General features: G+C 41.3%; 1 protein-coding gene across 1 annotated transcript; it reads right to left on the reverse strand.

Annotated features, from left to right (window-relative positions):
• Positions 1-75: 75 nt before the first annotated feature.
• On the reverse strand, positions 76-38,854 carry LOC122531282 (protein kinase 4-like; the record flags this gene model as incomplete). The annotated part of the gene is made up of 6 exons (XM_043659086.1): positions 38,330-38,854; positions 28,995-29,135; positions 23,011-23,137; positions 2,532-2,779; positions 1,711-2,212; positions 76-1,609 (listed from the first exon to the last, which is right to left on the reverse strand). Coding segments are annotated over exons 1-6 (2,720 nt in total), but the record flags the coding sequence as incomplete, so codon positions are not given.
• Positions 38,855-72,089: the final 33,235 nt, after the last annotated feature.

A 72,089-nucleotide genomic window follows, 5' to 3' on the forward strand; every position in this document is an offset into this window, starting at 1 on the left:
AAAAAAAAAAAAAAAAAAAAAAAACAAGAGAAAAAATTGAAATTACAAAAATAAACGACGAAGTGATATACGAACCTCGTACTGATTCCCAAATTGTTCTTGCAGTCGTCGTTCGAATTGTCGATCTTTTCGTGATGTGTCAACCGTGGCGGAGGATTCGGTTTGCTCGGTTTCGGAGGTAACGCCGGTTTCGTCTTGTCCTCGCCCGTGCTCTTCCTCTCGTTCTCGTTCTTCAACCTGTCGAACTCGAACGTCTTCTCCGCGGTTTTCGCAGGCATTTCGAACTTCCCGTTGTGATCGTGTTTCGTCATGGAGCCCTGTTCGAATTTAATCTGACTGTTCTCGAATTTGACCGGCTCCTGCTTGAACTGTTGCCCACCGCCGATCTCGTATTTGTTCGACGACTCGTGCTTGAAGCCTGCATTGTGCTCGTACTTGACCACCGACGGTCTGACCTCGTGTTGATCGTGCTTGCCGTATTGTTGAGTATTCTGATTAGGGTCGTACTTTGTTCCGTGAATTTGCTCGTGTTTATTCTGAACAGGTTCGTACTTTCCTTGCTCGATCTTCGACACGTTGTCGTACTTACTCGTCTGATTGCCGGTTTGCTCGTGCTTGTTCGACTGCTCGTACAGTTTCGTGGACTGATGCTGATCGTACTTCGAATGTTGGTCGTACTTCACCTGATGAGAATCGTACTTGAACACCTGATTCGGTTCGTACCTCTGCTGCTCGTGTTTGACCGGGAGCATGAGTTCGAACTTCTCTTGGCCTTTCCCTTGCTCGAACTTCATCTTGTCGTTCTGCTCGTTGCTGGATGTAGGGCTGGTCAGTGGCTGAGTCTGATTGTACCTCTGAACCGAATTCCCGAAACTGGTCCCGCTGGACGACGTGTGAATAGTCGACGGAGGATTGGGAGAATTTTGCGTCTGATAGACCGACGACGAAGAGACGTGAGTGTTTGCTTGTGTGGAGTGCTGGATCATGGGGTAGTTGTGCCTCGACGTGTAAGTCTGATCCTGATTCGGTGTTTGGCTACTGGGGACAGATTGATTCGACTGTTGTTGATTGGTATTCTGAGTGCTCAGACCGACAAAATTTTGGGCGTTGTTGTGCCCACGGCCAATCAGGCTCAACGTCTGCGGCATCACAGGGTGAATTTTCGTAGAGGAAGTCTGATAGATCTGAGACTTGACGGAGAAACTTGGCGCCACGCTGGACACTGGTTTCTGATGCGTTTGAAGGTTCCTGTGATTCTGAGTTTGAGTAATGGATACCGTCGTGCCGAGGTTCGACGCTGACGAACCAATATTGTGTTGCTTCTGCTGAATATTCCCGTGCTGTTGTTGTTGTTGCTGTTGCTGTTGCTGTTGTTGCTGCTGCTGTGTCTGCGACTGTTGTTGCTGCTGATGGATCCGAAGATTCTGTGACAGACCATCCGGACTGAAATTGTGGGACGTGCCGATCAAATTGTTGTTCATGTTGCTATTGTTGTTGTTGTTGTTGTTATTGTTGTTGTTGTTGTTGCAGATTTGTTGCATGTTCACCGGTTGGTTAGCCAAGTTCTGGTTGTGCTGTTGTTGATTCGTGCCTAGCAATTGCGACTGACCTGAGAGAATACCAATTGATATCACAATATTAATCTAACTCTGTACAAGTAAAACTGTTCTTCCCTGTTCTGAATGAAAAAGTCTGCTCCAAACTACTAACCTTGGATATGCGACTGGGACTGGCTGTGAGCGATCTGATGACCAAATTGTTGAAAAGCCGCTCTCTGACCCAGCTGAGACGCGCTGGCCGAATGCTGAATCTTATTCTTGTTGACGTCGTCCTCTGCCGCTTTGAAGTTCACCGTGAATTTCGTATTGTAAGGCAGTGTCTGGTACTTGGGGTCGTTCTTGTTCAGATTGAAATCGTTGTCGTTCGGTATGTGGGAGTACGGTTCGATGGCGGCTATGTTCCCAGCGGGTCTCGACTTCCCCCCGGCGTTGAAGTCCAGCTTCGACTCCGTGAAACCGGTGTTCGCGTTCGTTCGGTTCCCAGAGCCAAGCTGCTGGCTCAGCCGTTGATTCAGGGCTCTCTTACGCTGGAGACGACCCTGAAGCTGAGCTATCTTCGCGTCTATCGACGACATTTCCGCTTGTCGTTGCGTCAGGGCTAATCGTTGCTGTGACACCATCTGATTCTGCTGCTCGTTCATCTTATTACGGTACTGTTGATGGAAAAAAAAAAAAGAAGAAAAAAAATAGGGACACGTGTCAATTTTTTAGAATAAAATTCAGCCCGAATCCCGGGAGCTTGGCTCAACCATTCCAAGATTAAAAAAGAAAAAGGCCCGGGAGAAATGGTTCGACTTCTATCCAATTTTCTCAGATTTTTCTACAAATTCCAAGCCCCTAACCATGTTCACGTAAGAAATTACGAAAATTCTAGATCGGCGAAGGCATCCGCGGAACGCAGAGCCGAATTTATTGCAAATGGAAGCCAGCAGTATCGGGAGAGCGGGAGAGAGTATGAAAGGGCTGGCTCACCATAAGCTCCCTCCTCAGTTTTTCCAGCTCGGCGCTGGCCGGCGTCGACAAATGTCCACCGCCGCCGCTGCCAACGCCTCCGCCACCGACGCCTCCGGCGCCGCCACCTCCGCTTCCGGTCCCGGCCCCGTTCTGCCGACCTCGCAGCTCCTCCAGCTGCCGCGTCAACTCCTCGACCTTCGCCACCGCCAAAGACAGCTCCTTCTCCTTCTCGTTGAACAGCGCCCTGATGCAGTCCAGGTCCGAGGCTGTGAACAAGAAACGGAATCAAGAGAAACGTTCGAAACAGAAAGAAAACGAAGCATGGCTTTTCTATACCACAAGTTAGTTAACTTTGATGAAATGAGAATTAACAGAGGGAGAAAATATTGGAAAACAATTGAATATTACGGGCGGTTTGTTCTTTCATTTCTTCAACTTTGTAAAACATTTCCTATATGGATCTCCCGAAGGATCTTTACAAAGGTTCCTGTTACGAACGATAAAGAAGTTAATGTAATCTCACGAGAGAAGGTCAAGGGATGTGGAAATCGTTGATTTGAAAGGGCCGTAGATGTAATTTATAACGCGCAATTACGTTAGCAAGAGGCTAATAGAATTCCCCGGGTTTTAAAGAGACACGTTCTTCAATTTCGATTCGAACCAAGGAAAAATCGAAGAAAAGAATCCTACGAGGTTTCCCGCGAATCTTCCGAGTTCCCTTCGGAGCTCAATAACATAAGCGTCGAGTGGTAATTCGCGCGACGCAGGGATTTACGCAACGAGAAAGCGATGTCGATTGTCTTGAAAGTTGGAAGAAGAGCCAATCAAAGGGATGATTTACGAGTGACACGATCAAGGATTCGCTCGGACAATTAGTCGAATTATCTCGCCGTTCGCCGAAACGAGGACGAGAGTTCTTCGCAGCGATCTTGTTGTTTATTTTTTTTTCTCTCTCTCTATCTCTTTCATCCTTGCTGGCAGGAAAACCACCGATTTTTCCAATCTCGGGAGGGATGATCGTTTGTTACTTCTCAGTTCCGATCGGTTTCGACGATCTCCACTTTAAAGAGCGCGCGCGATGGATCGAAACGAACGAAGAGAATCGTCGTTCCACGAAGATTAAATCCGCGAAGAAGGGCACGGCGAACAAATCAAAGGGGTCAAAGTAGCGAGGATATAATTAAAAAGAAAGTTTCATTCTCGCGAACTATCGCTTTGCCGGGTCAAACGATCGACTGGTTCCATCGTTCGCTCTGTCTTTGCAGAGATATTGAATCAGGGTGGTTGTTTCCAGTTGATGATCCGGCTCGTACATTTTTAAAAGGAATTATCTGCGCGTGTTTCCACGCGTGTTTCAGCAAGTGTGCGTTCGCTGTTTGTATCTGAACTATTAAACGAGTACGTTTGTGTAGTTTTTACGTGCATCAGAATCACAGCGGTACAGACGTATTGCGTGTTACGTCAGAGGTATAGATATATTAACGTATTCAAACTCTTTTTACGATGAACTTTTAATTATATTACGCTCATATTTTCATATATATACAGACACATCACATTGCAAGATTTAAGAATTATTGTAAAAATAATATATATGTACATATCACATTGCAAGATTTAAGAATTATTATAAAAATAATATATATATATAATATATATATAATAATATATATATTCTTAAATGTTGCAATGTGATGTACCGATTGTAGTATACGTCATCGCTCACACCGACCGTGAGGGAGAGAGAGTCTTGATCCACTTAGAACTCAATTTCAAAAATCTCCACAGTTTAATCCCTAACAAATTAACCATGAAACGAAGCAATTTAAAATTCCCCTCGAATCGTTCCCCGATTAAATTTGCCGAAAGTTGAGAAATTACTTTTTCCACGAAATCGATCAGATCCAAGTATTTCGCAAACCCCTGCGTGATTCCCCGAACGATCTGTTCTTTCGAGAACTTCGCGGCGGTTGTCTCGCGTTTTCCAGCTCGCTTCGCTGGAATACGTTCCGCGCGTCCGGAACCAGTCGACCTCACTGTCTCGTTTCGATCTTCCACCGTGGAAGCCTCGAGAAAATTCTCGACGAACGACGACGAATTGTTCCTGCAGGAGGAACACGATTCTTCGCCTCGATACGTGTGCCACCGACATTCGATCGAAGAAAATGCATACTCGGCGAATGGGGTACGACTGGACGATCCGTGATTCGGATCCGTGGTCTCCATTCGCTTATTTATCTCCTGTGTATCGTTTCTTCCATGCAGAAGAACGATGACGTTTATTGCGAGCCTCTTTGTTGGACATGACGGGAGGGCGGGAGTTTTAAATCTTCCTTGACGAGGCGCTGCAGCCGTAGCTCTGCTTAATTAGAAACCCTCCGGAGAAATTCATATACGAAGGAGGACGAACGTCTTAAAGAGATTAACTCGAAACTTCGAACAATTCTTCAAGATCCCGTTCGCAATGTTCCCGAACGATCCGTGGAATTAGGAAACAGGATTTCTGATTTCATTCTCAATGTTTTCGTCAAGATCCTCTGGACGGAGAGTCTTTGCTTTGGAGAATCTTCTATATAAAACTTGAGATTTTCGTTGCATGTTACAGAGTCGAAAGTAAGTCGAATTAAATGAATTAACATTTAGTGAAAATACACGCCGATTGCATTCTCCTACGCAACTAAAATATTCGACCGCTTTCTAATTTTACTTTTCTCCGTAATTTCCTTTGCAAAGGCAAAGATCCCACGGTCACGAAGAATAATTAATGATCTGCAAACTGAAAACGTGGAAACGTTTGGAAAGTAAATTCGCGGGGTTAATGTTTAAGAGTTACGTGCACGCACCGCACACAGATTCTTCCCGAAACGACTAGAATATTCCTTCAGACTTCTCATTTTATTCTCGAGTCGAATCTTTGCTTAACCAAAGGGGTTTCACGGGACCCTCCTACCGTAAGATTTCACGAATAACCGATTAATGTTTAAGGGCACGCACCAGAGATTCTGTTTGAGACTCTTTCTCTCCTAACTTTATTCTCTGTCGAGGATCTTTCGGCAGAAAGTCTTCTCGCCGCGCTGAAGCAACGTCTCACGTTTAATTTCAAGGAGACCCGGATTCGCAAAAACCGGAGAACTGGTTCGTAGGCCTTTGACCGCCTCGCCGTCATTTCCCGCGGGTGGAAAGCGCGGGAAAGAGGGAGAAAGAGAGAGAGAGAGAAAGAAAAACAGAAAAAGAAAACAGGCGACGCTCGGGAAACGATGAGGATAGAAAAATGGAGGGAACGTAGAGAAGGGATCTTTTGTCACGTTGCTCCCATAGAGGAACGATCGCCCTCAGCCACGCCTTATTAGACTTTTCATTTCCATTCTCTCACCCCTTTTCATTTTCTTTTCCCCTTCTTTTCTGCTTCTTCCGTTTTTCTCTTCGTTTTCTGCATTCAGCTTATTGCCTCTCGGCAGTGACTGGCGGAGTCGCGAGACGAATGTGCCGAGACAATGCCGGTTTATAGTAATTTAGTAAGTAAATTTAATAGCTCAGATGGTTCAAAAAGACACAATGATGAGTTTTCGTTCGTAAATTTCTTGAAGTTACTTCCCTCCCAAGTGACTGAAAAATATATCTGTGAAATCGAACGTCGTCAGGTATTTGCAGTATTTAAAAGATTAATTTGCAAGTACTTCTAATGTTTTAATTGTCTTCTTCTTTTTTTATTTTATTTATTTTATTTTATTACTAAAATCTGTTACAATGCCCTCCTATCCTCTGATTCATATTACAAACTATTGATTACGATAGTTCTCCTTGAAGAAGATCATCAGCAATTAACAATTGATGTCTAATAAGCCTCATAAATATTCATGACTTTACATTCAGTTGGATATTACTCTACGACATCCTTCCATCACGTTTGGTAGCTCTCACTCTATGCACATGAATTTACAATACAGCCGACAACACGTATATCGCTGTATTCTAACCTAACGCTGCAAGAAAGCAGTTTATGAAACCTAATATATAAACGATCGCATCGACATTGTTTGAATTATTCATCCTACACTATCTTATTTTATTCCATTCAATTTAAATACGATACGTACGATCTTCTGCGCTTTACAGCATCTTTCTCTAAAATTCTTACTTAATGGTCAAATTAAATTTTAATCTCGGTCTAATTCTAATCTTCGAGTCACTTCGAAATTCACCGCAGAGAGAGAGAGAGAGAGAGAGAGACAGAAACGTGTCCTCGAGCACAACTCGAAGACGTAACAAAAGGATCTTTCTCTAAAATTCTCACTCGTTTAATGGTCCGGACAATTAAGTTTTAATCTCGGTTTAATTCTAATCTTCAACTCACTTCATTTCAAAACTCACCGCAGACGGAAACGTGTCCTCGCGTGTGACTAATTCAAACGCATCTTTCTCTAAAATTCATTTAATGCTCCGGACAATTAAATTTTAATCTCGGTTTAATTCTAATCTTCGATTCACTTCGCTTTGGAGCTTACCGCAGACGGACAGGAACGTGTCTCCGCGCGTGGCTAATTCAAAGATTACGAGCGAAATTCTCTACGTGGAAAATTCGTCTGCAAGTGGTTGTTATCACGGAAAATCGTAAAATAGGTGGCAGCAGCGCTCCATTTTTACGAAATCTATTTTTTATAAAAGCTGGAGGAAGCTTAGACTTGAATAGCGAACTTTACTCTCTTAGGAAAACCCGAAACTCCCTAATTCGACTCTGAAAAACTCTCAGATCTCGCACCTGTGCCGCTCAAATTTCAAAATGTCCTAGTGCAACTGCTGCAACTACTTTTCGTTTCCGCCAAGTCTGTGGAACATCTCGTATGTTTTACGAATATATATACGTTACGCGTGTTAAACGAAACGGTTTCGAAATTTCGCTGCTCAACGTTAGCTTCGTCAAACTTCAAAATATTTTACACGGTAAAATTGCCTTTGTAACCAGTCGAACGCATGATTCATGTCGTCTGGAGTTTGCAGAAACGAGTATGGTAGTACGAGTCCATTGATTTCCCACGCTGCTGACGATTTTTCATTTATATAACGCAAGTTCACATTGAAGCAAGTGGCAAATTAATATGAATTAATTCATTCATTGGAGCACCGATTAAAATTCAGTCCAAACAGATGGAGCGATTCTATCACGAAGCTACGAACATGACAGAAACTCGATCGCAACTCGTTCACAAGGGTTCAGAAACGAGCGAGATCTCCCCAAATCTTCGCTGCGAAACTAGTTTAACCGAAAATTTCTAAAAAAAAAAAAAAAAAAAAAAAAAGAGGCATCGATCAACGAAAAAAGGGGAAAAAAGTTCGAAAGTCGGTCGATTTGCAAGATGGACGACTGCGAAACGATCTGATTAAATGAAATCGGCTGTGTGAAAACGCGTTCGATTGTTGCGCGATTAAAGATGCAACGGCTGTCAGCATCGACGCAAAGAGATATCGATGAAACAACAACGGTGTACACGGCAATCGCATTGGCGAATCCTCGCAAGTTTAATTGCATGCGTCAGTTGAAACGTTTAATTAAACGGAGGCCGCCGAGTTCCACACGTGGACGGTGTGTTTGCCGATTTTTGCGAGAAACTCTGACACTGCCCGCTGGTGTTCCGCTGCAAACACCAACCGCCAAACTAGCTGGTTAATAATCGTTTCTCCGGCTTGGCTAACTCCGGTGGACCGGAGTTTACGTTCCACTTTCACCGCGAGTTTCGTTTGAATCCTTCATACCATTCGATGTTTATACACTGGCTAATATCGTTGGAGATGTACCTAATAAACGCGGAGAGAAAGGCTATTTTCGTTCGTTAAGAGGGATGTTGTCGATTAAAATTGTCAGGATCTCTATCTCTAAAATGTTAAGGATCTCTATCGTCTTCGATAGATCTGAAGTTAACTGAAAAGCACTCGGTTTGGCTCTTTTCTCTTTTTCTAGAAATGCAGTAGTACCAAGAACTAAACATTTATATTGTATTAGACAGAAAACTGTAGCTTCTAATGTATAGAAGTTTAATTATTATTATTAAGAGTTTAAAATTATTGATTACTATTATTATTATTATAAAAATTTAATTATTATTAATAATAATTTAAAAAAATTATTATTTATCAATTAACTATAAAGTCGTAGCGTGTTTGGAAAAGACATTGGATTACTTCCTTAATTTCTCTTTCGATCACATTTATTAGTTAGTTTTTTCATTTTAATAATTCAACGATAGTTTCTTCATTCTTTCCTTCATTCTATCTTTGTGTCGATCTCTCCATCTTGACGATAGTCTCTAATATTCGTTCGTAATCATATGTCTGCTCGTAGTAACAACAATCGTTGAATTCTTCTAATAACTGTACCAGGAGACTCGATTAACTGCCTGGAGTTTGATTTACGTTGTCACTGTGACTACAGGGGCGGGGTGGTGATTATCGATTTCGCGTGGTCGCGACGCACATATGGGAATCACGCCTCGAATGTGGCCTGAGAATATCGGACCTTCTGCAGTATGTACATAATTGCAAGTTCGATTCAGGCTATTGACAGACAAATGGCCCGTTTCTCTCGCGAGTCCAATTGTATTTCTCGGAGAAACCTTAACACTCACGTGGCTTTGGTTGCCTGGATATCGAGCAAATAAATGAAAATATAAAAATATTTTTGATATTTTCTACCTACAATGATCACTGCTGTCGCAAGTGAGACGAGAGAAAATCGTCAAACAGGAAGTTGCAAAGGAGAGTCGTCTTCGAGATCGTGATCGGGATCTGATTACGAGAAAAATTTTTCGACGATTGTGAACGTTCGAATTTTTACAATTTTCGAGAAGAAATTCCAACTTGTCCTCAACTGCTACAAGATGTGAAAAAAAAAAAAAAAACGTAGGATACAAAGTAAAATGAGGCTAATTGGATCGTTGTTAAGATTCTGTTCAACGAAACAAAATATGAGACAATAAATACAATTTCTCATCGAGTGAAGTCGACTTTTGCCCATCTTCGTGAAAGACACGCGCGCGTCTCTCCTCCAGATTTATGCAAACTCGCGACGATTTCCCACGTCCATCGGCAGCAAACGAGGATTTCCGTCCGAGTTTTCACCGGAAACGGCCGTTTCCAGTACCCATTCTTCGCGCAGTTTCTCGGAAATTTCGAAACTTCTCCACTAGTCACTCGGAAACGCGACGATAAGTCGGACGACGCCATCGCGTTTCATTTAATTATAAGTTAAATTTTTAATCGGGGAATTATCCGCGACGCGAATAACGACGGGACACGTTTTCAGGAACTGTCCTCATTTTCTTTTTTTTTTTTTTTTTTTTTTTTTTTACTATCTCGAAGATTTTTTTTTTTCATTTTAATTCGAGTTAAAGAGCGCTCGTAAAATCGATTCGTTCTTCCTCCTTTTTCGTTTTTCCTCTTTCTTTTTCGACGAGAGAGAGAGAGAGAGAGAGAGAGAGAGTTTCGGTTAGAATGCTTTCTGCTTCGATTGCTTTTCACGCTGGATTTGATTGTCAGAGTTCGTTGCATGAAGGCAGAATACTGCAGAAATAAAGCAATAAATCGAGGAGGAAGATCTACCTCCCTTGTTCTTATTGTTGGACTCGCTCGTGCACACACACACATACACAGTTTTCCCTTGCGAAGCGCGAATTTAGTATTCTGCGCACACTGTCGAGCAGCGTTCCACTAGTTGAAGGAATTAATTCGGTTTTTGTTTTAAATTCGTCACTGACTTGTCTGGTCTCGCTTTGGGATCGTGTTGTAAAATTGTAAAAGAAACTCCTGTTGCATTTCATTTAACGACCGTTCAAGTTTTCAATTCCCTCAATTTTCAGGATTTTCAATTTTCAAACTTTTGGCTGCCGCTCTAAACTGCTATTGAAAAATTTTTAATCGAAAATCGCTCTTTTTTTTAATAATCTACGCCGCGTTTTATAAACCTGGCGATTTGCACATTAAAATTCAATTTCTACATGCATACGTTGCGCAGCTGCGGATTTTATACGAACATTTTCTGCCTTAACTCGACTATTCTCTTTTTTTCTTCCTTCGCGTATAAAAAAATTTAATAAACCAGGTTGGAATAGTTAGGAAAGATGCTTCGAAGCTGCTTTTAACGAGAGGAGTTCATGCTTCTTTCTCTGATGAGGTGTGTCCAAATTTTCCACCATTATGCTTCAGTTTCTCGCGACACTTTTCGAGAGCGGAGAGGAAATGGAACCAAGAAGGGGAAAAAAAAAAAAGAAGAACTCCGGAAAGTTTCTGGCAAGTCCCAGAAACGAAGCTCTCGTTTTATGAAACTTTCACGAAACTTTCCGAAATCACTTCAATTTAACCGACTTATGATCCTGCGCCAACTATTCCGACTATCGGTGAAAATCATCGGGACTTTCAATGCTTTGGACTTATAGCTTCGACGGATGTTTGTTCTGACTTGAAGCAATCAAGTGAATTAATTAAATAAAGCGAAAAAAGGACAAACACTGTCAAACCACGGTGAAGAGTTTGCCTTTCATCAGATAAATTAAACGCACTTACTTGAAGTTGAAATTTATGAGAAAAACTGTTCGACGTGCATAAATATTTGTGAAGTTGCACCACTTATTCAGACCAGATGTCGGTAACGAAGCGAAAGCTTTTACACCTTCATATATTTTACAAGCCTTTCAGCAGTGAGTGAAACATATCTAACGAACCGTGTAAAAGTTAACCGTGTACACAGATTTTCACAGTATCTCGATCGTGTCAAAGAACATGTCAAAGAGACAAAGCAGTTGGGATAACTTCTCTCACTGAAACAATATTTGACACGAGGAATTTATCGTGAATGCAAACAAACGATGCCACTGCAACAAATGTAACATGTAACAGCTGCTCCGACGATGGGGATTCATTGTCAATATTAATTCCGTTCGTGAAAACCAAGTTTTAACTGTATACAATAAATATCGATCCTCAAATATTTCGTCAGACAGAATGACAGTACTCGAACCTTGACTTTCACATTTTCTGATACTTTGTAACAAAGAAGGAAAAAAAAAAAAGAAGAAAAAATCGAAGACGGTTGCAAATCAACGGGTTTGGGTTTCTTAATTTTAAAGCCTCGCACTCGAAGATCGATGATCGTCGGAATTCGCTAAAATTACGATCCACGAGTGTTTCGTGGTATATTCGCGAACGAAGTTTGTCTAAAATTAACTCGCGGGGCCGTGGACCGATCGTGTGAAGCTTTGGCTACGTACATAATCTTCTCTGAATAGAGAGACAGAGAGCGAGGGGATGATGTATCGCCGCGTGGCGCGATTGTCCGATGACCCAGAATTCCATTATCGAATTCTGGCTGTACGTACGTATGTATGAACTCTCGTACGCGGCTTGGAGATTCGATACGATCCCTCCTCCCGGCATCCGTGCCACGGATACACCGTGTTTTCCATGTCTACGCGGACCGAATGGATTTCTGATACGCGAACACCGCGCCGTGTCCTCGTTCAACCTTGATCCAAAACTCCCTGACAATTCCCCCTATCGTCGAAAACCACCCTTCGACTTCGATTCACCCAACGATCTTGCACCCACAGCTCTCGAAAGTCTACGATTTCCGACGATCGATAGCCCGTCGTTTTAATTTTAATTGACAGAGAGGATCGTTACTGAACCGACGAGAATGGATTTAATCGAGGGACTCGAACAACGAACGAATCGAAGAAGCTTCAATCGGAGGGATGTGCACTCGACTCGTTGAGTGGACAATTTGACTAGCACCTGAATTTCACGAATTAATTTCAATGGTCGGAAATTTTGGAATTGAAGTTGGGTGCAAAAATGTGCGATCTAAAGTGAACGAGCCATTCCATTGCATTAGTTCAACGTCAGTTCTTTGTCACTTATTTCTGCCAGTAATATGGAAGAAGACAAGAATGATTAACATCAGCAATTTTTTTCCGTTAAAAACGCGCGAGAAACTTCAGAGAGTTCTTTCTCGCGAGCCCATCAGATCGAACTCGAGGGGCTCGTAAACGTTCCGATGGAGTCTAAATCGTCTTGACACGCGAGTCTCTTCCCTTTTCTTCTTCTTCTTTTTTTTCCCCATTCCTTACGTCGCTCGCAAAGTCGGAAGGTCCTCGAAAGATTGGACGGAGAGACCATCGATCGGAGATTCTCGTATTCTTCGCGAGTCTTGACGGAACGTCGCGAAACTTCCACCAAAGGGGAGGAGGGAGAACCCTTCGATTCGCGCTTCCTCGTGAATACCAAATCTCTAGGCGGAACTGCCGCGTCTCTGTCTCTTTCTGTAAATGTTCGCCGAGACTCGCTGGCAAAGTTCCCACCGTGTTCTCCTGTTGCCAGCTAGACCGAACGAGATTTCAAAGTGTTCGAAAGCTGCGAAACCGATGGTTACCGATCCTCCTCCCGTGAAATTTGCTGTTTCACTTTCTTCCAGCCGACAGTCGGCGGTTCCCAGAAGGCACGAGGATCGCTCGAATTTTCGAATGAAACTGAATGAAGAATCCATGTGTAGTAGACACATGAACGTTGATTGTACGTAACTTCTTCAAAATATCATGCCCATTTCATTGAGGTTAATTACTTCTACGCGAGTCTTACCAGTGAGAGATTGTAACAGTGTTTCCTTTTCATTTGCAATTTAATTTTAATTGAGTGAAAGACTGTTTGATTGATTGAAACGATCTTTATCAATTTTCAGGACATTTCTAAATATACACTTATGTAACATAATCACAGGAATGTCTGATTGTTCGTGGCCATTAATAATGAAGCTTCAACATTATATTATAATATATTATATAATTACATTATAAACATTATATTATATTATAAATCATACGTGATTTAGAACATTCTCTAACATACTCCTTCTGTTAATCTTCAAATTTTCCAAATAAGTCTCTTTACTCGTTCGGGAGATCCACAAGAACCAAAGATAAGTTTTCGTTATCCGTGATTAATAAAAATTGTAAATACATTGGTTTCTCTTCGTCGAGACGTGTTTTTTCGTCCCTTTTTTATAACAGAAATGAAATTAACATGAAATTTTTCACCAATTTTTCTGTATCTTCGGTTCGCCTCGCAGCTACTTCCAGCCTTCATTTCCCATGGAAACGAGATTTCCCGATCGCGAGAATCTATGGGGCATTAGACGAGAGAATGAAGACGTAACGCGACAGACAAAGAACAATTTGACACCGATCGAGACACCGTTGTTTTTCAAATTTACGACACTCCAAAGTTCGAGCGATGTTCTCGAATGTGTAACGTTCCTTATTTTACCGACTAGGGACAGCGTTCCAAGAATGAAACAAAGTTAGGGCGCACTGCCCACACGTGTGTAAGTAAGCACACCTAGAGTAGCGTGTTACACGAGCGGAGTTTATGCGAAACTTTCCCCGAGTACGGCGTCAACTCGTCCCCCGAAGTTACGAGCAACATTCAAAGAGACGCAGCACCGTCTGTATTTTTTATCAGAAGCAATTTAGACCATCTGGATCATCCAGTAGATCCTCCGAGAAGAATTCTCGTTGACGCGCGAACAATTTCGCGTTAACAACGCGAAATATCATCAGATCAGGACAACGGAGTCTTGCCCTTTCTAAAAGCAAAAGCCTCGCGCTGAAACAACTCGTAAAAAAAAAAAAATAAAAAAGAGAGAGAGAAAGAAAGAAAGAAAAAAAGAAAAGAAAAGAAAGACGAAGGCAAGAAGGTGGAGTTTCACGTTCGTCGGTACCTTTTATTTGTTCTCCGCTGGGAAGCGAACAATGTTCGCTCGATCATATTCGTCCTCCGTCGAAACGAGATTTCGCGAGATCGAAAGGGGGTCACGGTTGCGTTAACCCAGTTCGTGAAATTTAGACGCTGGAGACTCGAAAATATCGTTACCATCGCATCCAGCTTTTTTATTACCACCGTCTCGCGCAACCTTCTTCCCAACCGAGCTGAAATCGTTCCAAGGTAAGCGAAAAAAGGTTTGTCGATTGTTGAACGTATGGACTCGACGATTGCAAGACGAATATACGAATGTACGCTAATTGGCGAGGAATGGTGGCAATTGGCCGGAAGATTGAGAGGATTCTCTTCCTAATTTCATCCCGCTCGGTGAAACTAAAACTACGGAATTCGCTCGTTAGACGGGCAATTAAAACCACCACTGTTCCCGTTGTTAATCAAACCAACTGCCTTTTGCTTTTTTCCCTCCCTCGTTCGCTGCCACGAATCGAGAATCAAACAGGATACACTACCACCGCTTCGCTTTTCAATTCACCGAATCGTTTTTTAACCTCTTGCGCGCTGGAATGACGTGCTACGAACATCGAAAATCTTTTGTTCCAAAATTGTAATACTTTCTCAGTTTTAAGTATATTTAAGTAAAACAAAATAGGCAAAACAAATAATAAATTTATTACTCATTTCTATCCAGTGATATCGTACCGACGAGTTCAAAAAGAAAGCGATAAATTATTGTATACGGTTCGGTCACTCGTTATAGTCCGCAGTCAGTGGCCAGCGCAAGCGGTTAACCTCTTGCGCTGGAATGACGTTGCACGTCGAGAATTTTCTGTCCCAAAATTGTAATATTTTTCTCAGTTTTAAGTATATTTGAGTAAAACAAAATAGGAAAAACAAATAATAAATTTATTACTTCTCAATAATCTATCCAGTGATATCGTACCGACGAATTCAAAAAGAAAACGACGAATTATTGTATACGGTTCGGTCACTCGTTATGGTCCGCAATCAACTGCCAGAGCAAATGGTTATAAAAGCGTCTGTTCCCGCTGCTTCGATTCGCGACGGACGAATACGCTTTTTAATAATTTTGTAAACCCTTTGAATCGTCGTACGTTGCGCTTGCAGAAAACCCTGCCTTCCACATGCGGTCTCGTTTTTGTCATTGCCATCAAATATTCGCGAACCACATCTTACGAAAGTTTTTTGAATTCTTCGACTGCCGAAAAAACGAAACGAAACGAAACGAGTCGAGTCGATCGGTAATTTAATTCCTCGCGAGCGAGCAAAGAGGATGAAAAATGATACAACGAGGGGTAGATATTCGTGGTAACGAACGATAATTTCGCACGTCGTTGGCAAGCTAATTTTCTCCGTATCTCGAGACGTTTCTTGCTCCACGTGGACATTTTTCGAGATTTCTGCTCGGCGAAACACGAAGGCAAATGAGAGAAGAGAGAGAGAGAGAGAGAGAGAGAAAGAGAGAGAAAGAGAGACTGCAATCACGGAGGATCTAGAAACTCGGAGATATCTCTTGAATAATTTCTTCATTCGTATGTATAATGTATTTTAATCTCTGGTAGACGATAAAAAAAAAAGTGACGACACGTGACACAATTTTTCCTTCCCATTCACGATAGACGATTGAAAAGACTAATATAACCACGCGATATAATTCCTGCTTTTATGAAAGAAGAGGCGAGAAATCTAAAAAAAAAAAAAAAAAAACATCCGGTGATATATGAAAGTTCCTCTTTAATTTAGAGAAGGAACGTTAATTAATTTTTGTGTTCGAATATTCACGATCGAATAAACTTAAACCAATTTCCGTGTTTCTGGCACGGCGAGCTGTAATACTCCTCGGCAAAGTTTTTTTGAAAGACTGCTTCGATTCCTGAAAAACAGGGTTTAGCCTTTTTCTAAAACTCCACGCAGCTCCTCGACGCTCCCGATGATTAAAATTCACCGGGGACGTCTCCAAACCTCCCCAAAATTCCCCTCGATTCCTCGCCAACGTGATTTAAAATTATCCACTGTGTCGATCTGGAAGCTTTTTTTTTCCAACCGAGTTTTTCGCCATTATTCTCGATAACGATATCGAATGGAAAACTGGGAATCGCGAGATCAGAGATGGAAAAACGGTTGCTGAAAGTCGCGTCGCTTTAGTAGTATTTTTTTCTTTCTTTTTCTTTTTTTTTGCGATCGACGAGCTATCGCGGTTTCTTGCAGCTCGATGCTTTTAATTTACTCGGCGCAATTCGTCTCGCGAAAGTAAACGAAGGAGAATGATGTCGAAAGGCTCGTCGAAAAGGGGAAAAACCCCTTAAGCACCGACGCTAGGTATAACCTTAAATTATTAATCGAGAACGGAAGTTTGCGGAAAGGAGGATTCACAGGCCTTGATCCAATTGGAAAGCCAACACGGATATAAATTCTTACGCCGAGTGCCGAGAATATCGTTCATACCTGCAGAGCAACGCTTCGTCAGAATGTAAATTGAGAGATAAATCGAAGTCTCGTGGCAGATTCCTCCTATATACAGTGTCATATCTGTAATCTCTCTCCTCTGGAGAGAAGTGCCATTAGAAACGGAACAAGTTCGATGCTTCTCCCATGTTAAAATACCAGGAAAAAGAAAAAAAGTAAATTTACATTTCTACTTCATTAAAAATGTAAAATGCGAAGAATTTTTTTTGAGAAAGCAGTCCAGTTCATCCGTGAGAAGAACAGGAACATGAACTTCGTCAAGTTGATGAAACCTCTGTTACGTTTACCTGTAACGTTCAGGGACTCACTGAACTGAAAGATTGTCAATTGTTTTCTAGTATTGTATTTTATATATTTATATACATATATATTTTTTTATATTTTGGTAAAAGGTATTAAATTTCTCTACTATTTAATTAAATATACTAAAAGATATTTTATTTTTGTTTTTATATTTTATTTTATTAATCTTAGTAAAAAAATTAAAAAAAAAGAAAGGAAAAAAGAAACGGTATTGTACGACGCAAATTCGCAACACGCATTCGAAAATAAACATTTCACCGGGCCTGGCGATCGTTTATTTCGCGTGGTCTGGCGAGCTGTGTATATTTACATGGGAATGTCTGCCGATCTGTTGCCGAGGCTCGCCCTCGCAGGATTTCATTTCCTCCGATATCGGTGTCGATAGCCACCGGGGGAAAGATCCAATTCCCGGGGTTACCGGCAGGCGAACCGTCGCCTCGCAAGGGTGAAACGGGAGGCGACGAACGAACAGGCACGAAGAAGATCACCACCGACCGTAGATTCAACGTCTACGCCTACGATATGACAGAAGTCGCACGACGGGTCGACGGGTTTACCTCGAGCTCCAAGATAAACCTCGTAAGGCTCTTTGAGCTGTGCGCTGTCTGCCGCGACAAAGCGTGTGTCTACTATTCCTTTCCGACCAGACGATTCTTTCTGGTCGTCTGGACCGGAAGCAAGGTTCGTAACGTTTGCTGACGAGCCCGGGAACCGGGTTATAATCGGGATATTTCAGCGTACGTACGAGGGGTAGGATTTAATCTTTTTTTCGATTTTTTCTTTCTTTTTTCCACAGAGACGAAACACTGGGCCGAATCGAATTCACCGCTTTGTTTCTCACCGAGGGAAATATTGATTCGCGGAATCACAGATTTCTTTGATTTCTCCTTCCCATCGATGAGGATGATCCCTCTTCTTTTGAACGAGCACGACGATTTCAAACAGATTGAACGCCTGGTCCACAGCGCGTGGAATCCGATTTTGAAGGATCGAGGATCGTCGTTGATCGTTCGATCGATCGGGGAGCAAAGGTGGGAGAGAATCGGCCCGGATAAATCGGATAAACGATCGCGTGGGAAATCGGAACCATCGATCCTCCTCCGTGAAAAGTTCGCGGATTCTGTCGCGCGGGGAATTTTCACCGCGGGGAGGAATAAATCTCTCGCGGAGTTTCTCGTCGCAGCGAAATCCGGTGTGACTGACGCAGCGACGTAATCGGGCCGGTTCGTATTTCCGGTCTGATAGCTTCCACTTTCGACGCGTAATGGTCCAACTTTTTGACAGAAACCGTGAATTCTAATTTCCGTCCGCTTCTTGAAAAGGAGACGTGCTTGTCCATCTTTTTTTTTTCCTTTTTTTACTGGAGAGGAAGACTGTTAACCACTTGCGCTGGCAACTGATTGCGGACCATAACGAGTGACCAAAACAGTATACAATAATTCGTCGCTTTCTGTTCCATTTGAACTCGTCAAATATGACATCACATGGATAGAAATTATCAAGAAGTTACGCCTGGGTTACATTTAAATATACTTAGAACTGAGAAAATGTTGCAATTTTGGTTACAAAAAATTCTCGACGTGCGTGGCACGTCATTCCAGCGCAAGAGGTTAACGAGGCAACAACAAATTGCGTCGACTTCACCAGCAATATTAGGATTAATCGGTTGGATCGAGCGTGCGGAAACGGTTGAATCGACGGTTCGATCGCATAATCCGAGCGGTGCACTGGGCGCGCGGAGATCTTAAAAACGGGAGATTGTCCCGTGATTCGTTTCCCGAGGCTCGTCCTGGCTAACCTTCTGAATCTCGATAATGGTACTAACGGCTTAATCTCCAAAGGCAAAGAAGATTACCTTGCGAGTCAGTTCGCTTGACGTAACGTGAGAGACGCGAACGATGTTTGTCACTGGAGGAGATCAGACACTGCGATGTAATAATACCGTGGATTAACTTGATCTGAGTCGTCGAAATTGCGAATTTTTTTGAAATTTGAAAAGACGATCAATGTTGTTACCGTAGAAAATATAAATACGAAAACAAAACATTATTCACGACTCAATCGAATATATATATATTATATGTAATTCCTGGTCGAACGAATTTCGTGCGAATTGAAAATGTGCGAAAATTTTATACGCTGAGAAGAGAATTCAGCGTATAAAATTTTCGGGATATAAACGTGCGCGTTCAACGCTCATGGAAAGTCCTGCCTTAAATAAGCCCGGCGTTCGGTGACTTCTGTCCAGGAGAGAGAACTCATCGGGAGCCACCTAATTCCGTCCGCGAAACGTACGAAAAAGAGGCCGGGAAGCTCTCTTTAATTAAACCTCGCCTCGTCAGCTACCACGGAGCGGGAGGACTGTTTAATTCGGAGGATTTTTAAAATAAACCGCATCGCGCGTGGATTACCAGGATTACCGGTGCCTCGCGTCTATTTCGTTTCGTTTTGAATCTTCGCGAAGGCTCTCTCGCCAGGCTCTTCCTCGAGTGTATTTGAAAACGAGACCTCTCTCTCTCCTTTGATCCCCGAGTGTCGCGTACCCCCTGCTTTGCATATAGATCTCAACCCGTATCCCCGGTAAACGTGGCAACTCGAAATTTTTCGTCTCTTTTCTTTTTTCTTCAAAAGATTCGCTGAAAAGAGCGTTTAAATTAATTTAACCGGGATATACGAGAACCGTCTGCAACGAAAGTAACCTAACATAATGCATCGCGTCTAGTGGGGATCTTTGAAAGTCAACGATGTACGTACATACGTAACTCGCGTAATGCTCCTTCGTGAAAATCATCGTCTCCGTCATTTCGAATTTTATCCTGCGATATCCTGCGTATAAAACGCGACGGTTTACACGAAGCTACTACACGAAGGTCTGTAAACCTTCCTCGAATGTACACGAAGGCCGGCGAATATGAAAACTGTGGATAAACACGAAACGATCTACGAGTGTCCCCAGCCGGTATACATATTGGGTTCGAATTCGTGCCCGGTTTCTGTCAAACTCGTCGCCGAGGTTTTACGCTTTCGATCGGTTATCCAAGACACGATGTTCCGCCAGATGAATCCCCGCGGAAACGAGAATCCATCAGCGGCGAAGGAGCACCAAGTTCCACGTTCCATCCAGGAAGTGGATTACGCGAATTTCCGCCGGTGACGCGATCAGATCTTCGTTCGATTCGGAGCACTCGTTCTCGTTTCTCTTCCCAAAGATTGCACTTTTCGCCAGTGATAATCTCAGCCAGCCGGCACGGTGAAAGTTACTCGCGGGGAATTTGCGGGGAATTTGCGGGGAACTCGAAGACACGTAAGGTGAAAATCCGCGAACACAGCGGATAGAGAAGCGGTTGAATCGGGAGCAGACACAGACAGACGTCGAATCAGGAGGGATGAGCTGGTAACGAGTGGAAGCACCTTCCTTCCTCGAATTCGCGATGGTTCTCTGCTCACGATCGAAAGCAAGTTGGACGGTGTTTGGAAAGCCACGAACCGAAGAGGTGTCGCTTATAACGAGACTGATCGGAGTTGGGACAAGGGGAGTTAAGAATGAGAAACCGTTTCGTTTAACGGGAGAAGGAGGGGCGAGGAACATGCTCTTTCGTTCGTGAATGTTGAATCATCTTGGCTGAAGGACTTTCGTTGGTTCGCGGATGACACCAGTTCCTTGAAACTTGAGACGATTTCGATTGAACGACTGACGATTGATTGATTCTCAACTCTTTGCAGTACCTGGGCAATTATTTTTACAGTGTACTCCATTCGTGCATTTAAATTGAAGAAATTAGGAAGAAGTGAAAGGAACGAATTGTGTAAAAAAAAAAGGCAGTCTTGAATAAAATCGACGTGTCACGTGTTCTCTATCTATTTTAATCGAATAAAATTCCCTTCTCAGAAATAAAACTCCTACGTTGGTAAATCGACGCGCGATCTAAACGTAAAATCCACTGAAACAATGAATATGTGCGGAACAGAGCGGACGTAAGACCGCAAAGAATGGACACGTTTCTAGAGAGACTCGAAACGACGTATTTTATTTTCCAAGGGAAACAATAAGGGAGAAGACTCTAGGATCAACGACGGTTGCCTTTCATTCTACCTCGGTACTATTTCAACAATCATTCGACGCTGAGGAATACACCTACGACAGTGCACGAACCTCGGTCGGGATTTCACCGTAAATCCTCCAAGCTTGCTCTTTCCGCGGTACCGGCGAAGAGATATACCGTGGAGCGCACATCGTGGCCGTAAATACGGCCAATGTATCATCCGAATCCAAAAAGGGGAGCGAAACGGGATGGAGAAAGGCGATCCGCCTCGGACCGGCGTCCATTTTGCCCGCGAAATCTTTATTGAATCCGATATTACCGAGCGAGCTGCTGGCTCGTCCGATGTCCTTTTACGAAACGTTCGGTCCCCTTGGAAATTACGGTGGCTCGTGCTCGTCGCGACGTCGAATCGAACGATAACGAGGATCGTTTTTTCTCCGAGGAGATCGTGCTGGGTTCGAATCCAGTGTCCTCGGGTTATCACAATGGTCTAACAGTTTTTCCCTTTGTTCCTTCCCGCGAGCTATTTTCTCCGGCCGCTCCCTCCCTCTCTCTCCTTCCATCCGCTGCGGCTGAAACTTTCACTCTCGAGCGTGAATACGCCTCTGAACGACTCGATAATCCCCCGACGAATTGGATTAAACAAGTTATCGTCGTAGGTTTTCACGGAGACGTTCTCCTCGTACGGAAAGAGAGAGAGAGAGAGAGAGAGAGAGAGATCTCATACGGACGGATTTTTCGCAAATAGGAAGCTCTCAGTTTAGGGATTTCTCGCTGATAGCTCTCTAACAGACGAATGGTTCTCAAAGTGATCAGAGGATGGTACTAAGGGGCTTTTTCACATGGATGCGACATCCAAAGCAAAGATTACAAAGGGAACAATAACGAACAGTTTATTATTAATATTATTATTAATATTGTTATTAATATAATTATTATTATTATTATTATATTAATGGTTATTTAAGTACTAATTATTTTTGCTTTTGTTATTCTTTTTTTAGCTCTTTGAGTCGTTCCTTTGATAACATATGTATGTACGTTCCCGCTAAAAAATTTGGAGCATGTTAACATTAGAACATTCAAAATGGTCAAAATGACTAGTTTATAATTTTTGTTAGAAATCTTACAGATGTAACACAGCGTATTTTTTGCGACTCGAATAATTTTTCCTAAAATGTATAAACAAAAGCTCGTGTACTCCCTTTGTATTATAAAGTTATTCCATTTCTTTTACTTTAATGTCTCCAGAAGATAGAAATTTTACGTTATCATTGGTTATTCTAGTGTTAAGATTTGGAAAGAAACAGTGATTTCTCGAAGTAAATAAATATTCTATAATGTAACTAATCTGTAACTTTTTTTATAATACCTGGAATTAAGAGATTTAGAAGGGAGCAATGATTTCTTGAAGTAAACAAGTATTCTACAACATATGACACAACTTCTTTATAACACATGGAGCAGGTCAAGATTTGGAAAGGAATGATTTCTGGAAGTAAATAAATATTCTATATTATAACTATTCTGTAACTTCTTTATAATACGTGGAGCATGTTAAGATTTAGAAGGGAACAATGATTTCTTGAAAATAAGTATTCTACAACATATGACACAACTTCTTTATAACACATGGAGCATGTCAAGATTTGAAGAGGAATGATTTCTCGAAGTAAATAAATATTTTATAATGCCCGAAACAACTTCTTTATAACAAATAGAGCAACAAAGGAATTTGACAACGGTGGTGAAAACTTTCGAGCAAGGACGTACATATTTTATAATCATGTGTACAATTATTCCCCTTCCTACGATTATGTAATAAACGAAGGGTTGAACATCGCGTCGAACAGAAGGTAAAGAGGAAAAGAAGGAGAAAAGAAGAAACTTGTTAATAGACTCACTCAACGTGGCATTGTTGGCACGTGACTGGTCGGTCTGCGACCTGAGCAATCGCAGCCGATTCAGCTTGCTTTGTTGTTGGTCCAGCCTGTGCCTCAATCTGGCGAGTTTGTCTTGCTGTGCTGGCTCCTGAAACAGTAAACGCCGTCCGGTGAATGCGAGGCTGAATGCTGGGGAATGGCGAAAGCCAGGGTGCAAAGTGAATATTGGCTGACAGTGCGGGAGAGAGAAGGAAGTCGTCGAATGTTTCAAACGGCCACCGAAATAACAAGAACCAACGCACGCCGGTTGTCTTCTCTATGACGTTACGCTCCACTGCCGGCGGCTCTTCCCTCGTTTACCTTCCCTTTTCTCTTTTTTCTTTTTTCATTAATACCGCTCGCTAAACGACCAAACCGTCCCGGAACCGGCGACCAATTCGGATACACAATCATCCACTCCGACTTTCTCCCTTTCTCTGTTACGATCGTTTCTCCCCCGGAAATCACCTCTAAAATCCAGTAGAACTCGCCAGATGTGGCCAGACATGGTGTCCGGCAATCCCCCAGAGACGCGTCCACGAAAATTACCGTCCTTCTCTCTCCGTTGTGGAAAATAAGATTCGTCTCGACAGAGTAGAAGCTAGTAGTGTATTCTACAGTCGACCGTTGAAAAAGCCCTCGACGAGCTACGTCACTGATGCAGCGTAAGAAAGAGGGAACGAACGAACCTCCGTTCGACTTGGCTTATAGGAAATGTCCCTTTCACAGGGAAAAGCTGCTCGCTCGTCGCGGTTAGAAACGATACCACACGGATGGAGGATCTGCGGACCGAGGCTAGAACTTTCTATCTTCGAGGAGCTCGTCTCGTATCCGAGAATAGAGCCACACCGGGGATTAGGGCTTTCAAGTCCTAGAAAATCCCAGCTGAGTCCTATCGCCGCCTATCCCCCGGGTATTACCCTCGAATCGTTCGTGAACCCGCGCCGCGTTTTGCCAGTAACACGAGTCTCTGCCGGAATATCAGTGGATTTTTTTTTTTTTTTTGGGCCTGATTTTATCGGGGATGAGCGATGAGGTCTTCGCATTGGCAGCGGTTGGAAGAAATAGGAGGCGAGATGTTGTTGAAAGAATCGCGAAATAGGCGATTGATAAAGTTGGGTCAGTTTTGCGACGCAGAGTTGAAATTTGCATAGATCGTTGTCACTTTTTTTTTTTTTTCAATCAGATTCCCCCACGTTGTTTCAATTTCATAAAATCGTATTTTTATAGTCGTATGAAAGTACAATAAGAAATCATGTTGCGATAATCCGGACAGATTTAATATATATTTCAAATATTTTTACACTGGACTTTTCTTTCATTCAATAATCCAGCTCTTTAAGTTGTACTCTAGTAATGGAAAAATTCTTTTTATTATACTCACTCTCTTTTTCATACTCAAGCGACTCTGTCACCAGCCGTTCCAAGCTTAACATTTAACGCTGAATGTTATTCAAACTTTGCAATTTCACGAAAGTATAAATTTGCACGATATTATCGACCATCCAAGTGCAAATCATTACGTCGTTCGAAAAAGTAAAGCGAGCCAGCGTGTTCCTCTCAAACTTTCCCCAAGTCCTCCTCCTCGCGTTACAGCTAACTTTACCTTTCTCAACACCTTTCTCGCGATCTAACAAAGTGTCAGCGCTCGTTGTTGAAAGTAACGGGTGGAAGATTAGACCGACGCCAGTTAACGACGGTGGATGCCGAGCGCATTGGAGGCTCTTAATCTCGTTAATATCGTGGAAGAAGAGGGGCTCGTTAAGCAACACGCGGGACGAGGAAACGTCGTCTTCGGAGGAGGAACGAATCCAGTTCGCGTCGCGACGCGAGAGGATACCACTCGATTAAAATCGCTCGGCTGAACGGATCGAGTTTAATCGGTGATTTGAACGCCTCCATCCCTAGAGCGGCCACGTCGATACCGCTATTTCGCGCCATTGTTGGCGTCGACCTTGTTTCATTGTATTTCGAACGATCGTGCGTGTCCCTCCTCCCGTCGTGGTTGTAAACCATCGATAGCCCGAGTAATAAAGAATAACGAAAACAAAAGGAGAAGAGGGCTCATTCTGTGAAACAGTGTGAAGCAACGTGTGCATGTACACGGTTCGAGTTTAAAAATTTCACCGATACTAAGTCAAAATATCTGTGTTAAGAGCCAACATTTCACTTGCATGTTTCCTTCGGTCGTTTTGCATTGATATAATTTCATCTTTTTAATAACGTAGCTAAAGAAAAGAAATTTCTTAGTAAGTTTTTCGTCGGCATCCTTTCTTGCTTAAGTATACGAGATTGGGATAGTACTGGTAAAAATATTATTACAAAATAATATCAAGTTAATCGTTACATTTGCATTGCATGATTTACAAGTGTTTCGACGAAATGATCGAACGTGTCCGTTTAATGGCGCGTCATTTCGCGACGTAATCGCCGCGGCCTATCGATTTCTCGCCAGCATTTCGACTTGCAACGTTCACCGTTCGTGTTCCTCGTTCAGGGTTAAGGTTATCAAAGCCAGACTAACGCCAGGTGTACATTGATTGGCTTTTGCCGTACCTTTGCAACGTTGACAAGCGTTTCAACTCTCTCCGACAACTTGCAACTTGAAAGTTGCACGTTCGTACGTACACAATAGGATAAAATACTAAGAGATTTCCCGAAATAAAAGACGTATTCATACTGGAATGTACAGGGTAGAAAGAAAAGTTTGTCCGTAGCTGTCATAGATGAATTCTACACCTTCGATTTGATACAAATACGTGTATTGAATATCAAGGTCAACAAAAATTTCTTTTTGTATTGTATTTTATTCATCACGAAGATAAAAACTTTTCCAAGGAACTATAGATTCGCTTGAAAAGTGGCGAAAAAGTTAACACTGCGGACGCGTGCGTTCCAACAGCGACTTTATGGTTATGGCTTAGGCTTTGCTAACACTTGATTTACCATAATTATACCATCAGAGTGAGTCCAAATGATAAAACTACCTGTTAATATTATTCGAAATATAAACGCGTCCAGAACCATAAAGTCGCAGTGTGATGAAGAAACTTTTTTCTCTGACGAGTAGAATACGATGCAAGAAAGAGAATTTTTTGACCTCGAAATTCAAAGTCAACATCAATCTTGTGGCAGGTCCTTTACGCGTATTTGCAAGAATACGTAAATACATGTGAATTTGTCCACGGCAGCTATAAACTTTTCTTTCCACCCTGTACAGTATAATAATTATATAAAAAAGTCGAAAGCAAGTATACATGTATATAAAGAACACGGATCTTCAATTCCTCGGTACACGTTTCAGTACACGTTAGAGAAATCTCTACAATCTCCGCTGGTGTAACGACGAGGAACACCAGCTGGCGAGCCTCCGGATTTCTACGGCGAGAGCACCTTACCATTGAACCTCGCGCTAAAGGAAAACCGGCTGTTTAGCTCAGGTACTTTCGAGGAGGCTGACAATGCTGGATGGATGTAAATTGCCGGGTTGCCCTTTGCTCCGTCTTACGCTTCGCTCGAGTGATAGAAACCTGCTAATTATTTACTCGAGCGGAGCAGGTGTTCTGCGGCTATTTTTTTTTTTTTGCAACTTCGCCGAGGTTATTCCCTTCGAGCTACTCGAGTGAATCGTGAATCTCGTGACGCGTTACGAACCGTTACGATACAACGTGGATCAATTGGAGTTACTTGGCCGTACTACTACTTCCGGTAGTACGATGACAGCCAACGATGATGGCAACAATAATCCCAGACAACGTGAGGGAAGAATCGAACAGTGGCATGGAAATTGCACAGATACCGTGTAGCTTTCGATGATGTGTTTCGTCTGGCTCTCACGCGTCATTGGTGACACGGGTGGATGATGATGTCACCGCGTTAGTTACTCGCTCTCATCCCGTATGCGAAGATACATACGTATTTACTCGTTTGGAACGCATAGTACACGTAACGCTACTCACAATCGTTACACGCAATCTCGCGGAACGACACACGGGCCCATTGTGTATATCATCGTTATTGCATCGTCGTAATAAACGCCAAGTTTAACTTCCTCAGCCGGCATTCCTTATTCTTTCCACTGGGGTAAATTGGCCTTAGCGTCATAAAGCGCGCGAGAACAAGGTTCCGCGGTACCTTGGCGGCTGTAGTAACCGTGAGAGGAAGACGGTCGAGGACAAAACGCGTTTACCTTCTAATCGAGAATTACGAAGGCTCCCTCCTGGTGTCTCGCGCGGCGATTACGCTTTATTACGCGGTGCGCGCCGATAGATTTTCCCGGCAGTGGCGAATGGCGCGTGAATGTTACGAGAACCGCGGTGGCCAACCGGCTCGATCGTTTCCAAGATGACGAGGCTGAACACGGAATGGACAGTTACCTGGTCGATAATAGGCGCAAACTGTCCGCCAGTCTGTTATTATTTCGAATTATTCATGGCGCGCGGATGTTCTGCTTCCCGTTCGACGCGAGAGTCGCCGATCGTCGCGAGACGCACGGATCAAAGTCGACGGCTTGTTTCGAGATTTTATATCGTGGGAAACGGAAGGATCTGTTTTATCGTCGTTTCACCAGTTGTAAACGGCTAAAAAGGAGCACGATGTAGCTTTGGATCTGACCGAGGTAATAGCCTTTTTGTAACGGGGCTTTTATAACCTCAAGGCAAGTCGAAAATATTTGGCTCAAAATTGCAATATTTTCTGTTTTAAGTATATTGACATACAACCCAGACAAAACAAATAATAAACTGATCACTTCTTAGTAATGTCTATCCGGTGATATACCGATGAATTCAAAAAGAAGACGAATTATTGTATACGGTTTGGTCACTCGTTATGGTCCGTGAACCAGTTACTAGCGCGAGAGGTTAATAATTTACACATATATTACTATATTATTAATATTCATTGGAAGAACGATTGAGAACGATATTTTTCCAGTTTTAAATATATTGAAATATAACCCAGACAAAACAAATAATAAATTGATCACTACTTAGTAATGTCTATCCGGTGATATACCGATGAATTCAAAAAGAAGACGAATTATTGTATACGGTTTGGTCACTCGTTATGGTCCGTGAACCAGTTACTAGCGCGAGAGGTTAATAACTTACACATATATTACTATATTATTAATATTCATTGGAAGAACGATTGAGAACGATATTTTTCCAGTTTTAAGTATATTGAAATATAACCCAGACAAAACAAATAATAAATTGATCACTACTTAGTAATGTCTATCCGGTGATATACCGATAAATTCAAAAAGGAGATGAATTATTGTATACGGTTTGGTCACTCGTCATGGTCCGCGAACCAGTTATTAACGCAAGAGGTTAAGTACAAGAACAGGATTACCATTTTGTTTTGTTTCTATTTAGAAAACGCAAGTTTACTTTATCATTTTGTAAGTAAGTGTCTGCGACTAGTTGGTAATTTTACGAAAATAGAGTACAAACAACGAATCTGACATTCTGTATTTTTGCGTATATAGATTGAAAAATAAGAACAACTAGTAATTTTGTACTTGAAAAGAATAAATAAAACGAACGATAAAGCGATTCCTTCCTTTTCCCATTTCAATGACGCTTTGTCTCTCGAATTGGTCGTCATCTATAGGCGTTAACGACGAGCGTCTCCTCGAATTACGACCGATAAAACTTCACGGAATCATCCAGGCTATCATCTTCCATCTACCTCGTAACTCTCTGTAACTTTCTGTGTTCGGAATTTAATCGGGTGCGAGAGGAAAACGACGCAAGGATGAAATCGAAAAGATTCGCGGCGCATCGTCTGAACGAGACGGCGGGGTTGAGTCGCGACCGGAAGCTAGGCTCATCGATGAGCGGAAGGCGAACGCATCGGGAGCAGCCGGGCAAGACCGAGGGGGAACATTACGGGAGCTTTGTCGAGCAATTTCCAGAACGATTTCCGTATTTAGGTTGGAAGAAGTGGTTCTCTCTCACCTGTGCGCCTCGAAGCACGGCTAGACGGGCCTCTCTCTGCTCCAGGAGGCGCCTCTGCTGGGCAATTTCCCGCTGTTGCCTGGCCGCCATGCTTTCAAGCTCGCTGAGCACCAGCACAGCACCACCCCCGCCCACTGGTAACTGAAACAGGATTAACAGTAACGTCAGGAAAAGCGGTTACAAATATCTGCGCCGCGGGAGAAAGGGAGAGACTAGCCTCCCCCCATTTTCACCCCTTATATACCGAGGATTTTCTTCGGACATTGAGTTACCCTAGAATTTAGTTATACGAGCGTGGTTTTGTAAACGTTCCCCTCCGAAATTTCATCTCCTTTAAATTGGTAAGACGAGCGAGCCGATCGCGAGTGAGAATTGAGAACGATGACAAAGCTGTTGAAGACAAATGATAGAAACCAGTCTAGTTGAAAACCGCAAAATTTCAAGCGAGATTTCTTTCACACGGTCTTGAAGACTGAAGTCTCTCCTTTGCAACAAAATTCGCTGTACAATTGTTTTTTTTGTTAAAGCTCGAAGGTCAGAGTTTCGTGTGGAATTCAAGTTTCGAGACGAAAAATTGTTCAGACTTCCAAAAATACACCGTCGCAAGCCTGTAAAACTGCTGTGACTAGAATCACGAATTTCTATCAGTCGGAGTTTCACCGTTCAAAAAAGGATAATCCCGAGTGATTCCCAACTATAACGATCCTCAACTGTGACGCCTACGACAAGATTCCAAGTGATTTTCAACTAAAACGTGACTCTTACAGTAAGTCCCGTTTTCCAACACGCAAAGGACAACGAATCCCGTAAATCAAACACAGCCATCTGCGCGACGTTCTCGACGTCTACATCTCGAAACGCAACGACGCTGCACGATAACCGAGGTTACACAATAAAATCTCGCGGTGGATGTCGCGGGTGGGAGTGCGGTGCAAATGTCAGGCTGCCATTTCGCAACGACGAGGAACGACGAAGAGGAGGAGGAAGAACCAGCCAGGTATAGGAGGATGATGAGAAAACGAAAAGGAGAAGAGAAAGAGAGAGAGAAACTGGCGGGATTACGCGATTTCGCGGGTAGCAGAAACAAATGGAAAAACGGAAGATGCCCGTCGGGTGCGGTCGGGGGAGAGGCGTAACAGAGGCCTCGTAGAAAAGAAAAACCGAGACGAAGAGTGGTAGGTCCGGACTGGAGAGGAGCGTTCGCGGTTCTTTTTGCTTGACCTCGTGCACCATCTGGAAAGGACCGGTCGCCGATACCAAGTAGAATCCCAAGGTCGACCTGGCCCTTCGAATTCCACAGCGGCAAGGACTCTTGGTAACCTTCGTACGTCAACGAAAACGAGCTGAACGCTGCCTGTCGTTGATACCTCTGTGTGCAACGCGTTTCTTCGTTCTCGCGATTCTTCGAGCCGCGATTCACGGTTTCTTCACGCTCGTTGACCGTGCTGGATCGAGGATCTGTATCCTCTTGAAGAGACCGTGTACAACAAAACTGCGCCGAGTTAGCAAGAAATCGTTTTCGTTGACGATACGTGGAATATTTAGTCATCAAGATGTTTAACGTTATACGAGGAAGAGTCACAATTTCAGAATGACATGCCTCTTTTCAGATGGAAAAAAAGGGTGTTTTTCAATGATTTCTGATATAGTTTCCCTACCAATTCTGATGATTAAAATCCCATTTATCATCGGTTCGAAACTTCATCGCTGGTGGCCCGTTTCCCGTTCTTTCAAGCCACCGTCTCCTGCCACGTCGCAATTAAACGTCTTTCGCTTTCACAGAATTAAATTGAGCGCGCTCAACTCGAATTTCAATCTCTCTCGAGATGCGTTCTCCTTAACGAACGATTCGTTTGCCCGGTCAAATAAAATCCCCCTCCCCTCTCTACCCCCGATAGACGGGGGGACGCGATCGAAGCGAAATTGCGGCGAAAGTGGAGCACGCGAGACGCTGCTAACCCGGATTACGTGCAACATGACGAGTTCCTTTTAACGCTGCTGCTAGTTGAAACCAACACAATTCCGTCTCTCTGATCCATAGTAGTTCGCCAACGCGCGCGTTAATGCCCGTCACGTGGATAGTTTATTCGCGAGCGTGAATTCACGAAACTATTAATTTCGAAATCCCGGACGATTCTCGTAATCCTTAATGAAATCTCCTTTTATCGTGTCCCTTTATTTGACCATTCAATTTCCATCCGATCTCCCTATGCAGCCGTTGCAACCAACAGAAACGTCCGCCTGCGCCTGACACTGGGATTTAATATTAATAGGTTTGATAATAGCCAGATTCATGGAAAATCATTGTCGCAGGCGAGAAAGAGAGAGCTTTCGCGTTTCGTCGCGCATTGTTCATCGAGAACATCGTTAACGCTAGAAATAAGCTATTAGCTTATGCCAGGGTTGATCGACATCGTCGTAGGATCGTGGAATAACTCCATGTTTTTACCACCTCGTGTTTCTCTTCTCAGACTTGCGCTTATTACTCGAATAAAATATTTGAAGAATATTTGTTAAAGTAATATATGTATATCGTCTTGCTTTAGCTGATTTGAAAACAAGCAAATGAAATTATTTTACATCGTTCGATTGTCAAAAATAATAGAATAAAATTTCGTATTTGTTTCTGACTCTAATTACACAAATTATACTTACAGATTGTGAATGTTTCTGCATTTTTTTTTTTTTTTTTTTGAACGTTTAAAATTTCAGAAAGAGCTGCTGTCGTGACGTTCAATAAATTATTCCACAGAGACATAAAAATTGCATAAATGTATATAGCCTAGTTATTTTGTACTTTGATTCGGACGTAAAACAAGATTACTCATCCTGTCATCTCTGAAGTAAAAATAATACATTAGTGGAAATGATTCGTCACTTCAAATTGTTGCTTTTCATCTCGATTTGAAATAAATAAAATTTATCGAAACTCGCTCAACGTTAGGCGAGAATGGCACGTCCTCTTCCTTTCCGCCTCTAGTCCGAGAAGTAATCTTTAATGCAAAGGATCACCGGCGAACTTCTCTCGCTCGTTAACTGACGATTCAATTTTCTCGATACCGACGATACTCTCTCTCTCTCTCGTTAATCCGAATTCGATTACTTTGCACTTTGATAACCGCGAAAGTTATCCACCCGTTCTTAGACCTCCGCATTCTCCTTCGTACTTCGTCACGATCGATTTGATCGCCGGAATCTCCGAGATCCTACCTTGATATGACAAAAAAACGAACGTTTATCTTACTTAACGTTGATCCAGATTTTCTTCCTTTTCTTCTTTTGTTTCTTTTTGGAAAAAGAAGAGGGAATATCAAATTTACATCGGGTCTACTTTTTCACTCGGAATACTGTCGAGGAGGGGAAAAAAATGAGAGTGATGGCTGTCGGGCGCAATAAATCGCGCGATAAGATAAGCACGAGGGTGAATAAATATCAGACAGCCTCGGTCCAGCTGTACGAGAGGGATTTCTCGCTTTTGCAACTACGAATTTTTCAATCTGTGTGAATAAATAGCGATTGCTCGTAACGTTGCAGACAGTTGCGTTTTGAGTCATCTCCAAACTTCATTTGAGAAAATGAAGAAAGTTTGATCTCGCTTGACAGTTCACTTTATGATCAAAGGTCCTATAAAGATCTATTACACGTAAACTATTCTAGTGCGACTTTAAAGTGCGAATTTAAAGATGACGCCCAATACGTGAAAATGGTGATCTGTAAGTACATCTCAAAATAGTTTCTTCAATTCGGACGATCAACTTCGAACTGGAACGTGTTCGGATTCCATGGATTCCAAATTCTTTCGTTCACCAGTTTTCTCAAGTTCGTCGTGAATAGACGCACAGCCGCGGTCACTGATCCAGAGGAAACTGTCGGAAGAATCGAGACCGAGAGAAGCTGGCGTGCCTGCGAGCACGTACCGCGTTTTTTCGCGCGTGATACTCGGTGTAAATGCGATTCGAAGGGACATCACGCGATGCGACTTGCCCTGTTATTATCCCGTACGCTCGGAAAGGAATCCCTCCGAGCTATCTGCCCGGGCGCCATTGTGCGTTACCACTGTACACTGAAGTTTCGCTGAATCTGCTCAATTCGGTCAGCCCCTCGGTACTGATTCAACGAGCGTTCCACCTCGCCGCGAGAAAACTTATAAGAAGGCAATACTTTATATATCATCACCAGAAACTGGCAAACGCCAGTCGTTTGAACGAGAAACTCCGCTTAGTTTCTACTTCGGCGTAGCGGAAGTAGCTGCGAGTCATGTAATTATTTAGAAACGAAAGCGAAGATGGCGGCTCATCAATCCTATTTTACTGCCGGTTACGAACAACTTAATTTTCATCGCTCATCGAACAGATAATCGACGTTTTCTATTTTGCAGATGAAACGTGTTTTATATATATATATATATATATCGATCTGATTATAGATTTTCGAGGATGAACTGAATTTTCCTGTTTCTAACGTTGTAGAATTTTCGTAGAAAATCTACATGATTGTGTACGTGTATGTGTGTGTGTGTGATATTGAAAACCAATAGGCTATGTAAACTTTTAATTCTCGATACTATATTTGTCAACTTTTCACGGAATGAATTTGTTTAGTAAGACAAGAACTCCACGTTCGACGATTTTCTCTCGAAACAACAGCAAATCAATTCGATATCAAATGGATCTAGGAAAGCGAGACTCTCACACGAAAATTCTGTGCCCGCATCCTGCGAACGTCAGATGCTTGTGATACGCGAACGCCGATATTCGAGAATCGCGTATGGAAAAACAGTTTCGTTCAATTCACGTGGTCGAGGCTTCACGCGTGTAAACGTAGAATTTATATTTTTCTACATCATTCGTGCAATGTGTAAAATTGTCTTTCCTTTTTTAATTTTAATAAGATTGGGAGGGGAGGGGGGAGGGGGATAAGACGGTTTACTTTCTCCGAATAAAAATGAAAAGCCAACTGAAAACGCGAAACTCACTTCGTTAGCAAACGTACGTAATATTTTCGAGCTGGTTGCGCTTCGCGGCGCACATGCGTTTCACATTTTTTTTTTCTTTCCTCTCGGTGTTGCCGCGGTGTTACACGGTTGTTGAAAAATTGTATTTTTATACAGCAAGCGGCGGGCCTCGTTAATCTTTTCGCAACGGGGCTCGATTATTCCGGCCCAGCGGCATTTTCAAGGCTCGTTGTTTCAGCCTCTTCGCGAAATTGCACTTGGAGGAGATTGCTAGGTCTTCTGGGCTAGAAGACGTTCGGGCACAGGGAGAGAGAGAAGGAGAGAGAGAGAAGGAGAGAGAGAGAGAGAGAGCCTCGAAGGAACGAAGACACCTACGTATACATACACGTATAATTTTCGGAGGCTTCCAGGCACTCTAGGCAATAGAAACTCCGACCGACCCCTGCCACTACCATTCGAAAACCAGGTACGAGGTCGTGCAGACATATCCGCGCTATCGAATTCCCGATATCCCCGTTTACCCTCGTTTCTCTTTTAACGTGCTCATCAAAGCGTGCTTTATGAACGACAAACAGGAAGTCGCGATCCTCAGATACTCCGTTTGCGAATAATTTTCGGTCGGGTTCACTCCCTCGCGACAGCGAATCGCGGCTTGATTCTTAGACGCGCGAGATGATTCCCAGAACGTTTTCACGGTGCCGGATTTCACTTGCTAGAACGTTCACTCCGAGAAGATAAAAGTTCGTCGCTTTTTCTCACTTCGTTCTTTATTCATTATGGTACACCCTTGACCAAGTAATGCCGGTTTTTTGATATTTTTTTTTGAGTCAATACGATTTTAGAGTCTATAATATAATATATTATAATATAATATATATTAAAATATAATATTTAATATATATTTAATATATATTATAATATAATATTATATTAATATTATTATATATTATAATATAGTCTATAATATAATTTAACACTAATCAAATTAAATGTCAATGTATTTAACTAAAATATAGGTTATCTTATAGTAAGTTAAATTATTGTCACCAGATTGCAATGTTTATTAAATTTAGAAAAAACAACGTTACTTAATATATATGTTTGCTTGCTGGAACGTGACCAAGCACAAGATAAATAATGCACGAGGATTCGATTAGTATTCGATTGATTAGCGCGAGGAACGTGACGCTGAAAGAATTTGTTGACTCTCGGCAAAATCGCCGGTTTAAGTTCAAACTATTCGCTCGCGTCAGATATTTCTCAATTCGCAGATTTAGAACTAATATTGAAAAATGTTACAAATCTCCAAGGAACAAACGTGACTGATCACTTGTCAAATGTGTAACAATTGTCAAGACCGTTCAATAAAATATTACACGATAATAGAGAATAAATGCTTTTTATTCTCTAACAAAGAATTGTTGAAGATATTTATTGTAACTGTTATTGCTATACGTGGACGATAAAATAATTGAAGAGCCAATAATGATTCATCGGGAGCTTTCGTTGGATGACAGGGTTAACCATGTAACAATTGTCAAGGATATTTAACGAAATATAACGATAGAGAATAAACGTTTTTTTATTAAAAAAAAATAGTTGAAAATATCTATTATAATTATTGTAACTATACGTGAACGACGAAATGATTGAAGAGTCAGTAATGATCCATCGGGATCTTTCGTTGGATGACAGGGTTAACCATGTAACAATTGTCAAGGATATTCAACAAAATATCACATGACGATAGAGAATAAACGCTTTTTATTAAAAAAGAAAAAAAAAAAAAAAGAAAATTGTTGGAGATATCTATTAGAACTGTTACAGGCAAGGGAATCACATGAACGATAAAACGATCGACGAGCCAATAACGATCCATCTTTCGTTGGATGACTGAACGGTCGACAGGGTTAACGACATTAATTACAACAGAAGAGATTATCATTTACAAAATTATCCGAAACACGTTTTGCGGAATGATGCCTTCCTATTCCGAGACGTATCCACCGGATAACGAAGCAGAAAGATATCGGTATGGGGTGTAAACGATCGTTGAAGAAAGGAGAAACATGGTTCTGGCGCAAACGTTTCGATTGTTTTCCCTCGACGAGGGTGGGCGAGCAAAAAGCGATCAAAGGAATAATTTCGAGGATCCGTCAAAGGTTTTGCACAGTAAAAACGTAACCAGAAACGAAACCGGTCGGGCATTTAACCAGACCTACGGCCCCTTCAAATGAGCGGCGTATTGACCTTTCTCGTTTTCGGCCCGAAGCTTCCGCGGGGGTTGAACGAAGCGAGTTCTGCAATCATCACCTAACGGGTGTGGTTTGCGAAATTTCACTGTCGCGAATCTCTCTTACGGTAGGGTGAAAATCCCTCGAACCGAACGAATTGCCCTATTTTGAGCGAAAGCTCCGCTGTACGAGGAATAAATTCCTCTTTCTCTCTCTCTCTTCTGCGAGAAACAGCGATGGCGGCGTCGAACAAAGCCGAGAACGAAAAAAGAATATCCGACGGGGGCGTTGTTTGTTCGGGCCACCGTTCTCCCACGTAAAATTCTGACAACGATTCTGTAGGTACCGTTCGGGGTAGCTGAAGTTTAAACGCCGAAATTTTCCCCGTAGCAAACCGCCGTTCTCGAATTGGAGAGTAAATACGCGAGCCGCGAGAAATGGAACGGTGGGGGAAAAAAAAAAAGAAAGAAAATTTAAAAAAATAGAGGGGAAGAGGGAGGCGGGGCGGAGGAGGAAGAACCGAGCCAACGAACGATCCTCGACGATTATTTCGCGATTCGACGCTCGCCGAATATGGCTACGCTGTATGACTCTTTTTCGCTTTTTTCTTTTTTTTTTTTTCGAAAGCATTTGCCCAAAACAACCGGCAAACGAGCGGCGCGTTTGAATTGTTTGGAACACAGAACGGACACGCGCGGCACTCTTTTTGACGGATCCTCGTGGAAATCGGCAAGTTTCGCGATAACGAGCCGATAACATGTGTTGTCGAGGGTGTTTTCGACGTGGACGTCGGCGTTCGTACGCGGCAAAAGGGAATTATCCAGCCGTGAAAGAGGAGAAGAGGCGAGACAAGGAACGAGGAAACGAGCGTGGCCGTTTGATTTACGCAAATCGCGAGACGTGGCGTGTTTCATCGGTGATAAACGGTCAGATATGTACCACGATGGTAATTCCAAGATGGTAATTAAGGAAATTTGCCGACGATGGCGAAAGACGGGGACACTTGCCCGGAATTATTATACGAGAACGCATAAATACCGGGGGAGGAATCTCACCGAAATAATCCCCCCGCGGGTCCTATCCCGTTCGCCTCTGCGTTATCAAAGTTATCTCGCGACAGTTTAAGTGGCCGTTAACTATTATTTACTCGATCAGCTAACCGGGAGACGTAGTCCCTGCGTGAACTATGACTGGCCTGGCCTTCTCCGAGTGCGAAGCCATGCTTTATCGCGAGGAAGTAATGAACGTCCTTTCGTCCCAGATAAACGGCTGATTTATTTATTCGACGGGGAGGAGTACGTGCGCGTAGAAAATGGCGAAAAAAAGTCACTCGCGGCGCGGTAGCGACGAAGACCACCATCCAGAAACAGGAAATTCTTGCGGGCTCAACCGCCGAGAGAAACATTCTGCCTCATCGCGAAATTATCTCTCTCTCTCTCTCTCTCTCTCTCTCTCTCTCTCTCTCTCTCTTTCCTTGTTCTCTTCGAAGTTTGCCTCTTCGCGCAAGTCGAGAATATGTCCTCGAGGTTGCACAACGATAAAGCAACGCTGTAACTGAATACCGAGATCTTTCGCGTTTACGACATTTTTTCCCAAGGTAGAGAAAAACGGGCAGAGAAATTACAGATGGGATCTAGTATCTCGCAAACGCGCAATTCTACTTTTATTTGCAATTTCTCTATACGGTGGTTCACTCCCGACTATAGCGAAACGTTTATCGTTTCAAGTGCGCGCTGCAACTTCGCCTGACAATTAAACGAACAAGACGAGGAAGAAGATTAAAAAAAGATTAATTGACTCGACTTACTATCATTTCACGTTCCTCATTTCTCTTTTCCCTGTACGCGACTTTCAAACGAATTTCCAAACAGTTTGCATAAAACGAACATGCTGCGAGTGTATTAATTAACGAAACTTGACATCCGAGTTCGACATCGAACTTAACTCGGATTCGTAAATACACACGTTGGAATTGATCCGATCCCATTTACCATTCCCTCCCAGGACTAAAATTTACACGTAACAAGCAGAGAGAGAGAGACAGACGGAGGAGACAGACACGGAGAGGCAGAGGGATAGAGAGGAATTGGCAGCAGTGTCGGTGATCGATGGTGAGCAAGGGAACGGAAGACGAAGGGAGAGCTTACCTCGTTCTCGAGCTTAGGGGTGTCATCGCATTCCGGTTGCTTGCCGCCGTCCGCCGGTTTCTCCTTTACGGACAGCAGCTTCGGCTTTCTCTTGGATCGTCCGTGCCGTAGCTTCACCGTCACGGCTTTCGATTTGAAGCTCTCCGCCGGATAGACGCACGCCAGCATCGTGCCTCCGCGCGGTTTCGCGATTATTTTCGTTCGATTCGCCTGGCTATATCCTCCAAATATTATATCCCTATATTACCCCTCTCTTTGCTCGACTCTCGACGAGTGTCTCGTCCTTCCTTTGCACTCGCTTTGCCACGCGATTTTCTCTCGATTTCCAGCTGATTCGGCGAGAGTCGAGATCCCATCGGCCACCCCCCTCGCGACTGATAATCGAGAAACACGCACCCGCGCACGTTCGTCCAACGTCGCTCAACTAGCTGTGCTGCACTTGCTTGCTAGCTACACACACTTTTACAGGTCCCCCTTTTTCTTCCTCACGGCTTGCTGCTCGCTGTCTACCGTCTCTAAAATAACATCGATACCAACCGAGTGTGTTAACCGGTTACGAGATGATTAATTGTTAAGTATCTCGCGCGCGATAGAGGAGACCGCCTCTGGAAAGGATTGTTTCACGGGGTGGGGGAGAACTATCCCCGGATAGAACGATAATTAAACGATCGCGAGCCTCTGCGAATTATCTACGTCTGCGCTGTAACGATCTGCGATTCACGGCGAAACGGCTTCCAGAATTCGGTGTTCGCCGCTTTCGTTTGTTAGACTTTATTACGGCCGCCAATTAAAACGCGAGCCAAACTGTCGGACTGTCTCTCGAAAACCGTCGCCGCGGTTCTCTCTCTCGTTGTCACGGCTGTCACCCGTTATTTCACGTTTTCTCATCCCTTCTCATCTGCCATTTAGAAAAGTTTCATCTACCGATCGCGAATATGCCAGACGGAGAGGAGCAAGACGAACTTTGTTTACCGCTAGCGGGCGCAATGGTAATTTCACCGGGACGGGGGGGGGGGGGGGGGGGGGGGGGGGGGGGGGGGGGGGTGGGGTGGCGAATACGAAGGAAAATTGCCAGGGATATTGCTATTTTGTAAGTTAGACGGGGTGATTATTTATGAGCGCGTTTTATAATGTTTGAAGCTCACGGGAGGGTGTCCAGACGAGAAATTTCATTCTCGACCGTTTCGCCAGCTTCTGCGGCGATCCCCAAGATCCACTGAAACGCGGGATTCTCGAGTATTCATTTTTTAGGAGCCAATTTTCATATTAAACTTTTCGGTGAATATCTCACTTTCTTCGAGGCTACACGTACAACACGTAGCAATTAGACTATCGACATTTATGCAACTTCGTATTAAAAATGGAACCTAAATGTTCATTTATTTATTTGTTCATCTACGCTACTCTGGATGTTTCGAATATTTCGCCAACGAAAATAACAGTAGTATATTTCGCAATTATTCCCAGTTATACTCCTCCTATGCTCAAATAAGTAACTTTCTCAGCATTGTGCGATAAAAATTCCGACGAGGACAAAGCATTCCAAATGTTCATAAAACGCGAATGAAGAATCGGGAGAAACGTGGAGAAGATGCTCATTTACATCAGAAGGTTGAATCACGCGAGCAAGGCCAGCGCTTTATTTCGAAGGCAAAAGACACTCTGCGCTTCCAGAGGGGCGAATCTCAAATACGATTCTCGTTAGTTGCACAACCTGTTATGCTTCTACCGTTGCGGGGAGAAAACGGCAACAGGCATCGACTCGACGCGTACCCTTTGCCGATTGTCTGCAGTTCGCTAACTCTTCGTGCATCGTAAGAGACTTGAAAGCTCACGTACGAGAGATCTTGTCGAGCTTCGAATTTCACTCAAAACACAACAACGTTCGAGGATTCTACTATTTCTCCAGGAATTGGCGTATCAACGAGGATTGTGCGAAAATTGTGTTTTATGATCACTCGAAAATTCTCGCAGAAAAATAGCGTAGTTATTATAGTGTTGATTACCGATTTTTGTGAAATTTGGCTAAGTTAAATGTTTGACCACTATTTTTTACCGGCTGAAAGAGTGAAAACTACCCTCAAAGTTGGGGGTGCGGGTACATTTTGTCAAATATCTGAAGAAATCATCGAAGATATGATTAGTGTTTTTTCAACGACGACATTTAGACTGCCTCTATCCTCAAGAATTTCGTCTTTTGAAATTTTATTATTAATCGTCGTGTTATATCATACCGTTCGATTATCAGCAATTGTAAAAGACTTTATAATTTTAGCTGTTAGCTAAATTCAATTCACTCGAATTCTATTTCATACGTGAACTTTCCCTTCCGACAAAAGTCAAATCTATTCAACGATCTGACTGTACTAAATATAATAAATCAATCAACCAGTGGAGAGAAACTTCCCGCCGGAAAACGGATGTCCATTAACCAGAGTCGACTTTTCAGAGATGATGACTGTTTGACCGGATAAGCAGGTCGGAGCTGCGAATTTTCGCGGAGAAACGAGGGGGGGGAGTCGAAACGGGGTTGAAAACGCCAGAGCGGCCACTTTCGAGCGTCGTTCGCGAGGAGTGAAAGCGTCGGGTAAAGGAAGGAAAGCGGGGAGACCCGTATTCACGAAACGTTACTTGCTCCTTTTCTCGCGTCTCTGCTCGCGGAGAACGCCTCGTCTTAAATTTTTCATTAGACCGGTCTTCTCTCTCTCTCTCCCCCTTTCTTTCTCTCGCGCGTACTTTATTCCATTACGAGCGTTTAAGCAGGCCGACGTCGCTGAAAACTGGCCTCGCGGTGAAAATTGCGTTCCTTCGGAGACGATGAAAGGGAGCTTCTTTAACGGCGTTCCTTTGATATTCTCTCTCTCTCTCTCTCTCTCTCTCTCTTTTTTCGGAGGATTCGATTAGTGGCCTAGATTAAAGCAACGAGTGAAAGGCGTAGAATCGCGGCGGCGATTTAGAATCGGTGGGACGGAGACAGTTTCAACTCGCGAGCGGCGAGTGGCGGCGAAAAGAAAGAAAAAAATGAAATAAAATAAAATAAAACTCGAGCGTCGTTCCTCGTGCGCCACGCTCGTCTAATTCCACGCTCGTTAATCAAACTCCGATCCGGGTGTTTTTTCAACCGCCACGCGCGATTCCGCTATCGTGTCGAATTTCCAAAACGCGGCGGAACAGCGGATTTAGAATCCGTGATTTCGAGACGACGATCCCTCCCCTCTCAGGATCAAGTGGAAATTTAGCGGTGCGTAACAGTCCGAGGTTCAACCGTATCCGAAATCGATCGAGGGGAGAGGAGGTTCGTGCGTTCAACGAACAACGGAAACGAAGAGGAATCGGCAAGGATTAAACGACACCGTCCCGGCGAGCCTGTCTATAATCTATAATTCTTTAAAAACAAACGAGAGACCGATTTGAAAGGAAGAAAGAAAAAAGACACACGGTCGAAAACATCGACCTTAAAACCCTGCGACCCAAAAAACGCGACTGAGATTATTCGACTGTTTGTCAAAGGTGTGGTTGCAAGTACAGATAGGATCTCAGAGATAGTTTCTGTAGCTTACTGGCTTTTAATTACAGAATTTTTACCGTTTTCTTTTTTTTCGAAATTTCGCCCCCCCCCCCTTCCCCCCGATTGCAACGAAATATTAAAACCTGACAATTAATAAAGTAGATACCGATGAGAATACATCTTTTAATATTGAAGTTCTGAACTTCAATCGAATTTAATTTATGTATGAATTATCAAACAAGTTAAACACATCGCAGTCCACCATTTAGAAACGCTAGGGAAAATCAGCAAAATGGATGTTTGATATTCGTAATCTTCGTACTGGAAAGAACGATGCAGACTGCGTACAGCAAAAGTTAACGCTGGAAAAAATTTTAGAGCTTGGCAGGTCTTACTACCTCTTTCGATCCCTGCCAAATACCTCGATGGGGAAAAAATTCTCTGACAATCAAGTTCGAGAGTTTGTGTAAAAACTATGTTACGTCGAAACCGGCCGAAGCTTCATCGACAAGCTGATAAATCGGCAACGACTAATTGCAAATAACGGCGAATATATCGTAGATTACGATATAATTGTTTGTCCTATTGATGAATAATGTTCTTTTACCGAAACGGAAATTATTTATGATTCAATTTAATAGATTCGTCAAATACACATTGCGTGGACGGGAAACGAGCGAAATAGAAAAATAGAAAAAAGAAGCGAATCTGCTCCAACGAACAGACGCTCTTCTAACGCGATTTGTCTTATTTAATTTCCGGCTGACTTGAGGGGAGAAATCAGGGTGGAAGGGGGCGAGACCTCTCTGCTCGAGACGCGTGTCACATGCCACGGGAATGGAAATATTTCGACGGATCGACGCCTGAGGCCTCCGGCCCGTAAGCTTGCTTTTCGATCTCTCGTTTCGACAAGCGAATTTTCGCGTAACCCGCGAGATGTTGTATCCCAAGATTTGGAAAACAAGATGAAAAAACATCCAACTACGATCCAGCTTCGTTGTAACGAGACAAAAGACAACCTTCGCTCGGTAGAGAGGCTCGAGAGAAAGAGGGGGAGGGTGGGATGTATCTCCTCGGGCACCGAGTAGAGATAGCAATACACAGCCGAGCAACACACCCCTAGCTGTTGCGCCAAATTAATCTCGCCTGAGCTTGATTTCGGCCCCGTATGTTATGCTTGGCTCTCGAGAGTCGATTAACGCGCCTCGCAAGCGCATATACACGCCCGGAGATTCTCCGGGTCGTAGAATGCACAGCAAGTAGCGGCGAGACTGACTTTCTCGCGCGATTATCCGACACGCGATCCCGGTTTTCCTTCTTCGATTATCGTCCTCGTTCCCAGGCGAAACGCAACACACAACCCGAGGAAAGAGTAGTTGGGAAATACACGCGACAAACTGAGAGAGAGAGAGAGAAAGAGAGAGAAGTGGCGGGCGGTTTATTTCGATCTCCGATTAGCTCGAAGGCCTTCGTGACCTAGTAAACCTCTTCTGAAGAATCGCAGCGAGACCCTTGGAAATTAGCTGCCGGCTAAGAGTGAAGAAGACCGTGAGGTTCTCCGAGGTTTTCGATTTCTCGACTCTCGACCGAGCCGGCGCTGTTAATTTGCGCCAGATCTTTCTTCAACTTTCGCGCTCGCGTTTCTTCGGCTCGCTGTTTAACCTCTTGCGCCACGCACGTCGAGAATTTTTTCTCCCAAAATTGCAATATTTTCTCAGTCTTCAGTATATTTAAGTATAACCCACCCCTCAAATGGATCCGGATATGCAGTCACCGGCGATAAACTAAACAACTCAACCAAACTCCACCCAAAAACTCTATCGAGCTTACGTCCATAGATCAAAACAAGAACTTCACTATTTTCCGCGACTCTATAAACGCCATTCCATCAATCCAGAATCCGTGGACAAATGACCCAAGAATGCCAAGAGCTTTACATTAAATCGACAAATAGAAACAACACAGTCACTGTAACCTGGGTCCCCGCCCATATTGGCAATGTTGGAAGCGAAAGTGCCGACAAATTGGCCAAAGAAGCTGCCAACTCACCTCACTCCAACCACTACAACAATAGTCCAGAATAGTGCAAACAATAGTACCAGAAAAAAAACCACACTCCACCTGCTCAAACAAAAACCAAATGACAACTGAAATAAAAACTGGAAATCCACATTAAAACCACGTCAAAAAATAGTTAAGAATGACTTCTTCAAGAAAAGTGTCGCCTGCACCCTACCAAGATACGACCAAGTCATAACTTCAAGAATCATAATAGGACACACAAAACTCACCCATCAACATCTCTTCCACAAGGAAGGACCTCCAACCTGTGAACTATGCAAAGTGTCGCTAACGGTGGATCACATTATTCTGGAGTGCAGAAAATACACTGAAAAACGCCTAAAATGCAACATAAAATCCACCCTGAATGACAACCTAATGGACAACAACACAATTAAGAACCTTCTACAATACCTAAAACTAACAAAAGTATACAAGATACTACGATTACCTGAGTAGCTAATAAAGTGGTTGATGCAACTTTTAAATAACGAAACAAAAAAAAAAAAGTATAACCCAGACAAAACAAATAATAAATTTATAATAAATTTATTACGACTACGAAAAGAAAGCGACGAATTGTCGTATACGGTTTGGTCGTTCGTTACGGTCCGCAATCAGTTGCCAGCGCAAGTGGTTAACCGAACGAGTAAACGTCCAAGAAATTCTTTGTGACAGAAGAACGTGTGTTTCTTTTTTTTAGACGAGAAAAAGAGGGAGAGAGAGAAAAGTCGAACATTAAATACGAAGAGCTTTCGTCTCAAACCGATAATACGCTCTCCAATTGTTAATCGTACCTTTATCGCGGGACTAGGAGAGAAGAGCTATTCTTTCAGTCCTACGTTCGCGGCTATCGCTGAATCTCAAACGGCCGAAGCGAATGGAAAGAGGTCGATTCGACGGTTCGATAAACCAACGACCCACCGTTCCATCCACTTTCGTCTGAGCGCCTCCAAGAAGATGGCGACGCGTAGTGCTCCGTTGGGTATCTTTTCGCGTACAGCATCCTCGCGAAGTATTGAGATTCCGGCTATCTTTCGAAAAATTGCGACTCTACCTTCTGGCCGTCTCGTGCACGCGAGAGAGTCGAACGATTCTCATTAGATCTCACTGGACTATGATCACCCGGGCCACTGTTGATTGCAAAATCACAAAATAAATATTTAGTCTACAAATATAAGATTAATCTCTTTGTAAATATGCTCCCCCCCTTTGATCATTACATGCTACTTATACAAACGAATATCTAACATATAAAAATTTGAAGATCAAATTCTTTAAATTATTATTATGAACATACTATCGTTATTTTAAAATTATATATACTAAATATATACTCATAAATAAATAAAAAATATATAATAAATATTAATTAAGAAAAATATAAGATTAATCTTTGTAAATATGTTTCCCCCTACTAACGTAACCTGTACAAATAAATGAAAGTACCTAATGTGAAAATTTGAAGGAAATAAACTCCAGAAAAACTCGATGAAAATCTTCAATATATCAATACGAACATCCTCACTTTAAAATTAAAAGTAATGATTTTTCAAAGTACACGATACAGAGTTAAATTTCGAATCAAAGTTGTACCTTGCCCCATTGCAAAGAATACGAATGTCGTGAAAGATATAGAGTTTCCATCACACTTCGCACTACTGAACTCTCCCTCTTTTACAATGCAGATAACTTACTTTTCGACACACGACTCGAGTGGCGAATCTCGAGCCTTATGCAACGTTAACGTCTCGCCACGATACGTTTCCCAACCTCTCGCGATCTAAATAGCTCGACATACGATCGAGCTCAAGACCGGTACATACACGTAGCACGGGCACGACACGAAATCGACACGGAGGTGTTCGTGAAATTTGTCTCCCTCCTCCCTTCCCGCCCTTGTTCGCTGAATATTCATCGACGTTAATACGTTATCTCGTCACGATAACGTCGACGCCGCGTCCGTTGCGAACTTGTAGACTGTAAATGCGAGTATCTTCCGTGCGGATCGCGATTATCGTCCATTTTAGGCACGTAAACGCGAGAGTCCACAGGAGAATTCGTAGTGTTCGATCAGACAGACCATCGACGAGGGTGGATCTCACCGGTGAAAAGGTCACGAATATTGCCAGGATGTTGCTGGGGACGCGAGCGGATCAGCACGAAATGGCCAAATAGATCGAAGTTAATTAAGATCAGCGCAGATAGGAGACAGCTCGAAAACGCTCGTGAACGACACCGAGGAACATCGAAAATTTCCACCCTGTTACCTCGTTTATTCTCGCGTACGATAAAATACAATAAAATGAAATAAAATAAGATAAAATTAGGCGATACAATGTTGCACGGCGACGTGCAACGTGCCTCAGACGTATCCTGGGAATGAGATGTCGCGCAACAGCGTGGTCTCGTTTGCACAACGTGTGTACACAATTTAGCAGGAGGACTGACAGAACAAGCGTTCTCGCGGTTCACCCCCCCATAGAAATGATAATTCGAGCGACAGCGGATACCCGGGCGCACGTTCCGAATAATCATAGGCTACACAAAAGCGACGATGACTGGAACGTGATCTGCATTTTCCGGCGAATTCTGCAACAGAGTGAACGTCACTCTGGTGGACGAAAGAGACAAAGAGAAACACGTGGGAGAAATGGCGTGATCGTTGGGAATATTTTCTCTCGTGTTTATATATATATATACACGGGACCAACCAACGTCTCGTTATCAAAAACATTCTCTCGTGAAAAAAAAAAAAAAAAAGAAACATCACTCGTGTTTCTTCGTTAATTCAGCTAATGGACATGGTCGAATTGGAACGCAGAGAGGCCACCACCGAAGCTGAAAATGAAATCGTCACTGGAGATGGGATCGAGTGCCTCACGAGTACGTTCGTACCTTTAGTCGTTGGACAAGTATCTCCAAGTATGCTCGAATCTAAGCGATATAGCAATCGTTCGAGGGCTCGAAACCAGCTTGAATACACTGAAGCTTTCGCGTAATTATCGAGTATCGCTGTCGATTGATATAATATTTGATTCCATCTTTAATCATCGCGAGATGATTCTCGACGATACACTAGCTAAAGATGAGAAAAGGAAAATGATCGTTTTTCTATCTCCAAGTATATCTCGAATCTCAGCGATATAGCAATCGTTCGAGAGTTCGAAACCAGCTCGAATACACTGAAATTTTCGAATAATTATCGAGCATCGTTACCGATTGAACTCCATACTTAATTATCGCCCACCAAAAGTATCTAACACGACCGGAAAATGATCGTTTTTGTTCGAAGAACGAAACGTGAAAAGTGTTGGCTACGAAGAAAGGAACGTCATTCAGATCGGGGTGACTGGGTTAGACGCTTGATCGCGGAATTTGTCTAGCCAAGCCGGACGTCTGGCAAGACAATAAATTAAATAATAAAATATCCAACCGACGTAATTATCGTTCGAGATCGAGTCTTCGCGAAATGAAATCCCCGTACAGAACGACCGCAACTGAAACGTCCTCTTGTCTACGAAGAGGGCGAAGTAGTCCTCGAATCGTCGAAGACTACGCTACGAAGACTGTTGAATATATCCTTTTCCTCGAGAGGCCGATCAATTACGATCGTCGACTCGTATTGGAATTATTATCGAACCCCCTGTGAAATGCAAACGAGCCCCGGATTCCCGTGCCAGCGGCGGCGCGCATTAATCTCCGTACGCGAATACCGTTCGCTATTTATCGTCAAATATTCCATCAGTCATCGACTGGAGGGGAGAGAGAGAGAGAGAGAGAGAGCTCGTTATTTCGCGTTGCATCCGCGACGCTCGGCTCTGCGACACTGCGCTCCTGTGCACGAGCGAGCGAGTCTGTTAAATATTTGATATTCAGCCGGTGTAAAGAATTCGAAAGGCAAGGGGAGAGAGAGAGAGAGAGAGAGAGAGAGAGAGAGAAAGGGCGTTCGAGAGAAAGGACGGTGTGGGCGAGGGACGCCAATCGATGCCAGTCGATTAACGGGCGCGAGGCGGAAAAGGGAAAGGTCGTCGCTTAAATAAGTAATCACGAAGAACGCGCAACTCGAAGCGCGAGGGAATCTGTCTCAAAGGCGAGGCGAGGCCCGTTTTCGTTCAAGGCTCGTTAACCGATCTTCAGACTCGCTTTGGGGCGAGTGAAACGCGAGGAGATTCGCGTTTCGTAGCAACGGCGCGCGACCTATCGAACCGGCGGCGCGGCGACGTGTCGCGTTCGATAGTGGCTCTGCTGAATCTGATTGATTCCCATTCGCGAGGTTGGGAGGGGAAGCGTAAGTAGCGTAAATCGCCGATGTAAATCACCGCGGGGCAAGTTGTCGCGGCGAGTGATCGGAGTTTAGAAACGAATCAGAGAGATGGAGAACACGGTAGAGAGAAAGAGAGAGAGAGAGAGAGAGAGAGAGAGAGAGAGAAAGAGAGGAAAGAAAGGGTCCGTTTTCACTCTCGCTCGGAGACGGGCAGGACCTGCCTCAACCTTTCACCAGAGGCGAGCGGGCGCGCAACGTCCCGCGCGCGCGGGTAGAACTTGACCGATGATGAATGCGCGCCGAGACAGGGATCGATGATACGACTATTTTTCTCCGCGCCTCGGAAGTGTCCGCTTAGAAACGAGCGGACCGCCGTTCGACCGGTGGGGGCAGAGATGATTTAAATTCATAAGATCCCCCGAGAGGTCTGCTCGCAGATTAAGAATGCATCGGTCTCTCGTCCAATTTCCATTCTTCCTTCTCTTCGGCCGGGGCTGAATTTTCTTCTCCGTTTCTCAAGAACCAATATCTTCTCTTCCCTCTCTTTTCCCGCTCTGCTAACGACACGCGAGTATCTCGTTCCGTAGAATTATTTAAACCCCTCGCGGACAGAAACTAAAGGACGGAGATGTTCAGACAGACAGAGAGAGAAACCGCGAGGTAAATTTTTAAACGTACACGTCGATTCCCCGAACCGCAGCGTGGGAGTTAACGGTTTCGACATAATTTACCGTCCGCGGCTATAAATTCTTCCAGCTATAAATCGCTCGTTCCATCGCCTGTATCGTTAATAACGCCGAGGAAATGGCGTGTAACAGGTAGCGTCTACCGATTCGAACTCACTTGTGCTTCCCTCCCTCTCTTCTACTTAATCTCCAGGTTGTTCTGCTATCCCACGGACGCAGCGTTAACCGATTAACGAAACACGAGACCGGCTGATCCGGTGAAACGCGAGTCGGTCGAGCAGGCGAAAACGCTCGCCGAGGGACTGGCAATCAACCACTTTGGCGAAACAACAAGCGCTTTGCTCACTCGACTCGCGACGTTCGTTGTCCCTCTTTCCGAGGGAAACGACGGTACACGCCGGAAAAATACGGACACTTCGCAGCCATTGTTTGCACAACATCAACCAACAGAGACGACTTTCTTTCTTCTTCTTCTGTCTTTTCCGCGGAAAACCAGAGTGAAACGAACACACTGCCATTCTTTCGTTCGTTCGGCAAGTTTTCTAACGTTGCCCGCGCGCCACTTCAAACCCGAGTTCAAAGTGTCACCGATTGTTCCTGAAACCGGCATGAGACGTTTGAAGAGAGAGAGAGAGAGAGAGAGAGAGAGAGAGAGAGAGAGAGAGAGAGAGAGAGAAGAAAAGAAAAAGAAAGAGAACACGCGCAGCGACTTCGAAGGTGGAGATGAGCTCCACCTCGAGAGGCGGACAATGCCACGGGGGCGACGCAGCCTTTGTGTGTAAAACGATCGAGCGTTCCGCGCTCCGCTGTCCTCCATTTACTCTCCGCGCCTCTTTTTCGCTTTTTTCACCGGGCATCGCAATCGGGAACAGTTTGCTCCATACGTTGCTCTCTGTAGATAGATATTACGTGCACAGTCTTCGATTTTTTTTCACCCTAATACGACCTGTACGAGAGCTGTAGAAGTTAATTCCGTGTCCTTTTGTTTTTTTGCATAATCTTGCCATTTGTTTGTCGATTATTGCTTTGTGCAAGGCATTATTTCCATAGTACATTGTTTTCTTTTTTTTTTCAATCATTCTGTCGTTGCACAGTAAGCTCTTCACGGTGATCTCTTCTATTTTCTCGCCGTCAGCTACGATAATTAGCTCTTTTTTATTTAATCTTGCCATTTATTTATCATTGGTTTTGAATCGGAATTATTTCGATAGGAAATTGTTCTTTCTTCCAGTCATTCTGTCGTTGCAAAGCAAGTTCTTCCTACGCTCGAGCATTGTTGGAAAATTTTCCAAAGAGTGTATACCGTTTCTTTTAATAACTACCGTCGTGTTTTATAAATGTGACGATTCGTCGCGTGACTTTAAAGAAACGCGATGATAAAATTAATTCTCGCATCCAACAAATTAATTTTCTGACCTTTTTTTCGAGACAGAGTATCTCGTTCTGAGAGATAGCCGGAAGAATCGATCGAGAATCTCGGTAAATTTCAATTCGAACAACTCCAAAGACGAGCAGAAACGTGACTGTCGAACAGTTGCACGACTTTTACAGATCACAGGATGAAATCGCTACGAATTGCGGCGATTCGACCACCCGCTAGAAAGCAACGACATTTCGACGGCTGTCATTCTCGATTTTCGAAGGTTTGATTCGCGACTCGATCCCGTATTGCTCCGTATTTTTGCCTGGAGAGAAGAGGAGAGCTGTAGCTCGTAGATGCACATGCGGTTTCCATCGTGTCACATTTTCACATCGACCACTTTGTAGTTCAAACCCATTCTATCTAAAAGCTGTCACACTCGAATTTCTGACACGCTTCCCTCTTAAGGATTCGAGAATGCCGATATCGGTTTCGTCCGTGAATTTTCACTTATTGACGACGCCGATCTTTTCTTTTTATACCAGTCTGCTCCCATTACCATGCACCATCTCTTCTGTTATTCCTCTCTCGTTTCTTTCGGTTGTACCAATTTGTTTCTTAAGCGTTTCTCGCGTCACCTTCCTCCTATTGCTGGAATTCTTCCTTTGCAATACAATTCCTTTTCTGCGTTTCGCTGAAATCCCTCTTACCGTTCCATTTCTTTTCGCACAGTTCTTTTCCTTCTTCTTTTTCTTTGGAAATTTCTTTCGGGAAATCCCGCTTCGTGTGTCTTGCTAACTCTAAATTCGCTTCGTGCTGATTGGATCGTCTCGACGACCCGAGTAACGTCAAAGGGAAACTTCTTGCGGATCGTAGATTATTTCCTGCTATTGATCCAGCGTGTTGTAGGTAGGTGTGCAGCCGTTGTAAAGGAATTTGCGGACACGATCGCAGAAGTTGGGGTAGCGAGGCAGAAATGATTTTGGAGAAAGTGACCGCTTGCGACCACTGACCAACCACCGCAGAATGGTAACGCTATCCACGTTAGCAAACTGGTAAAGCGATAGTTGTAAGCACAAACTAGCCCCCAGGTGAAAAAGTCAAGGAGACGAGAGTGATATTCAATCTCTAACAATACGTGAATTTACACTCTTACGAAATGTATTCATACAAAAGTATTCGTCTCTACCACGTATATTTTTAAACTTTCATCTTACGTTTGTTACATTTTCATTGCATTCTCCCACCAACAACAGAGTTCGCTGCTGCATGAATTTCAAACTTGCATTAATGAAACTTGTATCAAGTTGGAAGAACGTAGAGAATCAGCGTAATCTCTGAAATTTCATCTGGCCGGTAGAGGATTAAACGCGCAGTTAAAAATCTACAAATCTTCTTGCAATCTGTTTCCACTTAATACCTACCGCTAGAGGGTAGAGTAATCGCTTCGAGATGAAACGGAGTTTAAATTTTGAAAAAAAATTCAACCCGACTTATCTTACTCGGAACAGTCTCGAAACAGTTGGAAATCTGATCAGAATCGTGAATTCTGAATCTCGTTGTTCCGCTTTAATTTAGGGCGCGCGTGTCCAACCTTTTACATCTTCTGACCAACAAACAAAAATTTGTCGAGAACTGCGCATAGTTTACATATCTTTTTATCAATTCGATGCAGCCTATATTATTTACGAGGTTACTAAAACAAATCGATTTCATAGTGGAACGACACATCGATTAGAAAAATATATCTGTATTAAATTTTTAAAAAAATATGAAACAAGAGTATTTTCGTCTAAGATGCTCGTCTAAAATTTTCCGTTCTTATTTTATTTTTCGTGTATTTCGCTCGCAAATGTAAGTACGTCCCAAAATGGACATTGTAAGCATTCGTGGTTAAAACTGTTCAAATAATAAAATTCTTATTCAATCGTGCCTGGGAGCGAAGAAAAGAGAGAAAAGAAAGAACATAACGGTTCGATGGGATTTGATCGCTTGGTCGCGGTGAATCGCGCGAACGAAATAAGACGGATACGTGTCGATCCCGAGAAGAAACCCTCCCCGCAGTCGAGCACGCACTTGCACGTGTGCACACCGATGCATTTTTCACAGAGTACTGTTCCTGACGCGTTAACCAGAGCACGAAGCTTCGTCTCCGTTCCTGCTTCCCATTTCGCCAGCGCGCAATGTTAAAAGATGTGTGCCCGAGACGCCATTTGGACGAATGAAATTGATTCGACAGCCATTTGACAGGCAAAGCTGATAAATTCTATTCGGCCGGGAGCTACCGATTTCTCGCGGATTATTTTAAATTTCATAAATCCCCCTGCGACGTCGATGTTGCGAGTTTTTTCAAAGTGGTCAGAGCTCGTGACCGCGTGTTAATTTTTATCAATTTCATCTCACGAACGAGAACGCGACAACGAACTTTCCGTTCGAAAGAAGATTTACGAGCACACCCGATGAATTATAGAAATTGACGCAATCGCGTCCTCGCGAAGACGAGTAACGGAGCGAAGCAGAGAGAGAGAGAGAGAAAGAGAGAGAGACGATCTTATTAAAAAGCCGCGCGATCGATAACCACGTCGCCGCGTGGAACGTATTCATCATTTTTCCAACGGACAGAGGAGACGTGAGAGAGACACAGTGGATTTTCCGAGCGTGCGTCGCGGGCAAACTCGGTTGGCGCTCGCCGATTGTTCCGAGGACTCGATCGAAGGAAAATATATATGATGGACTCGATGTACGCAACGGGACGGATGAAATTGAGTTTCAAACCTGCATGACGTCCCCTTCCGTGCCCTTCTTCCTGCTATCCGTCCGAGACGTTTAGGAAACGAAGCTGTCCGTCCCGTTTCCCTGCAACTTCAACACCGCACGTCGAAAGTTTGCCTTGATGAACGTCAGCTACGCGATAACACGAGACCTCGAGCCATTGCCAATAGAAGGAAGTTGGATCGGTGATGTAATTCCTATCTCGCCGGTAAGAGAAATTTACGACGAGAGGAAAAAAGAAAGAACAGTGGTCTGATCGAAAATTCCAATCGTTTTCGTGGAACGTTTGTCCTCGCGAAAGCGCAAACCAAAAAATTTCCAACGTCGAAAGTTTTACTTCAACAAGTTGGAAATTTCAATTTAAAAAGGGGGAAAAAAAAGAAGAGAAGAGAAGAAGAGATTCGAAGGAAGAGCGGAACTTCCATCGACCCAAATTTTTTTATATTCCCCGGTGATTCCGAAAATTTCGCGGAACCTTCGCCTGGTCTATCGAATCGGGGAGAAAAAAGAAAAAGAAAAAAAAAAGCGACCTTCTGTCGGCGACAGTTCCGCGGATCTCGAATCGAGTGCTTTTAATTCGTTCCTAAGCGATCGGTCAACATCGTCGCGCCCGCGAAACATCGTTCCAATTTTCCATCGAACGCACTCCGCGGCTCCCTGTCTCCGCTGTCCACATCCGTTAGATCGTTAGGTTAGGTTAGTTAGAGAGTCGTACTAGCCTTCATCGAAATTTGATTTCACATGGAGGAATTTGAAACATGGCAGGACGTAACAGCACAACGTGCTTGCGGGCGTGTGAAATAGTTCACGCGCAACGATTTTCAAGGGCAATTAGGCGCCGCGGCGGAGTGTGCGTCCGTAAAAATCGAGCCTTTTCACATCGTACACGATTTTCGCTGCTTGATTTTTCATCGTCCCGGTGGAAATTGAATGTTGGCCGATTACTGTTCGGTACAGTGCTCGTTTTCTACGCCAATGTGCTAATTACGCGTATAACGGAGTTGTGAACAGTAAAAGAAAGAAGAGACAAAAAAAAATGGACTAATAATCGGCGAACATTCATTTTTCAACCGTACGATCGCAAAAAAGGCACTTTAATTGCAAGAGAAATGCTCTCGTTGGATGATGAAACGAATAAAGCGTCGTTTTATGTAGATTGATAATATTCAAACAAGCAATTTTCAATAACGTAGATGGTACACTTTCTAAATACGAAAGCGAGCGAAGAACGAATTGGAAAAATATTCGGACGAAAATTGATGACTGAACACGCGCGTATACCATTACAAAAAGCTACCAGCCGAGGCTACACGCTTTGTCTCGCTCGGTCGGCTGATGATACTCTGCCACATTTTCCGCTCGATTTTCGAGCTACTGGCTTCCTAGCGGACGTTTCTCAGACGGCGACAATGCACGTCGGAGGCGTTCGACGAGGATAAAGAAAACGCAAGTTGTACGCCACGCGGTCAAAAAAAAAAAAAAAAGGAGGAGGAGAACCGGATCGACGTGGATCGATTTCTCGCGTATTCCTTCGGTCGTTTCGAATTTCGGAACCGGCTCCAAATGGAGTAAACGATTCTCGACTGGCATCGAAAGAGGCTTCGTGCCAGCGACTAAACCGCGCGATCGTTCCCCGTCAGATCCTCGATCATCGTTACGTTGGAATGACACGAGATAAAAGATGGCGTCGTTACCAGCGATGTACCGGCGCTTCCCAGATGCTTTATCCAAGAGTTATAGATCACGCGCTGTTTTATATATATATATATCTCGCTCGCGCGCGATGGTATACGTCTTTTGAGTAACAGCCGTATCATTCCGCGAGGCAATGCACTAGAAAATACGTTTCTCCCCGTAGTAACACGCCGATGGATCCTTCTAGCCGCAACTGCCGCTAGTATTATACTTCCGAGGGAGAAGAAGATCAAACCTCGCGGAGATCGCATTCTCTTTGGCAAAGAGCGGCAAATAGCACTTTTCTCAGTTACCAGAATCTCATTCACTTTGATTTTTTCGCTCTCTCTCTCTCGCGCGGGCGATTTTCTTTTCAATTTTTATTCGATATATTCGCACAAATAGAAAACGCGATCGAGAAAGACAGATTCAACGTTACCTACGTGAGAAAAGTACCGTGAAAATCGAGCACGACCGCGACGTGGAAGATGATCGCGTGCAAGCGTGGTCGTCGGTCGTTGACAAATGGACACGAGCAGCTGAGGGCGAACAAGGAACGATCACCAGGACGGAGTGACAGGGTGCAAGCTGACTCGTAACTTTTGCAGACGGTCACGCAAATTGCTCCACAGACAACGCGCGCCTACGTCTACGTCGCGAGGAGGGTGGTCGCGATTTATGGAAAATTGGAGAGGATCATCGTCGAAATCGAGCCGACGATGGGCCAACTCCCGTCCATCTCGTTTCTCGAACCTCGGTGACGAGCCAACGTTCGATTGTCTCGATGAAACTGTTGATTGTTCGTTGTTGGCCGGTGAAATTGCCAATGGAAAAAAAAAAAAAAAAAAAAAAAACGATGGAACTCATATTTTCGATCGCTTTGACTCGATTCCAAGCGATAAAATACAATCTACGATCGCTATTAATTACTATTTATTATTTATATTTACCCACGTTTAACCTATCATACTGACTCTGATGTTTCTGTTTGCTTTGTTATTATACCGGCAAACTTTGGAATATTTATCCAAATAATAACGATACATCAAACACGCCGCAATGTTTCGTGAATTTCTGTTGTTCAGAAATTAATTTCGTCAATTATTTGAACATGTAAATCGGGAGCTTTGTGCTGTCAAACTCAACTGAAAATAAAAGGCGTGGACGGCCAACGTTTACACTAATTACGTATGTATCGCATTCAAGGAAAGTTTACCAAGCAAAACAGCTAATTAACCAAGGTTAGAAGGTTCCTCCAGTGAAAATCAGGTGGCTGTTAGACTTTGTGGTCCTGACTGTCAAGTAGAGGTTCAGCTAATGACCGAACACACCTTTTGGGTTCTCTGCTTCAAGGGTGTGTCTGTTACACCTGTTCCCTTACTAACGTGCTGGTGCACTTTACCTAATTGTAGAAAATTTATTAAAAAATACAATATTCTTGTAGCTAACAAATGATTAATTAGATCTATTGTATATAATCTTTTCGTAACATCTCTTTATGCACAATCGATATTTAACTAAGTACTAATCAAAATTATTATCAACCATTACCTCTCACTTTTGTCAGAATTATGGAGAATCAGTCAAAATTGCAATTAATCAAACTAACATCTTTCAAACGTACAATCTACATTTGTTTCTCTATTTCTCTCGGTTAAGTATCGTTCAAAATTATTTTTATTAAATTAACTTTTTTTTTTATATATATACGATTATAATATAATGTAATCGCAATATTACATATCTTTATTCTTTATTTTTCATGCTTCTCAAATTAATCGTCATCAAATTAACATCTTCTCTCGTATAATTTCTTTCTGCATTGCACAATTGTTACTTACTATCGCGTTGTGATTTATAATCGAAAATTCAAATTTCTAAATCTCGTGCTGTAATGTAATATCATTACGTTGCCGTGTATGTACATATGTGTGTGTGTGTGTGTGTGTATGCACAAATGTGTGAATAATACATTTAATGGTTCAATTCAGTCCTCCTCGGTGTACATATTGGATATACCGTGTATATATGTATATAGTATGTATAGTATGGATTTTCCCATACATATTTGCAGTGCCTATAGTTTCTATGGACATTTACAGTACGTGGTCTTTCCGTGGACATTTACCATGCGTATGAATTTTTCTGTGGACGCTGGTGATACGTGTTCGAGTTTCCTATGAATACTGGTAGCACGTGAAATTTTCAGCGAACATTGCACAGCGTGTGTGCAAGATTATTTATGTCGTGGAGCTCAATTTGCGAAATCATGGCGTAAAATTTCTTTGACCAATTGCACGGAACACTGTAAATATAAATGTTCTAAATGAGAGTGTATTCTCGCGCTATGTTTTACATTTAATTCTCGATCATTTGTTTGTAACGCAATTTTTTAACTGTACAGACCTGGAGGAAAGTGTTGCGAAATATCAGTTCTGTTTGAATAATATAAAAGTCTTTTTACTTTTTATGAAAAAAAAAAAAAAACGCCTTTTGCTTGTCGAAATTTCTTGCACGTTGGAAAGTTAGCTTGTTTGAAGCATTCAATGTGTAAGTAATTCAAATCGATGTGTAATTTAAATTACTACGAATTCTCATTAGCTCCTTATAATCCGGAAAAACAATTCACAGCTGCATCGTAAAATTCTGTTTGATCATTAGGCGGAATAATAACGGCGAATGTAAAAGCAGAAGTTCCGCGTTGTTAAGCGAGATTATTTAGCACGGGAACGGAAGTCGTTAAACATTTTTTATCAACAAGATGCAGCACCGTTGTTGATCTCGTGAACGTGTGTTGGTCAATCTGAGAAATGTAATTTCGTTGCGTCGTAAAGCGTGGCCTGAAAAGTTGCAGAAGTTGCAAAGTAATCAACAATACAAGTGACTTGTTTGATGTGCAATTAATAACTTATCCCTTTGTTGTTCCCAGGGCAACCTGCCTGTGCTTTTTCATTCTGGAAATTTCCAGGTGTTTACTTGTCACGCGATTGTTACGTTAAAACAGAAAGTTAAATAATACAATGCTTGAATTTGTGATAATTAAAAATTCAACACGTTTCGTATTTTTCAACGATGGAAGAGGAGAGTAAGAAAAGTGAATTAGGAAACGATAATTCCAGGAAAAATATTTCGCTACGTTCTCCAAATCTGTGACAATTTTTACCTACGTTCATAGTACGCGATAATTTTTTTTTATTTATAATTACAGATGGTTAATTAAATAAAATCTTTGCGATAATATTCCTGCTTCTAAGACACAAATAACAATGAATGAAACGTTATTGACAAAATGTCAATAAATTACTGTCGCCGTGAAAAGTGATTACTGTAAAATAATTAGATACGCGTGGAATTAACAAACCTCGAAGGAGCAATAAATTATAAGGTTGATAGTTAACAGGTAAATACAATGCTTGAGTTTGTAATAGTTAAAAATTTAAATATTACATATACTTCAAGAATTTTAAATACTAAACTATTTTATTATATATAAGAATTAACATTTTCTAGGAATTGTTTCTTAATGCACTCTCTCTTTTCTTCATCGTTCAGAAATAAACAGTATATTTCGTTACATTTCCAAAACGCTGTGACAATTACGTTCACAGTTGTGACAATTTCCCATGTTTATAACCAATTCTATATGGTTAATTCTTGCTTTCAAGACACACGTGACAACGAATGGAAAGTTACTGACAAAATATCGCTGCAAAATAATTCGATACATTTCGCAACGTGCGGAATTAACAAATCTCGACCCTCGAAGGAACAATAAACTGTAAGGTTAATAACGTAGCGTAATTAGAAAGCGTTTCCAATGGGGAATTTCCTAAACAGATTTGATCGATATTAGATATAACTGTTGCGCTAATTTTAGCGTAAACGAGGTGAAATTAGCCGTGGAAGATAGTCGGGAAGTGCCGTGATCGTGTTCGGTGTGGCCGACTTTGTAAAATCGACTATTAACATTTCCATTTCCTTTGGGTTCGCAAACAAACAGCAATCACGGTTATTAAATATTTGCCGGGATTTTCGTAACTGTTAAATATCGGCCACAAAGCGAGCGCAGAGACTTCAAACGGCGACTCGAGTGTTCGAAGGCGAGCTAGTTGCCATCCTGCCGCGCGGAATAAGAGACGCTAAGCATCGAACTCGCTTTCCCAGGGCGAAGCATCCTCATTTCACTATGTGAATAATGCACGTGCCTATTGACACACACCGTCAGAGTCCTCTTCTGCACGCCGACTCGCCTCTGACATACCGTTCAAACTTCATGAATGAGCAAGAAGTGTTTCTTTCCTTCGTTGATCAAAATCTGATATTTCCTTCGGTTAAAAATGATTGTCAAATAATTCAGGTCTCTTGTTTCTTTCGTTCGGCTTCTTTTTTCATCGAGAACAGTCAATTTGCATCTACACTTTTTTCTTTCTTCTTTTCCAATCAGTTGTCTGTCTTTCTGCTTTTCTGAGCAGCTATCTTTTATCTTTCGTTTGTTAACCTCTTTTATAGAAGATAATTTAGGTCTTTCTCTTTCTTTTTTCTTTTTTTTTTCCATATGAATAGTTGCCGATTTTTCATGTCTCTCGGTTTAGGATCGTTTCAACCGAATTTTCCGCGGGGCAGTAACGAATCATTAAACTTTCACTCGGTATTTAGCTAGAGTTTCAAACAAAATGGAACCGAAACTTTCAGGTATGAAACTCGATTCTGGGTTACAGGGTCACGAGTCGCTGATGTTTGTGTGTTGCGTGTTATTCTGAGGCGCGTTTCTCAATTCCGGCAGCAATAGGAACCAATTTTAAAGGGTTTTTTTTTAACGCCGAGAATAGAAATTTTTATTGATTTTTATTGAATCTAGTAATTAGGAAAAGTAGTAAACGATTGATCAGTAAAACGTAGAATTTATATTAGAAACATTCCGAAGCAAGAAAAAAATAACGAGATTTCATTCGTTTAGATCTGTACGAATTTATTGTTGCAGATGTAGAAATTCTCCAACTTGTTAATTTTTGACCGTTCTGGTAGTTCCAGTGTGAATATGAGGTCGAGAATTAATATAAGATCGGCAACAAACTAAGTTAAATTTGTCAGCTAAATTTTAATTCAACGTATCTGAAACGTAACTGAATCGATAACGATGAAAAATTGATATTTCAAATTGTTATAACTTTGTGAAAAGAGATCATGCGACGATCAACTTGGTCAAATTTCTCTGTTAAATATTGAAAAATTATTCTCGCGACTAAATTCACAGTAATCTTGAAATCTTCTTTTTAGAATGTCGATTTTTACTTTTTCATTTTATTGAACAGTTAGAGAAGTATTCACTGAAGTTCAAACATGTCTGAGAAACTTAATGAAAAATTACTTTCGTGACTGACTCTTGAAGAATTGAAATTCTTCTCTTCTTAAAACTCGCTGTACGATTTTCTCTTTTTCACTCTTTTATTGAACGTTAAACGTTAGGATCGAACACAGAAAATTTCAAGGGATCGTTGTAAAGGGATCGATCGATCTTCAAAACCACGGTAGATCCAACAATGAAACTAAGTTTCTCGCTGTTTTTAGAGTCGTCTGAAATTATACGATCTTTAAATTAAAAAGAGAGAGAGAGAGAGAGAGAGAGAGAGAGAGAGAGAAACAAGAAAAAAAAAACGAACGTATGTCAAACGATTGTCAAAAGTACACGAAGCGTTGTATCGTTCCAATCGACTTTTCTATTCGCGGAGCTACAACAGTTTAATCGTATCGAACGATTTTTCATCGTTACGTTCTTCGTTGGATCGAATTGATTTATAGACGAAAGAAAAAAAGCGGAGAGGGTAAACGAGAACGATTCGAAGGTAAATCTCGAGCGAAAACTGATTAAACAACGAGAGAGAGAGAGAGAGAGAGAGAGAAAAGAAAGTTCTCTCGGTCGTGTGACGTGACTCGGGCCGGATAGGTTGTCAGCAACCGTGGATTCGCAACATTTGCGATTCTCCATGTTGAAATATTTCTGCTCCTCCGAAAAGAAGCTGAAGAATCCCGGTGCTTTTGTTGCATCTCCCCCACCCCACCCTCTATCTCTATCTCTATCTCTATCTCTATCTCTATGAATCGTCTCGTACATTAGAAAAGAGGCGGGGAGGAACGACGTAGAAAGAGAACGACTTCGTCTTTGACGACAAACATCGCGCTCTGCTCTCACGAAAGCTTTCACCCGTTTTCGTGGCTTTCCGCGCGAATCTCCGCGCACTGAGCTGCATTCTTGGTATGCATGCGTCTTCCTCTGTGGATTGCGGTTTCACAATTCCCCACCTATCGGAGGAGGATCATATACAGAGGCAGGCAGGAACTTATCCTTGATGCAGGAAGCGAACGGAAAATCGGTAAGCCACCATCGGTAACCGCGTGGGATCGCAGTCGCTCTGATAAAGGGGAAGATACGTTGACATCAGCGAGGCAGTTGGGTTGAAAGGGGGGAAAAAGAAAAATGAGAGAATGAAAGAAAGAATGAAAAAAAGAAAGAATGAAAAAAAAAAAAAATAGTCACGCCGTTAACGTACACGCTGCTCCCGCCATTCCGTTGCATTGTTATTCCGTTACATTACTACCGGGGTTCTTTGTTTTATTTCAGCACGCGTACGCGCCCCGGGATTTCATCGACACGTACGCTTTTATTGAATGAAAGTATAAAGGCGAATATACAACGCAACGATTCTCGAACGTCGAAGTTTGGCGAGGTTGAAACGAAGCGAGAGAGGTTCTTAAAAAGAGTGAAATTTTCATCGGCAGTGAAAGTTGCTTCGGACAACTCGGAATTTCGAGATTACGATATTAGTTTCTCGAGTTGGACGTGTGTTTCACCTGGTTGATAGGTTAGGTTTTACGTTTAAGGGGAGTGTTTACAATACTTGAATACCGCGATGTAAGATCGCGATTTGATTTTATAAAATATCATCAAAAATATAAATACAATTTAATTTATTATTAAATTTTAAAAATATAATTTAATATAATTTTATAATATAATTTTATTACATTTTTAAATATAATATTATATACTTAAGATATATGTAAAATATATATGTATATTATACATTACATAGTTAAATATAATTTAAAAATTTTATTTATTATCAAATTTTGTAGTTAAAATTTATTAAATAAATTTACTATTAAATTTGCTCTTTATTAAAATATACGCACGATTTAGAAATTTTATACAACGATTAAAATATAATTTATCTCATGCTCGTTTGCCAAAGAATTATACGCCTGCTTTCCAATTAGTAGAGCTGATAACGATCGACTCGATTCGTTGGAAAAATTGTGAAATTTAACCTCTTGCCGAGAATTTTTTGTTTGAATATCTTCTTTCTAGTTTTAAGTACAATTAAGCAAAACGAAATAGGCAAAACAGATAATAAATTTACTACTACTCAATAATTTCTATCCAGTGATGTCATACCGACGAGTTTAAAAAGAAAGCGACGAATTATTTCGTACGGTGGTTGGTCGCTCGTTATGGTCCGCAATCGGTTGCCAGCGCAAGCTCGGCTAAAATTCAACTTTCCCTCTTCGGTGAAGCTTCAGAAATTTCACGTTACAACTTCCTGGCCGTTCTCTCCTCGTTCTGTCCTCACCGACCTATTAATAATCTTTCGAAGCTCGCGATATTTCAACGGAAGCGACAAAATTGATCTTTCGGCGATTTGTAGCGCTTTCGCCCGCGCGTTCGATTCATTGTGCATTACAAAGAGGAGCTTGCAACGACGGCAATAAACCGAGGACAAATTGGCGTGGCCATTATTCATCTTTAAAACAGCGAATAGGTCTCGAGTTGGGGGAGGGAGGGAAAGAAAAAAGAATATAACGCGAGGGATGATTACAGCCTAAAAGGGACATTCGACCTCCTTTTCAGGTATTATATACGATCGTGCTGCGACTAAACTCCCACCACCGATAACCAGCTCGCCATTACGAACAGATTTCCTTTTCTTTCGTCCTCTTTTGGTACGCCGGGCACGACTTTCTCTCTATCTCTCGTGGATTTCTTGCCGCCGCTCTCTCTTCCGTTGAATTTACAGCCGGCGCCGATATGTGTCCCGTCCGTGAGGGCGATCGTTTACACCCTGGTTCCTCAACCACCGGAAATACTACATACGAGTGCCACTCGTTTAACCATTTTCCAAATGTGGAAGGAAAAAAAAAAAAAAAAAGAAAGAAAATGCGATACGACTGATGGTAACGAGAGAGAATATTCGTGGAAATTATAATTTTAACGTGAAATATTCGCGCGCAAGGGAGAGATGTATTTTGTAAATGAGCCTTTTTTTCTTTGAAAAATTGTATCGTGTCCGGGTATGAGAAGAAAAAAGAAAAAAAAAAAAAAATACATCACACGACTAAAAATAGTAAGAGAATATTCCTGAAAATTTTAATTGATGCGGAGGACATTCGCGCGAGACAGATATATATTTTGTAAAATGACAAATGAGTCTTTTTTTCTTTGAAACATTGTACTGTGTCGAATGTGAAAAAAAAAAAGAATATAATATCATAGGACTGAAAATGGTGCAAGAATATTCCTGAAAATTCTAATTGATATAGAGGATATATCCGCGCGTGACGGATATATTTTGTAAATGACAAATGAGTCTTTTTTCTTTAAAAAATTGTACAGTGTCGAATATGGGGAAAAAATACAATATAATACGTTTGAAGAAAATAGTAAGAGAATATTCTTGCAAATTTTAATTAATTAATACAGTATATTTGCGTAGAGGTAGATATATTTTCTAAATAAGTTTCTTTTCTTTGAGGAATAGTATTATTTTGAATATAAACAAAACAAAAAAAAAAAAATACAGAAGAAAATAGTAAGAGCATTCCTGCAAATTTTAATTATATGACGTGATATATTTGCGTGAGATATGTTTTGTAAACGAGTCTCTTTCCTCTGAAAAACTGTATTACACTCAAAATTGCAATGGAAACGAATGGTCTGTACGAATTAAAAAAAATTCTCCAAATACGTGAAAAAATATTAAACAACTGAAGAAACGAAGAGAGAGCAATAAGAAAATATTTGACGTGAGATATTCGCGTAAAATAGATGTATTTTGCAGTTTTGGAAGTTGGAAATGGACACGAGCCATCCGTGCGGACTAAAAAGTTCTTCGGATATGGAAAAAATATTGTACAATTGAAGAGAAACGAGGGGGAAATTTTTTAAAATTAGAACGAAGTGAAATCTGTTACAGAAATGATCTCCGACGTGAAATATGCTCTTGAGAGGAAAATAGTGAGAGGATATTTCAACAAGTTCTAGTTAATATAGAACACTCTCGTAACAGTGGACACGCATGCAAAGTGAATTCTTTTTTCGAGAAATTGCACCGCGCTCGATCAGTTAGAATGTTCAGGTGAAATTAAAATAGAAACGAGCAGTCTATGCGCGTTAAAAATGCAAAGACTTGCGTATTATACGGTTCGCGAGACGTGGAAGAAGAGTGATAATAAATTATTCCTCAACATTCTAATTATCCGCGTAAACGATAAATGCACTTTTCCCGAGGCAATTGCAATTACACTCGGCCTATCAGCGGAAAATTAGAATGCAGTTGAATAATGTATGTACAAATTAAAAATATTATTCCGCGAAACAACGTCGTTATCACGTAAAACGAATGCGCCTGTGATTACGCGATTGAGGTGAGATTTTCGGAAATAACTTTTAATCAGATTCCCTGTGACAAAGACACATATTATAACAAACGAAACAAACGTATAGGAAATAATATATACGATTTTTATCCGTCTGTGATAGAAAGACACAAAGAGACTGACTGCACGAGATGTACATTATTGTTTATCATTCGTGAAACTTAATCGAACAAAAATTTCTAGTTTCGAAAACTTCTGGGCAAGATGAACTCGATCGACTAAAAGATTTTCATCAATATGAGTGGTTTAAATTGTGTCAGATAAAAAAGGAAAAAAAGGAGAAAAGAAAGAATGGAGAAAAACGTAATAGTACAATTTTACAACGCAGTAGGCGTGTTTCAGTCTATTATAACCAGACTACGGATTTTTATGCATTCATAGAATATTTTAAAGCGCAGAATTGCAGAGGACGCGGGCGAAAAGATATACATATATATACAAAAAACCCAAAGTACAGTGCTTTCAATAGCATTTCGCGCATGAAACAATTGTCCACCGAGATTTTGCCTTTTTAATCACGTTCTGACAAAAATATGACGTTTCGAAGAGCACGAATCCGCAGTTTAATTAAAACTCTTCAAACTGATCAACTGCGCTTGAAATTTCCTTTCGACTTCAACAAAAATTTTGACCTTGAAATTCGAGATCAAGATCAATTTTGCGGCAGGTTCTTTACATGTATTTCCATCGAATCGAAGGTGTTGGCATTCATCTATGATAGCCGCGGACAAACTTTTCTTTCCGCCCTCCAGTATAATATTAATAACATTGCCTGTCGAGGGACTTGAAAACAAGTACTATTTTCAACAACATATTCTGTTATCGAGAATGTCGAAGATACGTGTTAAAAAATATCGAAGAAAGAAATATCACGTGCCTTCACTTTCGAGATATCATTTAATCATTATTTCTTTCGATTGGATATCTATTAAATCGCACTGTATCGTTTTCACGGATTTTTTAATTATAATATTTATATTTTCTAAATGTAAATATATACTACCCTGTAGTATAATATTAATAACATTGATTGTCAAGGAATTTGGGAATAAATACTATTTGCAATAACGTATTCTGTTATCGAGAATGTCGAAAATATCGAAGGAAGAAATGTCGCATGCTTTCACTTTCCACATATTATCATTTAATCATTATCTCTTTCGACTGGATCCCTATTAAATCGCATTGTTTCGTTTTCACGAATTTTCTATAATATTTATAATATTTATAATATTATATTATAAATATTATTATATTATATATTATATATATTATATATATTATTATATTATATATTATATATTATATATTATATATATATTATAAATATTATATTTATAATATTTATATTTTCTAAATATAAATATTTACTACCCTATAGTTTAATATTAATAACATTGTCTGTCAATGGACTTAGAAACGAATACTATTTGCAACAACGTATTCTGTTATCGAGAATGTCGAAAATATCGAAGGAAGAAATGTCACGTGCCTTCACTTTCCACATATTATCATTTAATCATTATCTCTTTCGACTGGATCCCTATTAAATTGCATTGTTTCGTTTTCACGAATTTTCTATAATATTTATAATATTATATTATAAATATTATTATATATATTATTATATTATATATTATATATATATTATATATATTATTATATTATATATTATATATATTATATATATTATATTTATAATATTTATATTTTCTAAATGTAAATATATACTACCCTGTAGTATAATATTAATAACATTGATTGTCAAGGAACTTGGAAACGAATACTATTTGCAACAACGTATTCTGTTATCGAGAATGTCGAAAATATCGAAGGAAGAAATATCATGTGCCTTCACTTTCCACATATTATCATTTAATCATTATCTCTTTCAACTGGATCTCTATTAAATCGCATTGTTTCGTTCTCACGGATTTTCCCTAAATGAAATGAATCTTTTTCTCTCCAAATTTTTCAACGAATGCAAATTGTTTGGCGCAAATTTGTAACGCGCGGCCACAGCGTTTCTGATAGTCGCAGACAGGTTGCACTTTAGAAATATCCGCGCAACGCGACACTTTAAACGTGTCGAATCGACACGAGGGAGGGACGACGGTTAAAATGTCCGACTTCAAGTTACGCGGGCGATCGCATTTTATCTTGGGCCGGTACATTGAAAATTCTATCGGCGGCGGAAACTTTCGCGGAGAGTAGTCATACTTCGAAGCTTGTTTCGCTCGATCGTTCTCGAAAAATGAGTGGCCGAGCGAAAGAACTGTGCAATTTTCGGAGTTGGAGGAAGAGACATGTAGAGAGAGAGAGAGAGAGAGAGAGAGAGAGAGAGAGAGAGAAAGAGAGAGGAAACGAGAAGAGTGAAAGGAGCGAGCGGAAGCTCGAGGAGAAAGCACGGAAGGGCCGAGGATATGAAATAAGGCAAAAGAGATGGGATTTAAGCGAGCAGGACAGGGAAAGATTGGAGAAGCAAACGAGCGAATACGAGAAAAATGGAGAGAGAGAGAGAGAGAGGAGCGGCCGCTGGAACGGAAATGGCTGCACAGAAATGAAACGTACGACTTCTGCGTACGACATTCGAATTACTGCGCACCAATAACGATATTTATGAAACGCGCTTTCGTGCCGCCCTTTCAAGTGATGAAGTATCTATCGGTCTTTCGAGATCCTCGAAAACGTCGAACACTTCAAAGCGTTCCTCTGTGGGCGAACGCCGCGCGCGTTCTCAATCTTTCGATATACACTGTGAACTTTCGAAAAAGAAAAGAAAAAAAAAAAAAAAAAACAGGAAAAAAAGAAAGAAGAAGAAGAGAAATGTGACCGTAAAGTTGCGATCAAACGACGTCGATATTTTTCTATTTTCGAGAACCACAAATTGAAAGTTTAACAGTTTAAGGATTATGTGAATTTTGTTCGCGACTATGTGCGGTGTCTCGCGAAAGTATGTATTCGAGTACTTTCTGTATACGTGAAACTTTCTGTATATAAACTAGAAATCAGAATTAACAGGTTTAAACAGGTTGTTTTTTGTTTAAAAGAAAAAAAAAAATTAGTTCGAACTTGCGTGTTTCGTAGGAACATTTTTTCGAAAAGGTTCTACGATTCATGTTTCAAAGAGAACCTATTTGAAAGTATAGTAACTTTAACTTTTTCGATCGCTGATGTGAGAAACAATATTTATTGACTCTTTTATTGTTTCTTATTACGTTTATTAATTTATTTTAATACTTATATTATATTTATTTTTATATATTTTTATATTATGTTAATTTTTCTTAATTTCACGGCATAACTACACGATTCAATTCTCTAGAAAATAAATGATTCGATTCCATGAGTTTATTCGCGAGACGATGTGAATAATAGTAAATTCGAGGATAAATTTAAAGATCAATATTTGCAATTTACAAAGTTGATCAGTGTGGCTTCTGAGCGGTTCGTATATATACAAATTATGTATTCGCTAATACCACAATGAGAGACGGTTCGTGTAATTGTATCGATAAACTTTAAACGTGCCTCCTGCATTTTCCAATACACCGTGAACTTTTAAAAAAAACATAACCAGATCGACATCGGATGAACATAAAATTGAATTTCAATTTTGCTGATATTTTACTTTAACGAGCAGAGGGGAAGAGTAGTTTTCAAAGGTTTCAAGGAAAACTCCGGAAAACATGAAATTGAAACGAGAATTTCCTTTTTCGCACGTATTATAATCAAACGGAAGATCATTTGACGGATTTCTATGCATTTAGGGAAAATTTGAAGGTGGAAAAGTGCGCGTATTATGCGAAAATGTACAAAATGTTCGAAGTGGAGTGTTAATTGTAACAACACGTAGGAGAGATAATTACTTTTTCTTAATCATGAAAATTTGAAAATCCATTCGTCCATTCGCTATTGTTAGAAAGATACTTCGCATCTCTTAGCGTACGAAAATCGTAGAACTCGCGTTCATGGTTGTCAGTGGAGCACTCCATTTCTCTCATTCGGAAACTAATTACCCAATATTAATTTGGCGGTGTAGTGTCAAACGTCATCGGACGTTGTACGCATACGTACACACGTCCCATTAATTTTCTAGCATCTGTTGCCGAGTATCCTATATTGTATACGGCGTACATGACATATTGTGCCTTTTTTTTTTTTTACTACAGATACACAGGAATAGGTCAACCCTCTGTATTTGCGCAACTTGAAAGTTACCGTGCCGATACATTCGCATTTTAAAAATTTATTACATTTCATCGATTGTTGTTGTGCATCGACTGTTTGTTGCTTGGCAGATTTTTAATATTTAATCCTCTGTCATTCTTTTTTTTTTCAAACATCCCTCTGTTGCAATATTTCGTTAATAAACGAACGTAGAGATATATGCAGACGGTTGTAAAATTATCTCGAACATTGGAGACAAGCATTCAAAGATTTTTAATATCTATCAAGTTGTAATTAATCATCGTCGTAGTATTCGTTCATTCGTGTTGACCCGAGGAGATTAACAGGGTTAAATTAGAACTTAAATTTACACGAACGTTTGTTTTCAAAATCTAATGGTAATTTTTGAAAATTTAAATTCTAATTTACATTTAAAAAGCTAAATTAAATCTGTCTGAATATTTTAAAAATCTGATTTCTACATTTGAAAGTTAAATCTGCCCGAATAGTTTAGAAATCTTTTTTTTCTTCTGACAAGCAGAAATGTACAAATGTAGAATTTACTTGCAAGTAAACGTCAATTTTAAGGATTAACCGAAATGGAATCTTGAAATTCGGGATACATGAATACTTTCAACAGCGCAAATAGCAAATAGAGAACGGTGTTAAAAGTGGTATAAATTTAACAAATTTATATTATGTCGACAAATTAATTGGCCCATAGGAAACCCGAGAAACGGAATGAAGTGAATTGTGAATAACAAAAGTTGCTTAAACGTCGGTTTGCACAGGTGGATTCACCATTAAAATCTCAAATTATGTCGATATATAAAGTTTATACTGTGCGAGTGGTTTACTCCAATTTCAGTTCGGCATTTTGTTCGGGGATATAACTTATGCATCGCGCGGCCATTTTATTTCCACGTCCATGTTATATATTTTACCACTTTCGTACCTTTTCATCGCGATCTAATTTTCAAAATTGGAATATATTCCCTACGTTTCGATCGATGGTAAATAGGTATTTTATATTTCTAGCTTTGACTATGCTTTTATACTATACTTTTATACTGTACTTTTTAATATTATATTTCTAGCTTTAATTATACCTTTATGTTGTGCTTTTATATATTTTATACTTTTATACTATACTTTTTAATACCATATTTCTAGCTTTAACTGTACTTTTATACTATACCTTTTAATACTATATTTCTAGCTTTAACTATACTTTTATACTATGTTCTTATATATATTTTTATGTATACTTTTATATATTTTATACTTTTACACTATACTTTTTAATACCATATTTCTAGCTTTAACTATACTATATACTTTCATATTATATTCTTATATATACTTTTATGTATACTTTTATTTATATATATTTTATACTTTTATACTACACTTTTTAATACTATATTTCTAGCTGTATATATTATAATCAGCTCTTTTAATACTATATTTCTAGCTTTATTAAAAAAAATCTATATTAACATACATAAAATAATATTAAATCTATATTAACATACATAAAATACAGAATATAATATTAAATCTATATTAACATACATAAAATTACATTTATATTAAATCTGTTAATTAATTGCGAATCACAATCAATCAAATTAAGGTTAAATTTAATTCTACTACTAAGAAACTTCTACTAATTCTTACTAGCGTAATCAGAAATTTCTGTATATATATTCACTTTGTTTAAAAATTAGTTATTCTAAGCTGCGCGGCATAGTAATGCCTTACATCGAGACCGGAAATTTTGCTTTGTATTTTGAACATGGCGCTATCTCCGCCATTTCTTGGAACTACCCTCCGTGAGGCAGAGCCTCGGAGACACGTATCCAGCATAAACAAACATAAGCGTCACGGTCCACTCTATCTATCTATTCATTTCCACGCCGTGGTAGAATCCTCCTCGGTGTAGAATCTTCCTTGTATTCTGGCCACATTCGGTACTCACTCGCGATCAGAATGCTCGGCGATACCGTAAAGGCCGTAAATGTTCTATCTTGACGATTTGAATTCTCCTGAAACCTCTTATGCCACGCTCTTGAGAGAGCGTTGAATTCGAATCGAAATCACGATTTCAGCGTATCGAGAGTTTATTCGCATCGAGCTCGCTAATTCTGCGTAAAATTTGTATTTGTATTGCGTTTATCGTTCTTGAACTGACTGACAATTTCGAATTAATTACAGTTAATTGAAAAGCAGACTTCGGAGGTTATTACGGAAATTTGGTTACCTTTTTCCGGCGAGAACTCGTTCAATTTAACTCTTGAGAGAGAAATTGAAGCATAAAAATTCAAGGATCGTGGCAGAGTTAAACAGCAATTTGAATATATATATATATATACTTACAAAATTATTCGCATTCGCTCGATGAAAAATTGTCTGTTTTAAATTTTAAATTGTTATAACTTCGCGAAAGAGAATCGCGCAACAAATTCTTTCAGCCTCGCTTTAGAACACGAAGTTTCAGGACGAACGGCGACAAATCGAGTTGTTTCCACGTCTTGTAACAGGGGAACATTCTTGAAGATCGTAGAAATTCAAACGTCTCTAAAAACGTTAACCTTTTGCGCTGGAATGACGTGCCACGCACGTCGGGAATTTTTTCTCCCAAAATTGTAATATTTTCTCAGTTTTAAGTATATTCAAGTAAAACAAAATATAAATTTCAAAATAAATGATAAACTTATTACTTCTCAATAATTACTATCCAGCGATATCATATCACACTGACGAGTTCAAAAAAGAAAGCGACCAATTACTGTATACGGTTCGGTCACTCGTTATGGTCCGCAATCAGTTGCTAGTGGTTAACTTCTTGTGCCACGCACGTCGGGAATTTTTTCACCCAAAATTGTAATATTTTCTCAGTTTTAAGTATATTCAAGTAAAATATAAATTTCAAAATAAATGATAAACTTATTACTTCTCAATAATTACTATCCAGCGATATCATATCACACTGACGAGTTCAAAAAAGAAAGCGACCAATTACTGTATACGGTTCGGTCACTCGTTATGGTCCGCAATCAGTTGCTAGTGGTTAACTTCTTGTGCCACGCACGTCGGGAATTTTTTCACCCAAAATTGTAATATTTTCTCAGTTTTAAGTATATTCAAGTAAAACAAAATATAAGTTTCAAAATAAATAATAAATTTATTACTTCTCAATAATTACTATCCAGCGACATCATGTCACACTGACGAGTTCAGAAAAGAAAGCGACCAATTACTGTATACGGTTCGGTCACTCGTTATGGTCCGCAATCAGTTGCCAGCGCAAGTGGTTAAGAAATATCTTTCACGACTGGATCCACCAAGTGGAACGTTTAGTTAAAAAAATCGAGATCTTAAAACTACCTGTACAATTTTCTCTCTTACCATTTCATTGAACTTTGAAGTCGATGAAACTTTGAAGTCAGGATCGTTCTTGAATTTTTCTCATTCGAATCGAAAGATCTCCGAGAACATTGGAGAAGTTTCTTCGTGACTATGAAAAGATTCCACCATGGATTTGAAGA

Source organism: Frieseomelitta varia, unplaced genomic scaffold (assembly GCF_011392965.1).
Source record: "Frieseomelitta varia isolate USP_RPSP 00005682 unplaced genomic scaffold, Fvar_1.2 scaffold_381, whole genome shotgun sequence".
Classification (NCBI taxonomy): Eukaryota; Metazoa; Arthropoda; class Insecta; order Hymenoptera; family Apidae; genus Frieseomelitta; species Frieseomelitta varia.